Source organism: Lissotriton helveticus, chromosome 4_1, assembly GCF_964261635.1.
Source record: "Lissotriton helveticus chromosome 4_1, aLisHel1.1, whole genome shotgun sequence".
NCBI lineage: Eukaryota > Metazoa > Chordata > Amphibia > Caudata > Salamandridae > Lissotriton > Lissotriton helveticus.
Window position 1 is genome coordinate 2,092,921,983 of NC_136063.1, and position 72,089 is coordinate 2,092,994,071.

Below are 72,089 nucleotides of genomic sequence, written 5' to 3' on the forward strand. Positions count from 1 at the left end.
CAAAGATCGCACTGACTGAGATAGTGTTAGTCTCTTGCGTAAATAGTCCGGTCCCGTTCCATTGAGGGCCCAAAAAGCAAGAGTAAGCATTTTGAACTTAATACGACTTGCGATTGGAAGCCAGTGGAGTTCTTTACGGTAGGCTGCAACTGAGTGTCGTACAGGGATGTTGCAAATCACACATCACACTCAATCAAGTACAATCCCGATAAAGTTCTAACTCGTGACAATGCCACATATGCCATACCCTCCTTGAACACAGAACTGCCAATATTCACCAATGCACAGTCTACACTTAAACCTTGCGATTTATGGATTGTCACCGCATATGCCAAGCAAACAGGAAACTGCTTACGACGAACATATAAGTCTTTTACAAGCAAAAATCTAGCAGAACAACGACCAATTAGCTGTACTTCCTCAATGCCATCAAATTTAATTTTTAAAAATTCAATTCCATCTCTATTTCTGTATTTCACAAAATCAACAACATTACCCATTGATCCATTTACCAGACCTCTTTCAACATGTAAATTCCTTCTTAAAATTATACGGCAGTTCAAGCACACATTCAGAGTCTTTTCAAAACCTGCAGTTTTAGATATACTCTTCTCTAATGAATCCAATTTTGTTTTCAGATTCTCAGACAAAATAATTGTTGATCCCATATGCTCTACTCTGTCAATAGCTTCCAGTTTCACAATCTCTTGCTTTTCTAAATGCAACATTTTGTTGTTGAATTTGGCACATTCTGCAAGAGTTGGCATCAAACATATTCCAGATTTTTTCTCAGTAATTTTCTGAAAAATATTCTCAGGCACAACATCTTGGTCTGGATATAAATTTGTCAGTAATCGTGCATGTAAAGCTTCTTTCCCATGCTCGGTCACTTTTCCAATTCTAACATCTTGTAGAATAGTCTTGTAAACTTCATCCTTTGCCTGACGCATATTTTCATGCAGTTCAGCATAATTGAAGTTTAACCATATATTGACGTTGCCAATGCTCCCTAAGCACTTCCTGGTATCTTCATGCGTGAGCATTTTGAACACAGGTTGCCCTTTCACTGGTGTCAGCTGCAGAAGATCTCCGAAAACAATGATGTGTTTGCCACCAAATAACACATCATACTCTGTTTTGAGAACTTCTTGCATTCTCAAATGCACAAAGGCAAGCATGATATTGGAAACCATGCTTACTTCGTCAATGATAAGAAGTTTCATTTTCCTCAAGACTCTTGAAACTTCAAAACAAGCATCTCCAGATAGCTTGTGATATTCTAATTTGTTGTCATGCTCCACTGGCAGCATCAGTAAACGATGTAAAGTAATCCCTTTAATGTTATGTGCTGCCAGTCCAGTTGGAGCGGTGACAACACAAGACAGCGATGACTCTGTCCTTTCCTGCAAATAACATGAAATTGCTTTAATAAGGAAACTTTTTCCAGTTCCCGCTTCTCCACTCACGTACAGTCGGACAGGCTTCAATGACGTACATGAGCACTCTTTCTTGTCATGACTTAATCCATGATCAATTTGCATGGTAAGTTCGTCATATATTTTCCTCTGCTCAACGTTGAGTTGTCTTTCCAACTCTTCTAAGTTAACCGCATCCTCCTGAGCATGTGCCATGGCTCTTTCCACTTCATTCATAGCAGTGGCAGCTTCATTTTCGATAACAGGTCCTCCTAGTGGATCCTGACTCAATGAAGCAGAACTCTGACTGTCCTGAGAACTGTCTCTGGCAATCTCGGCTGCAATCGTTGCTTCCTGCTCAATTTCCACATTCAACATTTCTACATATTTGGGAAAAGCAGGACATTCTATGGTCTCCTTGGCAGCATTGAAAGAGTCTTCGTAACAAAGGAAATCTCCAAGCAGTTCCTCTTCTGCATGCCAAAGCTTAAAAAGTTGAAAAAGTGCTAAATAGAAAAACTCCTTTTTTTCAGGAGATTCGCCACTCAATTTTCGATGGTTTATCAAGTGGCATTTTCTTTGCTTGACCAGACATCCCTCACTTCCTATTACAGCATACACTCCTTTCTCAGTATCTTCTTTGATGTTCCTCTTGAATATGTAATTTTGCAGAACCTCATACAGACAAACATTCTCGAGGTGACTGCTTCGATTTGGATAATATGTATCCAACATGTTGGTCTTCAAAATGTCGGTACTGTTTGGCTCCTTTTCCGCCAAATACTCAATTTCCCGCACAGGTTTGAGAACTCGATTACGCGTTGCAGCAAGACCAACACTCGCCCAAACGATACTCCTGGACTTGGCATAGAGACTTGCTGAAGACTACCGGTCAGAACATTCGTAAGCTCCGATTTCTCGATGCGACAACATCTTCAGACTGAAACTGTACAACTTCTTGCTGAGGCTCTTTTCATGGGAAATGTCCTCCCACATATCCTTCAATTCTGTCTTCTCTTTTTTGGTGATGTAAGATGTCACATACCGAGCCACAGCCATACAGTTATCAGCCACAAACTGTATATCCATGTTAGCATTCCACATGGACAAAATCTCCGGGTTGTAGTCGTTGATGTACTTAGACTCTTCGTTCCTCTTCAAATTGTATGTGTTTTTAGGTGATTTCTTCATCACATTATGTCGCAGCGAAGACATCAAACTGTTCACTCTTCCTTTAGAAATCACCGGTCGTGGAAAGCCAAAACGACATTTGGTGTAGAACTTGTCTTTGTTCCGGAATTTACGACGACAGTACTTTCCACATCGATGGCTTTGGAAATGTAGAACTTTTTCTCTTAGGCTTTTTTTCTCCTTTGCGTTTGGAACAGCACACGTAGAATACTGTTCTATGAAACTCATCACTGAGTCTTCTGCATCCGTTCCAAATTTAGGTGCATCCTTGATCCACAGCAACATATGTATATGAGGAGCACCTCTTGCTTGGTACTCCTTCCTCCAGAAGAAATCCAACACCTCTCCAAGAGGTGGATTCTTCTTATTCATGATGAAAGACATCATACCTTCAAATCTATGATTGAAGTACCTACATACATTGACTGGATCCAAAGAGCACAGTTCTCCGGGTGTCTTGAATTCGATGTTTTCTACGTTAGCATTTGCCTCTCGTAGAAATTCAAGTAAGTCTTCCCAGCCATACTCAGCACAGCTCAGAGTGAGGAACCATGTGGGAGTTCCTAAGTTCCTCAGCATACATTTTAAATCACCATGACGACGGTACCAGTACTCATTAGTACCACGCTGACACGCCATGAGATTAATCAGGTGAGAATCCAAAATACTGTCTTGGACATTGACTTTATCCATAAAGTCACTTGCCGAGATGTTTTGCATGTGTATACCACTTTTCAAGATGTGGTTCACTGCATATGACAGTCCAGACAGATCGCTTTCAAACAGGAGATGAAACAAATAAGGAATGCATTGTCGAAACCTAGGATCTCCTGCATACAATCGCAAAGTCCGGTATTCAGAAGCAGGAATTTGATGAGGTCGCTCATCATATCTTCCTCCCTGACCTGTTGGAAAAAGCTGTGGGAAACACCGAGCTTCCAAACTTTCCTCCCAAACACTAATGGGACTCCCTTTCGCTTGTTTCATTTGAAACAACTCAATAGCATTCCCCATGACTTCCTTGGAATGCAAAGGATGAACACTATAATGTTCATATATTTCTTCACTAGTACAGGGTTCTACTTTCTCAATTTGACCAGCACACAAATCGCTATCCTCTTCCTCACTTACTTCCTCTTCTGCAACATATACATTTTTACAGTATTTATTATATTTTTTCAAATACAATGTTGCCCTTTTGACTTTCCTAACATCTACTAAATCTTGCCATATTTTCTTATTCTTTGTCGGAACCCCATTAACTAAGATAACAAGAGGTTCCTCTTCCACTTTTTCTACTCCAATTGTGTTAATGTTTTTCTTCAAATCTAGAGGCAAATAAACAACTCTTCCCTTTAATCCTCTCTGTAAATCTGATGGAGGCAATTTCCCTGTCTTTGGCTCCATTCTTACAATAGCCTGAAAGGGATGGATACTTTGAATCAAAATAGATTCATAAGTATTTAAATCCTTCAATTCAGAAGGAATCTCAACCAATTCCAGATTATTATGAACTGCTCTAGCAGGCATCTGGTTTTGATTTAATTTGTTACAACAATAAGTACACACACGTTGATCCAATCCCAAATCAAAACAATTTTCTACCATCAAGTATGTTGTAAAAACCTTCCATTCACTATTATTTTCCCTTTCACTTTTTCCATATAAATCCACTAACTTAGTCTGATTCTTATAATAGGTGCGCAGACAACACACACAAGTGAAATTTGGCCTCTCACTTGATTTCACCTCAAACGTCGCAATTTCCCTCTGGAAATTATCTGTACTGGAAACCTGTACACTATCTTCCACATTACTCTCTTCTTCTTGGTCAATTTCAACATTCTCCTCTTTACTTCCAAAGTAACAAAACTCAATTTCTTCACATATATTCTTCACATCTATTTCAGAACCATGCAAAAGAGCAGCGCATAATTGTTTAAGCATAATTGCTGGACTCTTAGCATAATACAACATTCTAACTAATTTCCTCACTTTATTATGATGCACTGGTAGCATCCTGAAATGATGAAAAACACTCTGGCATACTCTCCTGGAAAGACAAGCCAGTGAATGACCATGCAAACCTATCACTTCTCTCACTCTGCAAGGATCTAATTCTTGCAACAACTTCATTTTCTGCTTCAAACTTTTCTTATTAAATGACCGTATAAAATCACAAAGCAAATTGATGGAATCCTGTCGTACACTGCAAATACTACTACACTTCCAGGTGTACACAGGACCCTTAGGACGTCTCCCTAAAACCTCATTACCTAACACCTCTTCTATCTCTGTTGTCACAAGTTTTTCTTTTTCAACTGGACAACCATCTTTCACTTCATAAGCTCGACCACTGGTGTCAACTGCATGCACCAAATCATTATCCTGGAAATAACTCTCCTCATTAAAAAATGCCTCAGAGCTTGAACTGTGCATCCATTCTCCAGAAAAAACTTCACAAAAATTACTACGATTAACTATTCTCTTCCATCTACTATTTCTTTTGAAATCATAAATTGCCTTGTTTAGCTTCCTAATTCTATTGATTGTCAAAATAAATAACTTACGTTTAATTTCAAATGCCTGATCAATAACTTTCTCAACTATTTTTTTTCTCTTATAAAAAACCACTTTCTGTTGACCTTTCTTAATATTTTTTAACAAATTGCCAATTATCCTGTTGCGGAACATTCGTTTACGAATGTCCCTAAACTGTTGTTTCCTTCTACTTTCATGCATAGAGTTATCTCTTACTCTAGCAGTAACAGTTTTTTATTGGCCTTTCCTTACCGTTTGAATTGCTTCTCCTTTTCTGGACTGAAACATTTTCTGTAGTAATATTTTTTTACTACAGATATTTCTTATGAATGTTTTTGTACTCTTACCCGGTGCTTTCTTGGTGACTTGACAAATCTTTTTGTTAGAGGACTGCTGCTTTTTTTCATTCACCTGCTGTCTTTGACGTTTTGCAGCCTTTCTCACTCTTTCTTTGGTTGGCATGCTGAAATCTTGAAATGATCTGCAGTTGAATCTGTGGTAAAATATAATAAAAAATGTTATTAACCACTATTACCCAACAGTAAATTAATAACAGTCATCAAAAACTTAACACACTACTTAACATTTTTACATAGAAGAATTTTTTGTACATGGCAAATTTAGAATACAGAAATAGCAGAAAAGAAATGGAATTTATATTCATTTTACCTGTGCTGTTTTATATATGAATCTGATCTAATTTTATGAGCATATTTTAATATTTTATTGAAGACACTACACATAACCTGTTTTTGAAGGTGTCTTTATTTTTAAATTAAACGGTTTACATTTTTACTTTTTATTTGTTATACATTTTTTAAATAAATGTTTATAGTTCCATAGGCTCAAGCACGTCAGCTTCCCATCCTATGTCATACAATTCTGACAAATCTGCATCCTCATCACGTTGTTCTTCATCCTCAGGATTGAAATCATCCAAGGGATCAACATCCACTGATGTTTCAATTACGAGTTCAATGATGAGGTCGAAATCAACTGATTGCTGATTGTCGCTCATGTTGATGTTGTCTTTATCTTTAAAGAAAGATAACAACAATGAGATGTTGCAGAGTAAGAGACAAATCTCAGAGATTATAATAGTAAAATTGTTTAACAAGAGTAACATTTTGCAGCTAATATTTAACCATGTCCAACGATGCTGAGGAGGCAGCCGCGGGCCGTGGAGGGAGTTACGGTGGAGCAGGGAGGCGGGAAGGGGGAGGGGCAGGGTGGAGGGACCTAAACACTGGCATATGAATAATTGCAGGTAAGTACACAATTTAATTATTCAAACGAATTTCGTAGCGCGCACTGCATCGCAAAATGCGATGCTGTGCGCGCTACGAATTTCGTTTAAATAATTAAATTGTGTACTTACCTGCAATTATCCATATGCCAGTTTTTAGGTCCCTCCACCCTGCCCCTCCCCCTCCCCGCCTCCCTGCCCCACCGTAACTCCCTCCACGGCCCGCGGCTGTGAGGAGGTGAAGCCTATCTCCAACTTTTCACTGAACAGGACTCATCTCTTCTTAACCTTGGATAAACCTCACCGACTCTGTGTCCCCTGCACATAATTAAATGTAAAGGGGCAGATTTATATTAACTAGCACATCCCCAGGGATGCACCAGTTAACGTGCACCGCTGCTCTGCCACCCACGATGTGCCGCATTTACAATCAGATAGGACAAAGCTGCATCAAAACCCTGCGCCTGCTTGAAGCAGGCATAGATCTTGACGCAGGTAGGCTGAAAGCTAAAGCAACAACTAAGTGTCGTGTGCAGAAGTTGCAAAAAAGGAAAAATGGCGTTTAAACCAGTAATGAGCCCATGCTAACTTAACACAGTGTAAAGATATCCAGGATCTACATCAGTTTGGGGTTCACGAACCTGGCAGGTACAAGGCACTGAGGCTTTGCACCGTGCATGTCTCATCCCAAATCATATGTTGTTTGTGAATGAAACAATTTCCCAGACCAAATGCTTTGGATTGGCTACTTCTAAAAAATTAAACACCCCTACTATCCCGGAGTTAGAGGAATATGATGGTTGGAGTAATTTTACTCGGTTGTCCATTAGTGATTTACAGGCCCTACTCCGTAATTCTTCCTTTAACATTTCCAGTATAAATCCAAAAGGTTGGCTGCTTTGGCAACGTGCCTTATCCACAGTTTAATAACGCTGCCTTTTGCTTTATATAAGTTTTCAAATTGTATGAAATATATACCAATAGGTCGTTATGAACCTTTAGGTAGTGGTTTTCTTCATGAGGTCTGGTCGCTTCCATACACATACAGATGTTTCAAAGATGATCAAGAAGTTTATCTGAATGGAGAGGAATGCACTGAGACGCCAGATCATTCACTAATGTGTAGGCACATACAGTTACACGGTTCATGCAACAAAGACCGACCAAATATGGCTTGCGTGTTGCAAGGCACGCCAGTTCCTGCTATCATCCCCACGTTCAGTTGTTGGAAAATGGTAGTTATTTGATGCTCAATAATGAAGATTGTTCTGGGTTAATTAAAAGTATTACTTTTATCGTAACAGTAAGTAAACGGGTTATTTGCTGCAGAAATGTTCTATTTCCTCCCACACATGAACATAGGGAGTTTTCAATCTGGCCACAAATACCAACCTTGGGAGCAGATTTCAACGGCATGGCAAGAATAAGGGCTCTTTTGTCTCAGAGAGAGGTGGCCTTGAGTTCGGCCCGTGAAACTTTCGTGCTTCACATAGCGAACACCCGTACAGAGGTGCAGACCCTTTTAAATACTGATTCGCCTTTCCATTTCAGCAAGATGGTTCGGACTATCTTTAACGCGTCCTCCACAAAGGGCCTGGCGCACTTTTTTAAAGTTGTTACCAGTGGTCTCGTGACTTCATTTGAGAAAATCTTTGGAGTCATCCCTGCTTTCTTTCATTCTATTTTTTCCACTGTGCTTGGTGGATTCCCATTTTTACTTGCATTAGCAGCGGACGCTCTTGTGCTTTTTTACATTTTTAAATATGGATGTCCCTCCTGTGCAAGCTCCCGCCCTGCAGCTGCTGACGCTGTTCCGCAATCGCATGCTTGAATATTATGGCACAATGCCGTTGGCGATATTAAGCACGGCATATGGATTATCTTTTCGATTCTCCTACTTCACCTGTGTCCAGCCTGTATTTCACTGCCTGACCTGTGATTTCGATTGGGCCATTGATTTGTGTCTCTGCGGACCGGTTTCTCCTGACGTCGACTTTAATCAGCTGATGAGTCCTATCATTACTCACGAGTTGGTTTGTCCTGGCGAAAGGATTATGGCTGTGGCATTGATGCATGGACTAATTGGTGCCTGGAATTTACTGGCGGCAACACAGTCTTTCTTGGAACAGAGCTTTCTTGAAAACCCACCGAGCTGTCCTCTGATGGTGATAGAGGATCCGGTGCTGGGAGAGCACGTATGTTCTTTTCCGCTTTTAAATTGGATGGCTGAACTCTTTTCGGATGAAGACGGTGACTTCCTATTGGAGGCTGTTGCAGCTTATTTTGCATACACAGTTATGTCATAGACCTTTTTCATGTTTGATATGCTGAGTACTAGCATTTCATTGACAATTCATTGACTTATTTGTCAAGTTTTTATTATTTAGCTTGCCTATTGGCTTAAGCCTCGATAAAGTAGTTGGCTGTTTTATTTTTCTTTAGCATTAAATTTTCCTAGTTTTTAATGTTTTACCTTGCGGACCGTCCACATATAAAGTTGCAATCTGCTCTCATGAGATGGCACTTCTATTATCTTATTCAGTTCGTTTCCGGATCATGGGGGGGTGTCATGTAGATCCTGGAAATCTTTACACCATGTTAAGTTAGCATGGGCTCATTACCGGTTTAAACGCCATTTTTCCTTTTTTGCAACTTCTGCACACGACACTTAGTTGTTGCTTTAGCTTTCAACCTAGTAGTTCATTGTGGTTTACATGAGAATAATATGTTATTGCTCTACTATCTGCTTTGCTTGTTAAACTATATCTGTACAGCGAGTGCTGAAGTTTCAAGAACAACACGATACAGAATTGTTATGAGGTCTGATCTCCACGACTTCATACTCATAACATAAGTGCAGCTTCTGCCAATTCTGGGCATGAGGCGGGTTTTATATTGCTTTGCCGAACACACATACACAACACTTGATGCGGTCCACATGAAGAGAGAGCTGGTGTATGCTGATGTGATTCCTTCAAATCTAAGACACTAAAGTATGGGCACGCCCTAAACCAACACAAAGAGACCTTCTTAGCAAATAATATAATATGTGTATTAGGGAGGGTGAGATATAAGCAGCCGCGGGCCGTGGAGGGAGTTACGGTGGGGCAGGGAGGCGGGGAGGGGGAGGGGCAGGGTGGAGCCCTCTCCATCCTGCCCCTCCCCCTCCCCGCCTCCCTGCCCCACCGTAACTCCCTCCACGGCCCGCGGCTGCTTATAAGTGTTGCTAACTCTTATTCATTTACAGCATGTTAACATACTGTCACCATTCGCTTTTTATGTACTAGTAACTATGCTGGTAATTTTGCTACTGATAATATGTGTACTTGTATTATCTAAGATACTACGCCTGAGAAGACGACATTAGTAAATAAACATTTCAAATACACATGTGTTCTTCTTAACTCCATGTTCTAGTTTCTAATAAATATATAACGACCGAGTGTTCATGAGTTCCACGTATCCTGAGGTACTATAAGTTCATATTCTGGATTGTCTAAACATTGAGAGTTTGTTATATCCAATGTGACACTGTACCTAGCTTGCTAAGGGGTTTTTGAGTACTAAGGTGAGTTTTGGGGCACCCTAATTCGCCGAGGTTCCAATCCTCTGTGCACACTTCTGTGTGAGAACAGAAACCCTGCGACAGGGGCACCCCTGAGCCTTGCTGGAGCTTCATCACACTTGCGATACAACTCCAGCAATGCGCCACCTTTACGGCACAGATACGTCACGCATCTGTGCTGTTTTTGCCCCATGGTGCGCCGCATTGTAAATGCAGCACACCATGGGTGGCGGAACAGCGGCACAGGATGACTAACACATCCCTGGTGATGCGCCAGTCATCATAAATCTATCCCTATGCTTCTTATCTTGTTAGAGATGAACCGCCATATGTATCATCAAAGTTTTTTGCATTTCCTAAATAGCGAACTTTAAGGAATAAATAGCGATTCTTTACCATTCCTAGTTTGCGATGAGCTATTTGCTAATTACAAATTACCCATTCATTTCCATGGAGCAGGAGGCCCATAGGAATGAAGGTGCAATTTGCGATTAGCAATTACCTCATCGCAAATTACGAATTTTTCCGAGGGTGCAGGGGTGTCTCAAGAACACCCTGCTGCACCCCTGAAAAAGAAATTTGGGGGCATATGGCGCACATAAATTTTGAAAACATTCCTTTACCTCAAAAACGATTTTCAACTCATAATTTGAAAACACTGCCCACAGGGAAATGACTTAAAATGTCCTCAAGACACATGAAAGTGTTTTTTTAAAGCCTTTGCAACTTTTTTGGGTCACTTTTAACATGGCTATGTAACTCAAACAGTCAAAATCTAAATTTACCATGCACAGGTGGGAGCATATTTACAAGGAATTTGCTCCACGGGGAAAGGTCTTTTAATTTAATATTGGAAAAATAACATCAGAGACACTGAAATGCCTTATAAAGAAGCATACACCATTATGTCCTTGTCATAAATTTTAAAAGCCTTCATTTTCCCCAAAAACGATTTTCAAGTCATAATTTAAAAACACTCCACATGGGGAAATGACTTAAAATGTCCTTAAGACACATGAATGCGTTTTTTGATTGCCTTTGCAGCATGTTTCGGTCACCTTTAACATGCCTATGTAACGCAAACATTCAAAATCTAAATTTGCCATGCACAGGTGGGAGCATATTTACAAGCAATTTGCTCCACAGAGAAACTTCTTACATTGAAATGGGAAAAATAACATCAGAGACTCTCAATTACCTTATAAAGAAGCATACACCATTATGTCCTTGTCATAAATATTAAAACCATTGCTTTTCCTCAAAAACGATTTACAAGTCATAATTTGAAAATACTCCACAGCTCCTATGCACATAAAAACCCTGTCAGTACTAATACTTCACATTTTCTCCAATTACAATTTCTCAAAGAAACAAAATCTATTTGTAAAACACTTGAGACAAACCAACATTTGAAAAACACAACTTTCTTCATAATTTTCTCCTTAAAGCACACTATTTTCTATCTAAATTAAAGAAATCTTTTCTCACCTTAGCAAATACTTTGAGTTTCAAAACAGTCTCAGAAACACACCAATTTGTCTTCAGCAGAGCAAAAGGTATGCACTCCAGAGTCTGCAGCTATCAAAAGCACAGAAATGCTGTAATTCTTCACACATATCTCTCATGTCACCCAATCAAAACTCTTCCCTCACTTTTTTTCAAATCAAAACCCTTCCCCCCCTCTGCCCCCTCTCTGCTTTTTCTGCATAGCAACCACCTCTTCCAAGACCTCTGGTATTTCCAAGTTCACACAACAATGTTGCAATTGAACTCTGAACTCTCAGTGCACCTGCATATCCAGTGCATACTTTCATTTAATGATTTTTTCTTCGCCACTCAAAATACATCTTTCAACAAACTCATCCATGCACCCTAACTTTCTGTTTTCAGCAATCAAAATCCACCAATCACTCTTACTGCTTCATTAACACAGAAACTCCTCAGTTTTTTTCATTTTACACTCTCATTTTTTCAACTGCCATTTCATTGCCACACTTCATCTGACTGCAGGAGAACCTTCTCTCGCCATGTTTTCTGTCTGGATTGTTGGACATAGTTACATCTATTGGGCTCAGAGGTACGCTGAAAACAGGAATTTACCTAACCTCAATTTACAAGATGTGGAAATTAAGTGGTTTGGCCACAGAGGATTAAAATGTCACCAATTGATACCATTGGTGAAAACCTTTATGCATTTGCGAAAACCTGACCTGTTAATTGTGCACTGTGGAGGTAATGATTTGGGCACTTTGACTGGGGTAGGTCTGGAAATGCTTTTAAAGGACACCTTTGAGCAATTGATGGCACTTTTTCCTCAGACTGCCTTGGTATATTCAAATATATGCCAAAGACAGAAATGGAGGTGGTCGAACCAATTTTGTCCACAAATTGAGAAATCGAGGAAGCATGTAAACAAATCTGTTTCAGCTTACATGAGAGACCATGGAATGGGCTCCCTGTACAACAATAACTTGCGTTACTACATGCAAGATATCTACAGAGGAGATGGAGTTCACTTCTCAGATGAGGGCAACAGAATTTTCACTCTGAATTTAAGACTGTGCATTGGTACCTACTTATAAGTACCTAAATGTACCATAAACCCAAAAGCTCTTCTCAGAGCTACCCTACATCTGATCACTCACAATTATTATTTTACTCTAACTTTTTTCACTAATTTTCAAGAAAGTACGCTCCCCAGAACGCTTCCCGGTTCGCGAACCGGACGCTCCCCACGGAAAAAAACAAAAAAAAATATTTTTTTTTTTTGCCCTGCGGGGCCCTTTTAAAGCTTCCACATCAAACCTAGGGGGTCAGGGAGCATCTACTATGCCCCCTTATGGTCATTTGCCCCTTCGCTTTCGCCTCCTCTTGTCTCTCGATCCTACCGAGAGACAAGATGGCGGCCGCTACGGACTGTTTGGAATGTTAACAGACGCCGAAGAACCAATCAGCTTCGCAAAGCTCCGTAACGCGAAAAGTGCGCGAAGCGGAGCGCTGTTACAGATATATATCTTTTTTTGAACATTAATTTCTCAAAATCCACTGGAGCACATATATTGAGACCTAGCAAAGGCACATCGGGCTACCAGTCCATACAATTTTGCCAAGTTTCGTGCAAATCCATTCAGCCGTTCGATTATTATTATTATTTTTTTTTTTTGCCCCGCGGGGCCCTTTTAAAACCTGTTTGGAATGTTTACAGATGCCGGAGAACCAATCAGCTTCGCTTCACAAAGCTCCGTAACGCATAAAGTCCGCGAACCGGAGCGCTGCCTGGTCCGCTGTTACAGATATATATCTTTTTTTGAACGTTAATTTCTCAAAATCCACTGGAACACATATATTGAGACCTAGCAAAGGCACATCGGGCTACCAGTCCCTACAATTTTGCCAAGTTTCGTGCAAATCCATTCAGCCGTTCGGGCTAAAAGTGAGGCCAACCGCCCTATGGAAAACTCAATGTTAAAAACACGTTTTGGGACCCCCCTTTTTTCTCGGCCCCCCCTTGACGAACCCCCCCCAAATTTTTAGGGGCTGCTCAGAAACAAAATGTTCCATTTTCCTGAAAATTTCAGCCAATTCCGTCCACAAACGCCAAAGTTATTAGACATAGAATTTTCGAAAATCCCATAGAGAAAAAATCCTAACTATATATACCTACTGGCGGTAGGTCTCAATATATGTGCTTCAGTGGATTTTGAGAAATTAACGTTCAAAAAAAGATATATATCTGTAACAGCGGACTGGGCAGCGCTCCGGTTCGCGGACTTTACGCGTTACGGAGCTTTGTGAAGCGAAGCTGATTGGTTCTCCGGCGTCTGTAAACATTCCAAACAGTCCGTAGCGGCCGCCATCTTGCCTCTCGGTAGGATCGAGAGACAAGCGGAGGCCAAAGCGAAGGGGCAAATGACCATAAGGGGGCATAGTAGATCCTCCCTGACCCTCTAGGTTTGATGTGGAGGTTTTAAAAGGGCCCCGCGGGCAAAAAAAAAAAAAATAATAATAATCGAACGGCTGAATGGATTTGCACGAAACTTGGCAAAATTGTAGGCACTGGTAGCCCGATGTGCCTTTGCTAGGTCTCAATATATGTGCTCCAGTGGATTTTGAGAAATTAACGTTCAAAAAAAGATATATATCTGTAACAGCGCTCCGCTTCGCGTACTTTTCGCGTTACGGAGCTTTGCGAAGCTGATTGGTTCTCCGGCGTCTGTAAACATTCCAAACAGTCCGTAGCGGCCGCCATCTTGTCTCTCGGTAGGATCGAGAGACAAGAGGAGGCCAAAGCGAAGGGGCAAATGACCATAAAGGGGCATAGTAGATCCTCCCTGACCTCTTAGGTTTGATGTACCATTTTGCCAAGTTTGGTGTAATTCCGTTCAGCCATTCAGGCTGTAGACGTATCTAAATGTCCTATGGAAAATTGCATGGGGAAAACACATTTGAAAGTGTTGAAATTTAGAACCAATTAAAATGTTACTTTGGTTTTGTATTTGTGTGTGATGAAAGTTAATTGGTTATGTATATATCTAAAATGAGAGGAAACCACGGCCATTTTGTGATACTACTGTCTGAGGTACATTTGTGAGGAATTTTTGGTGGTCAATTGCTGGTGTTTGATTTACACAGTACTAACACTTCTCCTACTTTTAAAAAGGTGAGTTGTTAATTTGTAAGGGGAACTATGTTGTACACTTGAAGATAATTTGAAAAATGTTTTCTGTTATTTATTTACAGTCCTTCTGTTATACTAAATACTTGATAAAGTTAGTTTTATATTATGTATTACTAAAAACGATAAATGAAAGTGATTATTTTTTTCTGCAATTTACAGTAAGCAATTTCAAAATAAAATGGCTCACAATGAAGAGACCGTGGCAATTTCTTTTGAATTATCCACTACATGTATTGAAATTGAGAGCACCAATAATGAAATATTGTCACAAGGAGGAGATGACTTGAATGATTTTTTGGATCAATCTGTTGATGGCGAATTTATCGAATGTTTGGAGACCAAGAATCATCATTGCAGACTTTTCATGAGGAGATTCCAGATGAGATGATTGAAGAGGAAATTCCTGATGAGGACATGTTACTAGTTCTTTCAAATTTTGAAAATTCAGAAGAATAAATTTATATTTAGAAATCAAAAATTGTTTGAGACATTATTCATTTTTATTTTTAATTTATGAGGTTGTAGCGAAGTGATTGTAGTATAAAATGAGACTTATAGTATAGAGTGCAACATTTTTATGTTACATGGTAAGTTTACTCATATTTACTTTCCTTCTCCCACTATATTATCTCCAATGTGTATTTGACATCTCTTCTTCATCTCCGGCCTCCTTTCTCTCACTGTCTGTCTCTGATGCATCTTATCGCTGCCATTTTGTGTAATTACAGAAGAGAGTAAAAAAAAATTAGTTCAGAACGTGAAAAGGGGGCAAAGTAGAGTACCCCTCACCTCCTAGGCCTTCTCAGGCGGTCCCAAAAGGATCAGTTTCTGCTTTCCTGAGAGATTATGGTATGAGTTCCATATACCACAATAACTTGCATTACAACATGCAAGATATCTATCTCCTATTACCAACTTTTGGAGATATTCGCGCTAAGCGCGAATATCTCCAAAAACTAACACCTGCCCTGAGCAGTTCTTAGCCATGTTATCCAATGGGAGGTGGATAACATGGCTAAGAGCATTAGCTCGGTAATGCATGAATATCGCTGACTTTTTAGCGATATTCATGCATTGCGGCCGTTTTTTATCGCATTTGCGATAAACATTGATAATAGCAAGGTTTATCTTCGATAATTTCTGACGATGCTTAGCGGTAAAAAATTCGTTGCTAAGCATCGTTAGCGATAAATATCGCTTAACTTTGGTAATATGCACCAACGTCTGTTAACGTTCGATTCGAAGGAAATGAGGAAGTGTTGAAAAACATTGTCTGCGCCATCTTGCCTTTTTTGAAATGCCACACTTTTGTCGTGCACGGCAGCCATTTTAGATGCCTTGACCAGACCCACTCTCTGCATGCTGTCGATCCTTAGCATGGCTCCCCACCTTCGCAAGCATCTTCCCCAGGCACTGGTCACCCCCGCTCTCTGTGTTATGCATGGGCAATAAACCTCCCCCCATCTGCGCTGCTCTTCCTTGAGAATCACACTCTGTGCCCGCCCGACACCTCCCTTTCGCCCTATTCACTACCGCACCCTCTGACACTCCTCTTCCTCTGTGTCCGATTGTCCAGGCTATCAGCTAGCCCTGCAGATGTAGTTTATGGCCCCAGCTGTAAAGAATCACCCCTCTTCAAAGGAGTTATAGTAGATCAAGGCCCACACCCGATGAGATCCGTCACACCACACGTGTTCCTACTATCTGAAAACCATCCTGTATTGTGATTGGGGAGGGGACCGAGCCTGAAGCGGAAGATTCCAGGGATGACTCTTTGTACATCAAAGTTTTTACAATTATGTGTCATATTAAAAATATATAGCACTCCAACAAAGTAGTAGGATTATAAAACTTTAATAACTTATAAATATATACAACAAAACAAAAACAGTAAAAACATTTAAACAACGAAGAGACCGTGGCAATTTCTTTTGAATTATCCAATACATTTATTGAAATTGACAGCACCAATAATGAAATATTCTCACAAGGAGGAGATGACTTGAATGATTTTTTTGATGAATCTCTTGATGGCGAATTTATCGAATGTTTGGAGACCATAGAGTTACAAGAATCCTCATTGCAGACTTTTCATGAGGAAATTCCTGATGAGGACATGTTACTAGTTCTTTCAAATTATGAAAATTCAGAAGATGTTGCCTGGGTGCCGCACTGATTTGGGTATCCGGCGTGGGGCGTCCTGGGGGGTGGATTGTCAGTAGCGGTCTGTTGTGCGAATAGTTCCAAGGCAGCAGAAAGCGCTGAAATCTGGATGTCACGAAGGTGATGTCTAGTAAGTTGCCGCCCAGCAAATAACGGCGTGGGGCGCCGCGGGGGTGAGTGAGTCCAGTAGGCACCACAGCTATACTTATCGGCATTGCAGAATTACTGCTGGGGACAATGCCTGTGCTGTAGCAGGGTCACAGCAGAAACAAAAAGGATTCTGTTGAAGATGTTGTTGGTTTTCAATTTGAAAACAGTTCTGGTGTCAACTGCTATGCTAATGTAGTGGTTAATGTTTTGTTTTCTCTAGAAAATGTAAAAGAGGGGGAGGCAGTCCATAGTTCCGGTAAAAGGGCAAAGGAAAGGATCGGTGGTTTGAACTATCAGTCAAAAAGGGGAGGGGGTGCAACAATTTTTCCTACCGGGTCACACTGTGCTTTCACCGGAACTGAGGTCTGCAGGATTCTAGTCATTCAAACTGAGGCTGGTGGCAGCATGGGAGCGCCGACGTCCCGCGGCTACAGTTTCGTCACTCCACGGGCGATCATGGCAGTCATTCCCCATCGGGGGTGTCTGCGGGGGTCGGAGACTCCCGCGGCTCCTCTAGAATCTTCAAGGTCGTGGAGGACTACGGTGGTGGAGTCAACCAGTGACCGGGCCATTTCTTTATGCTGGGCCCGCTCTTGCCAGGTCGACCGCCATTTTGAGAGTTCGGTAGCTACTGGCGATCGCGGGGTCAAATGAGCGGACGGGCTCCACCCTGCCGGGCGAGACGTTGCAGCATCGCCACAGTGGAAGAACCCTTTTCCGGGCGCCTGGAGCGCTGAGGGTGCAGCTGGGAAGCCTTCACCTGGGGAGGCGGGAGAGGCCTGTTCGCATCGTCTTTCCCTCCCAGTGCACCCCACGGCGTCTCGCTTGACATTTGTTATGGCCGGACCAGGCGATGAGGATGAGGGGGGGGGGTCGGAGGCATGTGCAAGACATCCCCCCCCAGTGTTGTCGCAGCCATTATAAAAGAAAGAAGAAATGTCCCGTCCGTCTTTGGGCCGCACCTCCGGTGGATGGCGGCCGGACGCCCTTTGCTCTGGCCCCATGAACGGGTTTCTTGGCTCATCGGCTGCAGCCGGATCCCGTCGGCCCCAGCCCCCGGCCGTTGGTGGCCGGACCGGGAGAGAGTGTGGAGGGACAACCTGCAACTCTCAAGGGCCACCGCGGCCGGACTGGGAGAGAGAGGGGAGGGTCGAGGACAGGGACATTCCCCCCCCTGAAACTCTCCAGTGTTGTCAATCCCTCTGGCCGGGTCCCGCTGGCCTCGGCCTCTCCTCCGGCTACACCCTACGTGATGATCTCCTGGCCGAGGCGTGGCAGCAGGACCCGCCTTATATGTGTTGCTTCCGGCTGGGCGTAGCCGAAAACCTGTTGCCCTTTGGAAGTTTCTAGAATGGGGCGGATGTCTGCTGACTTCTATCTTTCCCAGTTTGCCGTTATTTGGCCGTGGCAGGCGGTGGGACAGACATGTTTTTGGGCAGTGAGGGGCGATGTTTTCAGGTTTCTTATTACGGGCTTACTTCTAACGTTTCTTGTTTCTAGGACAATAATAGGTTTTATCATTACGTATTGTTATCGTTTCCTTGTTTGTTATTTAATAAAAAGTTCATCAGTGGCCTACTGATTTTCGTTTTCCTATTCTTTTCTTTCCAGGTTGTTTCATGCTAAAGTTTCTGTTAACAGGATACAGTGATCACTTCGTTATTATTGCATATGTCCTTTTCACTAGGGGTGCTCTCTGGTCGGGCCAGATGACCTATCTCTAGTAAATGGTCTGGGTGAAACAGGTGCATCAATCAGTGGGGAGTAGATAGGCATGACAGATTACAACGGGGGAGAAAGGTCCGCATTACGTACCCTTTCACTACTTGCAAAGATTTTCCTACGTTTATTTGCAAACAGGCAATACCTCCAAAAAGAACTAATTCCCAAACAGTCAATGTTCGGACAATCAATCAATCAATGAGGAATGAAATAGGTACGACGTGTTAAAGGCTTGCGTTACCTACCCTTCACTATCTGCAAAGGGAGAGAGAATATTCCTATTCTTCCTCGTTTGCAGGCAGAGAAGATCCTTAAGAGAACCAACTTCGAACAATTCAATGCTCGATTCAAACAATCAACAAGGGGTACAGAAATGAACGCCGCTTATGTACATACACATTGCTATTTTCAACAGGTTGTTCCTAATGTTTCTATTTTAGCGAGGTCAAAAAGAGATCCCATTAGTGGCCTACTGATTTTGCTCGATTCCTTTTGTTTTTTTACACGATTTTTCGCTATCTGCAAAGACTAAACAGAGTATTGCGACTCTGTGCTTGTTTGTAAATAGAGAATGAACCAAAGAGAACAATCAATCAAATGGAGAGAGAAGCAGGCACGACGGATTACAACGGGGGCAAAGGCCTGCGTTAACTACCCTTCACTAACTGCAAAGAGAGAGTACTCCTAATAGAAATGAGGGGTGGGGGGCAGCATTCAAAGCAGATCAGTGTGCATAAACACGAAAATGTTTTTACTTACCACGTACTTGACATTCGACAGTGTATGATATTTGCTATTAAAAAACCATTGAAATTCACTGAAAAAACCATAGGTTATAGACCATATATAGTTAGGAATTAGCATTTACAAAACCTTGAAAATTCACTGAAAAAACCATAGTTTATAGACCATATATAGTTAGGAATTAGCATTTACAAAACCTTGAAAATTCACTGAAAAAACCATGGGTTATAGACCATATATAGTTAGGAATTAGCATTTACAAAACCTTGAAAAGTCACTGAAAAAACCATAGGTTATAGACCATATATAGTTAGGAATTAGCATTTAAAAAACCTTATTTTACTCACACAAAACCATTGAAATTCCATATATAGTTAGTTGCACTAACTATATATCGCGCACCCGCAATCCACTGCTGATCATGTCACATATTACATCATTCATGACATGGTCAGTGACATCACTGATGACATCACTGATGACATCTCAAATGACATCACTGATGACATCAATGATGACATCTCATTTGACATCAAGCTTGTGCTAATACGATAAACCTCTTCATACTCTAATATAACCTTAGATACACTCAGTGTATACAGACACTCACACACTGTCACTCATCCATGGAGTTACTCACACACCTAGTCAGTCATGCAAATAAACAATCTCACCTCCATTTCTTCAACTATACAGTTATACACACCTTACTTATTCAAACATATACTAACACATATTTACTCTCTTATACAATCCCTGATACAAGTTCACAATGATCCATACAACCACTCACACATTCAGTGGCTCTCATGCACAGTTATTTATATATGCCAACTCTCACATGTACTGTGTTTTACATATGTACTTACTATGACATGTAGCATTGAGATATCCATTCACTCATCAATACACTCATGCACACAGTCAACTGCCCATGTAGCTGTTTCCACATGCACTCTTGAACTCATACACCTAGTGAATCAACTGCTCACACATCTATGCACAGAGTCACACACCTCCCAGCCACCCCTACACAAACTCAATCTCCCATACAAATATTTGGGCAACCAATCAATAACACATATAGCCTCTCGTATAGCTAATGATCAACACATGCAGCAGTTTACATCACAACAGACATTATGATGCACAAATTAAGACAGTTTAGTCACTAACCCATGCATTCAGTGAGACACATTTAATCACTCACTCATACAGTCAGTCACGCACCTACTAAATCCTTCATCCAGACACTTATACATCCACTCATTCTTCAATATGTAAGACATATTTTAACTTTACAGAAACATACAGTCACTGGATGTTGTCATCAGTGATGTCATCAGTGATGTCATTTGAGATGTCATCAGTGATGTCATCAGTGATGTCACTGACCATGTCATGAATGATGTAATATGTGACATGATCAGCAGTGGATTGCGGGTGCGCGATATATAGTTAGTGCAACTAACTATATATGGAATTTCAATGGTTTTGTGTGAGTAAAATAAGGTTTTTTAAATGCTAATTCCTAACTATATATGGTCTATAACCTATGGTTTTTTCAGTGAATTTTCAAGGTTTTGTAAATGCTAATTCCTAACTATATATGGTCTATAACCCATGGTTTTTTCAGTGAATATATATATATATATATATATATAGGTATATATAGTTAGGACCTAGTTACCACAGGAAATTCCGAACATTCTATTGGGAATAACTTTGTTGCCGATTGAGGGATCTGCTTGTAATTGTCCTTAAATTTGCCTCGCTGCGCTCCCCTCCTTCCCTGGAAGTTTCGGGGGGATTCGTCAAGCGGGGGCCGAGAAAAAAGGTGGGTCCCAAAACGTGTTTTCCCCAAGTTAATTTCCATAGGGACATTCTGACAAGGCTACAGCTCGAACGGCTGAACAGAATTACACCAGATTTGGCAAAATGGTAGGGCCTGGTATGCAGCAGGGCCTTTTGTATGTTTGGTGTAAATCCCTCCAGTAGTTTTTGAGAAAATTGAATGTGAAATTTAGTCCAATGCAATTTTCCATAGGACCTTTAAACACAGCTACAGCCCGAACGGCTGAATGGAATTACTGCAAACTTGGCAAAATGGTAGAGCCTTGTATGCAGAAGTACCTTTTGTATATTTGGTGAAAATCCCTTCAGTAATTGTTGAGAAAATCGACTTTTTTCAAATTATATATCTATAGGCGGGACACGGTGCGCTTACGCGCTTGCACCGTCCTTGCACTGTCCATGCACGTGCGCGGACCTTAACGTGCACGCGCGGAATTCTGATTGGCTGTTGGACGTCTGTCAACATTCCAGTCAGTCGAATGGAGGAGTGTGGCTCAATGCTTAGAGCAGCAGACCCTGATGCAGAGTTCTGGCCAGGGACCAGGGTTCGATTCCCGCCTCGGCGGGGTCTCGGGGTAAATTTCCCCGGACCTGTTTATTCTCGCCTCGGTGCCTATTCTAATCACGGGCCCCACGCTGCAACTCTGGGCAATAGATTGCTTAGCCTCCACACCGGCCCCAACAGTGCTAAGGATGCCTGGCTTCACCCTGGCGGTGCCGAGGAGTGGACACTTCACAGGGAAAGCCAGGAGGGGTTCCACAGCGGTATGAGTATCAGCGACAGGAAGCCGAATAGGCGACACCGTAAGGTGACTGTCTGGTGACAGTGCGCTCCATAAGTACCATGACATTTACATTTACAGGAAGTGTTGTCCGCCATCTTGTTTTTGTGGCAGATGATAGTGGTTGTAAACAGAAGTGTAATAGTTGACAAGGAGGCAGGGTAGAGATTCCTGAGCCCCCTAGGTTTAGTCATGGGGTCTGTAAAGGACCCCGAAGGTTGAAAAAAATAAAAAATAAAAAAATGAAAAAAATCGCGGGGTCCGCGCACCGTGCGCGGACTTTGGCTCAAAAAGACAAAAAAGAAATACATTAAAATAACAAGTTTCAGTGTTTAGATGTTGGTTGAGTGCAACATTGAGTGATGACTCTTCCAACTTTGGGTTTAGGTAGGTGTTTTGTGGAGAGTTAGTATGGTAATTGGTAGAGAGCATTGGGGAAAGGTTGAATATTATGTGAGTTTGAAAGTGTTGATAATTTGAACCAATTAAAATGTTACTTTGGTTTTGATTTTGTGTGTGATAATATTTGATTGGCTGGGTATCTGAATATGTATGTGAAATGAGAGGGAAACACAGCCATTTAGAGATTTTAGTGTTTGAGGTATACTTCTGAGGTGTGAGATTGAGACACAATTTACTGTTCAACAGTTTTCTAGAAGGTGAGTTGTTAATTTGTAAGAACTCTGCTGTTCACTTTAAGTTAATAGGAAAAATGTTTTCTGTTAGGTATTTAATGTTTTTCTGTTATAATTATGGATTGAGTAGGGCAACATCAGATGCAGTGCTTTATATTTCTAATTCTAATTCTTGCTTGACACTATACACTGTCCAGGGAAACACGGCCATTTTGTGAATATAGTGTCTGAGGTAGTTTTGTGAGGAATTTTTGGTGTTCAATTTCTGGTGTGAGATTTACACAGTAGTGACTCTTCAAATAGAATTTAATAGTTTTTCTCTGCCCTATCTCACTCTTCCTCTGCACCATCTCACTGTCTTTCTCTTTCTTTTAATAGTACACTAACATCAATAATGGCTGAAAATGAAGAGTCATTTGACATCGTTATAGAAATTTTTGTGACTGTTATTGAGGATGTTCCTGAAGGAGAGTTTTATGATGGAGGAGATGGCTTGGATGATTTCTATGATGAATCCTTGGATTTAATGGAAGCTTTGGAGTTCATTGAGTTTGATGATTCTTTTTGGGAGATTTTTAATGTTGACATTGCTGATGATGCAATCTTAGACGATCATTTAAATTTCGAAAATTTCCAACAATAAATTTAAATTTAGTAAATAAATATTGTATGAGAATTTATACTTATTAAAATGTAATTTATGAGGTAGTAGCAAACTGATAATTTTTCGTGTTACATATTAAGTTTACTCATAAATATTTCCCTTCTCCCCCCAAATTTTCTTAAATGGGTATTTGACATCTCTTTTTCATGTACTGCATCCTTTCTCTCACTGTCTGTCTCTGATGCACAAGATTGCAACATAAGTAAGTTTAAAGAACAGCAAGTGTGTCTCACCAGAGCAGGAAATCATGAAGTAAGCGCTGTTTTTCTTTCTTTTAATAGTACACTAACATAAAATGATGAATGAAAATGAGGAGCCTACCAACATCTTCTTTGAAATAACAGCAATGTTTATTGAGGCAACTTCTGTGGTGTATATTGATCCTATAGATGAAACAAATCATGAAGAACATGAAGGAGATACCATGGCAGATTTTTTGATGAAACACTAGATATGGAATTAATGAAATGTGTAGACATTGTTGAGTTTGACGAATCATTTTCAAACACTTTGATGGATGAAATTCCTGATCAAGAAATGCTACAAGTTCTTTTAGATTTTGAAAATTCTGGTAAATAAATTTTAATTTAGTAAAGAAAAATTGTTTTGAAAATTATACTTATTTAAATGTAATTTATGAGGTAGTAGCAAAGTGATACAATTTTGTGTTCTTCATGTTCTGCATCCTTTCTCTCACTGACTGTCTCTGATGCACTAGTTTACAACATAAGTAAGTATATAGAACAGCAAGTGTGTTTCACCAGAGTAGGAACTCATGACTCCCTACGCCAATTCTGACCACACATTGAGAAAGGAAGGAATCATGTGAACAAATCTGTTTCTGCTTTCCTGAAAGACTACAGTATGGATTCAATATACCACAATAACTTGCATTACAACATACAAGGTATCTATAGAGGAGACGATGTCCATTTCCATTTAGTTTTTTTTTTTTTTAAATTACAATAGGTCCCTATCGCCGCCATTTTGTGGTTTCAGAAGAGAATAAAAAATATAACTTAAAACGTGGGAAGTGGGTAGGGTAGAGTGTCCCTGACCCCTTAGGCCTTCTCAGTGGGTCCTTCAAGGACTCCTAAGGTTAAAAATAATGTTTATTTAAAAAAAAATCAGAAAACACGATACGTCCACGCACGGGGAGTGCTCGGTGAGTGCTTGGTGTGCGGACCTCTGTAAAAATTAATAAAAAAAATTACGTTAAAAATCATATTTGAGTGTTTACATGTTAGTTGGCTCTAAAAAGAGCCGTTGTGTTCATTGTGTTTTTTTTTGGTACCTACAAGTAAGTACCAATGTAGAGTCTGATGTTACAGAGAAAGACTTTGTTCCCTTCATCAGTGAAATGTACACCATCTGTCCTATAGATGCCTTGCATGTTGTAACACAAGTTGTTGTGGTATATACAACCCATTCCATAGTCTCTCATGTATGCAGAAACAGATTTATTTACATGTTTCCTTGCTTTCTCAATCTGTGGTCAAAATTGATTGGACCAATTCCATTTTTGCCTTTGGCATATATTGGAATAGACAAAGGCAGTTTGAGGAAAAAGTGACATCAATTGTCCAAAGATGTCCTTCAATAGCATTTCCAGACCAACCCCAGTCAAAGTGCATAAGTCATTTCCACCACAGTGCACAATTATTAGGTCAGGGTGTGGGAGATGCATGAAGGATTTCACCAATGGTATCAATTGGTGACATCTCAATCCTCTCTGGCCAACCCATAAAAAATATCCACATTTGGTAAATCAAGGTTTAAAATTCCTCTGTTTGTTGCATACCTTTTAGACCAGAATACAAAACTGTGTCCTATAAACCATACTGAAGGCATCTTCAAGGCAGGTCTGGTTGTACTCAGATGAGGGCTGTAAATGAAATGGCAGTTGGAAAGCTTGCAGTTTAGAAAAAAAGAGGAGGACATTCACTGCACTTGAAGCTTAAGAAATGATTGGTGCTTTCTGAAAATGGAAAAGAGCATATTAGGGTGCATAGTTTTGTTTTTTAAAAGAAGCAATTGTAATGGTTCAGAAAAGGTCATTGAAAGGAACATTGCACATGATAAGCTGTTATATTGAAAGCTCTAACAACCTTGCTGGATTCATTTGCAACATAGTATGATGAACTTTTAAACTCTGTTCTTCCTTAGGTGGGAGTTACCATGGTAACAGGTTGAATGAGCACTAGGAGAATGGGTGAATATTATGTGAGTTTGAAAGTGTGGGAATGTAGAACCAATTGAAATGTTAGTTTAGTTTTGAAGTAGTGTGGGAAGAGATTTCATTGGTTAAGACCTGAAATATGTACGAAGAATGAGTGGGAAAGTGTGCCATTTCTGGTTCCAGTGTCTGAGCTGCATTTCAGACATTCTGCTTAAGAAAAATCTGCTGTGTGTTTGACACTGCTCTATATTTTCAAAAGCGATTTTAAAGGTGAGTAATATAGAGAGAGTGCTGTTTGCAGTATTGGGAAGCATAACAAGCATATTGGGCTTCATTACTGTTGTATTTTGAAAATAAGTCAGGTTTTTGCATTGTAGTGTAGTGCTCATTTAAATGGGCTGTGCTCTGTGTGTAAAATGATTTACCATGCTAAATGTGTTTTTGATAAAATGTGTGGCTTAAAGATTTTTGACAAGGATCACAGTGAGTGTCTGTGTGAATTAAGGAATTATATTTTCACCTTTTTCCATAATGTTAGCTGTGTGTGCTTACAGTTTGTATCTTTTAGCTTATATCGTAGACTTCTTTTTAAATTGTTTTTCATGCTTGAATTCAATGCTGGTATAGAGATAGTGTAATGGTTTCATTGGACTTGTAAATATGCTCCTTTTTTAGAAGCGCCTTGGCAACCTTTAACATGGGTGCAAGCAGTGAATGTATGGAGAGGTATAGGAATAGCAGATAGAAAACAATATGAAATGGTGTGGGAGATGCATAAAGGATTTCACTAATGGCATCAATTGAGATGGAATATAAGATAAAGAGGGGCATATTTACAAGCCCCTTGCGCAATATTTGACATGGGTGCAAGCAGAAAATGCATGCAGAGTAATAAAATTGGCACACAGACAAGAATATGAAATGCTGTGAGAGATGCGTAAAGGATTTTACTAATGGCATAAATTGAGATAGAATATACAAAAAAGAGAGGCATATTTACAAGCCCCTTGCGCAATGTTTGACATGGGTGTAAGCAGAAAATGCATGCAGAGTAATAAAAATGGCACACTGATAAGAATATGAAATGCTGTGAGAGATGCGTAAAGGATTTTACTAATGGCATAAATTGAGATAGAATATACAAAAAAGAGAGTCATATTTACAAGCCCCTTGCGCAATGTTTGATATGGGTGCAAGCAGAAAATGTATGCAGAGTAATAAAATTGGCACACAGACAAGAATATGAAATGCCGTGAGAGATGCGTAAAGGGTTTTACTAATGGCATAAATTGAGATAGAATATCCAAAAAGAAAGGCATATTTACAAGCCCCTTGTGCAATGTTTGACATGGGTGCAAGCAAAAAATGCATGCAGAGTAATAAAATTGGCACACAGACAAGAATATGAAATGCTGTGAGAGATGCGTAAAGGATTTTACTAATGGTATAAATTTAAATAGAATATACAAAAAAGAGAGGCATATTTATAAGCTCCTTGCGCAATGTTTGACATGGGTGCAAGCAGAAAATGCATGCAGAGTGATAAAATTGGCACACAGACAAGAATATGAAATGCTGTGAGAGATGCGTAAAGGATTTTACTAATGGCATAAATTGAGATAGAATATACAAAAAAGAGAGGCATATTTACAAGCCCCTTGCGCAATGTTTGACATGGGTGCAAGCAGAAAATGTATGCAGAGTAATAAAATTGGCACACAGACAAGAATATGAAATGCCGTGAGAGATGCGTAAAGGGTTTTACTAATGGCATAAATTGAGATAGAATATACAAAAAAGAAAGGCATATTTACAAGCCCCTTGTGCAATGTTTGACATGGGTGCAAGCAGAAAATGCATGCAGAGTAATAAAATTGGCACACAGACAAGAATATGAAATGCTGTGAGAGATGCGTAAAGGATTTTACTAATGGTATAAATTGAGATAGAATATACAAAAAAGAGAGGCATATTTACAAGCCCCTTGTGCAATGTTTGACATGGGTGCAAGCAGAAAATGCATGCAGAGTAATAAAATTGGCACACAGACAAGAATATGAAATGCTGTGAGAGACGCGTAAAGGATTTTACTAATGGTATAAATTGAGATAGAATATACAAAAAAGAGAGGCATATTTACAAGCCCCTTGCATAATGTTTGACATGGGTGCAAGCAGAAAATGCATGCAGAGTAATAAAATTAGCGCACAGACAAGAATATGAAATGCTGTGAGAGATGCAAAAAGGATTTTACTAATGGCATAAATTGAGATAGAATATACAAAAAAGAGAGGCATATTTACAAGACTAGTCATTCAAAAAATGAATGGTGCATATTAGAAATTACATTTTGAAATGAGTTAGGTTTCAGCAATGTAATGTAGTGCATATTGAAATGGGCTGTGTTCTGTGTCTAAATTGATTTACCATGCTAAATGATTTTTGCTGAAATGTGTGGCTATAATATTTTTCACAAGGGTCACACTGTCTGTGTATGTGAATTAAGGAATTATATTTTCATCTTTTTCCATAATGTTAGCTGTGTGTGCTCACAGTTTGTATCTTTTAGCTTATAGGGTAGACTTCTTTTTAAATTGTTTTTCATGCTTGGATTCAATGCTGGTATAGAGATAGTGTATTGGTTTCATTGGACTTGTAAATATGCTCCTTTTTTAGAAGCGCCTTGCGCATCCTTTAACATCGGTGCAAGCAGTGAATGTATGGAGAGGGATAGGAATAGCAGATAGAAAAAAATATGAAATGGTGTGGTAGATGCATAAAGGATTTCACTAATGGCATCAATTGAGATGGAATATAAGATAAAGAGGGGCATATTTACAAGCCCCTTGAGCAATGTATGACATGGGTGCAAGCAGAAAATGCATGCAGAGTGATAAAATTGGCACACAGACAAGAATATGAAATGCTGTGAGAGATGCGTAAAGGATTTTACTAATGGCATAAATTGAGATAGAATATACAAAAAAGAGAGGCATATTTACAAGCCCCTTGCGCAATGTTTGACATGGGTGCAAGCAGAAAATGCATGTAGAGTAATAAAATTGGCACACAGACAAGAATATGAAATGCTGTGAGAGATGTGTAAAGGATTTTACTAATGGCATACGTTGAGATAGAATATACAAAAAAGAGAGGCATATTTACAAGCCCCTTGCGCAATGTTTAACATGGGTGCAAGCAGAAAACGCATGCAAAGTAATAAAATTGGCACACAGACAAGAATATGAAATGCTAAGAGAGATGCGTGAAGGATTTTACTAATGGCATAAATTGAGATAGAATATACAAAAAAGAGAGGCATATTTACAAGCCCCTTGCGCAATGTTTGACATGGGTGCAAGCAGAAAATGCATGCAGAGTGATAAAATTGGCACACAGACAAGAATATGAAATGCTGTGAGAGATGCGTAAAGGATTTTACTAATGGCATAAATTGAGATAGAATATACAAAAAAGAGAGGCATATTTACAAGCCCCTTGCGCAATGTTTGACATGGGTGCAAGCAGAAAATGTATGCAGAGTAATAAAATTGGCACACAGACAAGAATATGAAATGCCGTGAGAGATGCGTAAAGGGTTTTACTAATGGCATAAATTGAGATAGAATATACAAAAAAGAAAGGCATATTTACAAGCCCCTTGTGCAATGTTTGACATGGGTGCAAGCAGAAAATGCATGCAGAGTAATAAAATTGGCACACAGACAAGAATATGAAATGCTGTGAGAGATGCGTAAAGGATTTTACTAATGGTATAAATTGAGATAGAATATACAAAAAAGAGAGGCATATTTACAAGCCCCTTGCATAATGTTTGACATGGGTGCAAGCAGAAAATGCATGCAGAGTAATAAAATTAGCGCACAGACAAGAATATGAAATGCTGTGAGAGATGCAAAAAGGATTTTACTAATGGCATAAATTGAGATAGAATATACAAAAAAGAGAGGCATATTTACAAGCCTAGTCATTCAAAAAATGAATGGTGCATATTAGAAATTACATTTTGAAATGAGTTAGGTTTCAGCAATGTAATGTAGTGCATATTGAAATGGGCTGTGTTCTGTGTCTAAATTGATTTACCATGCTAAATGATTTTTGCTGAAATGTGTGGCTATAATATTTTTCACAAGGGTCACACTGTCTGTGTATGTGAATTAAGGAATTATATTTTCATCTTTTTCCATAATGTTAGCTGTGTGTGCTCACAGTTTGTATCTTTTAGCTTATAGGGTAGACTTCTTTTTAAATTGTTTTTCATGCTTGGATTCAATGCTGGTATAGAGATAGTGTATTGGTTTCATTGGACTTGTAAATATGCTCCTTTTTTAGAAGCGCCTTGCGCAACTTTTAACATCGGTGCAAGCAGTGAATGTATGGAGAGGGATAGGAATAGCAGATAGAAAAAAATATGAAATGGTGTGGTAGATGCATAAAGGATTTCACTAATGGCATCAATTGAGATGGAATATAAGATAAAGAGGGGCATATTTACAAGCCCCTTGAGCAATGTATGACATGGGTGCAAGCAGAAAATGCATGCAGAGTGATAAAATTGGCACACAGACAAGAATATGAAATGCTGTGAGAGATGCGTAAAGGATTTTACTAATGGCATAAATTGAGATAGAATATACAAAAAAGAGAGGCATATTTACAAGCCCCTTGCGCAATGTTTGACATGGGTGCAAGCAGAAAATGCATGTAGAGTAATAAAATTGGCACACAGACAAGAATATGAAATGCTGTGAGAGATGTGTAAAGGATTTTACTAATGGCATACATTGAGATAGAATATACAAAAAAGAGAGGCATATTTACAAGCCCCTTGCGCAATCTTTGACATGGGTGCAAGCAGAAAATGCATGCAAAGTAATAAAATTGGGACACAGACAAGAATATGAAATGCTAAGAGAGATGCGTGAAGGATTTTACTAATGGCATAAATTGAGATAGAATATACAAAAAAGAAAGGCATATTTACAAGCCCCTTGCCCAATGTTTGACATTGGTGCAAGCAGAAAATGCATGCAGAGTAATACAATTGGCACACAGACAAGATTATGAAATGCTGTGAGAGATGTGTAAAGGATTTTACTAATGGCATAAATTGAGATAAAATATACAAAAAAGAGAGGCATATCTACAAGCCCCTTGCGCAATGTTTAACATTAATGCTGGTATAGAGATAGTGTAAAGGTTTCATTGGCATATTTACAAGCCCCTTGTGCAATGTTTAACATTAATGCTGGTATAGAGATAGTGTAATGGTTTCATTGGCATATTTACAAACCCCTTGCATAATGGATATTCTTGTCTGTGTGCCAATTTTATTACTCTGCATACATTTTCTGCTTGCATCCATGTTAAACATTGAGCAAGGGGCTTCTAAATATGCCCCTCTTTTTTGTATATTGTATCTCAATTGATGCCATTAGTAAAATCCTTTACGCATCTCTCACAGCATTTCATATTGTTTTCTATCTGCTATTCCCATCCCTCTCCATATATTCACTGCTTGCATCCATGTTAAAGGTCGCGCAAAGCGCTTGTAAAAAAGGAGCATATTTACAAGCCCAATGAAACCATTAGCACTATCTCTATACCAGCATTGAATTCAAGCATGAGAAACACTTTAAAAAGAAGTCTACTCTATAAGGTAAAAGATACAAACTGTGAGCACACACAGCTAACATTAAGGAAAAAGATGAAAATATAATTCCTTAATTTACATACACACTCAATGTGATGCTTGTCAAAAATTATAAAGCCAGTCATTTCAGCAAAAAACATTTAGCATGGGAAATCGTTTTAGGCACAGAGAGTGAGATGACACATACACACAAACAGACAGATGGTGTAGGCAGAGATTGAGATGATACACAAATACAGACAGAGAGATAGTGGAAGGAGAGAGTGACATGAGGCATGCAAAGAGGGAGATGGTGCAGGCAGAGAGTGATATGAGACACACAAAGAGAGATGTGAACTAGTGTTTATAATGTTTAGTTAATGTAATTGCTATGTGCTATGTTAGTAGTGGTCTATAATATGTCACATTTTTCTTTTAACAGATTGTAAATATCTACAGAGTCATAATATATTATGCCTACGAAAGACCGCCAAAAAAAACTTTATAAGAAAGCTTTATCGACCAAGAGGACTCAATTAGAAGATTCATGCAAAGGACAATCTTCAAAGAAAAGAATAAATGCTCCTGGTAAGCAAACCAAGGATTTTTTTTAGGAAATTGTTAAAATGCAGAAAAAGTCAAGAAAGTGTTTCTACGAAAAAACAAACAAAGTGTAAATAGAAAGAAAAAGCAGAGGTCACCAAAAAATTGTATAATGGTACAAGGAGATCATAGTGTGTCTGGTAATCGTAGGACAAATCAGTTTATTGACATTCGTAGACGAATGTTTCGTAACAGAGTAGTTTTGAATTTATTAAAAAATCCTAAGAAATATAATAGGAATACAGCTTTTTACTGGAAAAAGAAAAGAATAGAAAAGTTTCTTGATCAGGCTTTTGAAGTGAAGAGAAAGCTGTATATTTTAGTAATTAATAGAGTTCGTACACTAGATAAGGCAATCAATGATTTGAAATCAAAATGTAAGTGGAAAAGAGTAATTAATCGGACCAATTTTTGTGATGTTTTTTCGGGAGAATGGAAGCATAGTTCAAGTTGTGAGCCATTTTTTAATGAAGAGAGTTACTTTCAAGGTAATGTTTTGGTGCATGCAGTTGACACCAGTGGTCGAGCATATGAGGTGAAGGACGGTTGTCCAGTTGAAAAAGAAAAAATTGTGCCTAGAAATGCAGATGAGGTGTTAGCTGATGAAGTTTTAGGGAGACGTCCTAAGGCTCCGGTGTATACTTGGAATTGTAGTAGTATTTGTAGTGTGAGACAGGATTCTATTAATTTGTTTTGAAATTTCTTACGTACATATAGTAAGAAAAGTCTAAAACAAAAGTTTAAGATGTTGCAAGACTTAGATCCTTGCAGAGTGAGGGAAACAACAGGTCATTCACTGGCTTGTCTTTCTAGAAAAGTATGTCAGAGTACTTTTCACCATTTAAGGATGTTAGCAGTGCATCAAACTAAAGTGAGGAAAATAGTGAGAAGGTTGTATTATGCAGAAAGTCCAGCACTTAAGCTAAAACAGTTAAACAGTGCTCTTTTGCATGGATCTGAATTAGATGTGAAGAAGATTTGTGAAGAAATAGAGTTTTGTTACTTTGGTTAAAAAAGAGGATACTGCCGAAAATGATACAGTAATAGAAAGTAATGTGGAAGAGAATGTACAGATTGTAAGTACTCAAAATTTTGATCATGAAATTACAAAGTTTAAAGTCATTTCAAGTGAAAGGCCAAATTTTTCTTGTGTGTGTTGTCGACGAACTCATTATAAGAATCGGACTCGGTTAGTTGATTAATATGTTAAAAGTGAAATGGAAAATAATAATGAATGGAAGGATTTTGCAACTTATTTGTTGGTTGAGAATTGTTTTGATTTGGGTTCTGATCTACGTATTTGTAAATATTGTTATAATAAATTAAATGAAAACCGAATGCCTGCTAGAGCTGTACATAATAATCTTGAGTTGGTAAAGATTCCGTCTGAATTGATGGGTTTAAATACCTATGAGTGTATTCTGATTCAATGTGTGCATACTTTTCAGGCTATTGTTCGCATGGAGCCTAAGACAGGGAAATTGCCTCCTTCAGATTTACAGAGAGGATTAAAGGGAAGAGTTGTTTATTTGCCTTTAGATTTAAAGAAAAATATTGACACCATTGGCGTAGAAAAAGTGGAAGAGGAACCTCTAGTTATTCTAGTTAATGGCGTTCCTACAAAGAGTAAGAAAATCTGGCAAGAATTAGTGGATGTTAGGAAAGTCAAAAAGGCAACTTTGTATTTAGTCAAAAACAATCAGTACTACAAAAATATATATGTAGGACAAGAGGAAACAACTGTAGAAGAGGACAGTGATTCATCAGCTGGACAGATTGAAAAAGTAGATGTGTCTAGAAGTGAACAGATTTATGAGCATTATAGTGTTCATCCTCTGCATTCCAAAGAAGTAATGGGGAATGCTATTGAGTTGTTCCAAATTAAAGAAGCCAAAGGAAGTCCCATATGTGTATGGGAAGAAAGCTTTGAAGCTCGTTGTTTTCCTCAATTGTTTCCAACAGGTCAAGGTGGAAGATATGATGACCGACCTGTTGAAATTCCTGCGCCGGAATACCGGACTTTAAGATTATATGCCGAAGATCCAAGATTTCGTCAATGCATTCCATATTTGTTTCATCTTCTGTTTGAGAGTGACTTCTCTGGACTATCTTATGCTGTGAACCATATACTGAAATCTGGAGTACATCTTCAAAATGTTTCGGCAAGGGACTTTATGGATAAAGTCCAAGTTGAAGACAGTATTGTGGAATCTCACCTTATAAATCTCATGGCATGTCAGCGTGGTACGAATGAGTATTGGTACCGTCGTCATGGGGAATTGAAATGTATACTAAGAAACTTCGGAACTCCTACATGGTTTCTCACTCTTAGCTGTGCTGAGTATGCCTGGGAAGACTTACTTGAATTTCTTCGAGAGGCAAATGGAAACATAGAAAATATAGAATTCAAGACACCTGGAGAACTGTGCTCTTTGGATCCAGTTAATGTTTGTAGGTATTTTAATCATCGTTTTGAAGCTATGATGTCTTTCATCACAAACAAAAAAAATCCTCCACTTGGAGAGGTTTTCGATTTCTTTTGGAGAAAGGAGTATCAAGCAAGAGGTGCTCCTCACATACATATGCTGGTATGGATCAAAGATGCTCCCACATTTGGAACAGATTCGGATGACACAGTGATGAGTTTCATTGAACAATATTCCACATGTGTTGTTCCGAAAAGTACAGAAGAAGGCAATTTACGACATCAAGTCTTACGCTTTCAAAGCTATCGCTGTGGAAAGTACTGTCGTCGAAAGTTCAAATCAAAGGAGAAGTTCTACACAAAATGTCGTTTTGGATTTCGACGACCAGTAATATCTAAAGGAAGAGTGAACAATTTTATGTCTTCACTGCGACATACTGTGACAAGAAAATCACCAAAAAATACGTACAACTTGAAAAGAAATGAAGAGTCCAAATACATAAATGACTACAACCCAGTCATTTTGTCCATGTGGAATGCTAACATGGATATTCAATATGTTGCTGACAACTCTATTGCTGTGGCTCGATATGTAACGTCTTACATCATAAAATCAGAAAAGTCGGAACTGAAGGAAATGTGGGAGGATATTTCACATGAAAAGAGCCTAAGTAAGAAATTATACAGTTACAGTCTGAAGATGTTGTCGCATCGAGAAATTGGAGCATATGAATGTTCAGATCGGTTATCATCAGCAAGTTTGTATGCCAAATCGAGATCCATCATTTGGGTGAGTCTAGGTCTTGCTGCAACACTAAACCGAGTTTTGAAGTCTGCACAAGAAATTGAGTATTTGGCAGAGTTTCAACCAAACAGTACAGATATTTTGAAGACAGACATGTTGGATACATATTATCCAAATAGAAGTAGTCATCTTGAGAACGTTTGTCTCTATGAAGTACTGCAAAGCTATACTTTTAAGAGGAATATGACAGAAGATATCAAGAAAGGAGGATATGCTGTAATTGGATGTGAAGGATGTCTGGTGAAACAAAGAAAAGGACATTTGATTAATCATCGTAAATTGAGTTGCGAATCTCCTTATAAAAGGGAATTTTACTATTTAGCTCTTTTGCAACTCTTTAAGCCATGGCGTTCAGAAGAGGAACTACTTGGAGATTTTCTCAGTTTTGAAGATTCTTTCAATGCAACCAAGGATACCATAGAATGTCCTGTTTTTTCAAATTATCTGCAAATGTTGAACGATGAAATACAGCAAGAAGCTATCATTGCAGCAGAGATTGCTAGAGACAGTTCTCAAGACAGTCAGAGTTCTGCTTCGTTGAGTCAGGATCCACTAGGAGGACCAATTATACAAAATGAAGCTGCCACTGTCATGGAAGAGGTGGAAAGAGCCATGGAACAAGCTCAGGAGGATGTAGTTAATTTAGAAGATTTGGAAAATCAACTAAACGTGGAGCAGAAAAAAATATATGATGAAGTCACAGAACAGATTGAGCATGGTTTACGTCATGATAAAAAAGAGTGCTCATGTACGTCATTTGAACCTGTCCGACTGTATGTGAGTGGAGAAGCCGGAACTGGGAAAAGTTTTCTGATTTAATCAATTGCAACTTATCTGCAGAAAAGAACAGAGTCATCACTGTCTTTTGTTGTTACTGCTCCAACTGGGTTGGCAGCACATAACATTAAAGGGATTACTTTACATCCTTTATTGATGCTGCCAGTAGAGCATGATAATAAATTACAATACCACAAGCTATCTGGAGAAGCTTGTTGTGAAGTTGGTAGAGTACTGAAGAAAATTAAACTTCTTATCATTGATGAGGTAAGCATGGTTTCAAATGTGATGCTTGCTTTTGTGCATTTAAGAATGCAACAAATTCTTAAAACAGAGTATGATGTTTTATTTGGAGGCAAACACATCATTGTCTTTGGAGATCTACTGCAGCTAACTCCAGTGAAAGGACAACCAGTGTTTAAGATGCTTACGCATGAAGATACAAGAAAGTGCCTAGGAAGCATTGGAAATGTGAATATCTGGTTATATTTTAAATATGCAGAACTGCTTCAAAACATGCGACAGGCAAAGGATGAAGATTATAAAAATATTCTACAAGATGTAAGAATTGGAAAAGTAACTGAACATGGCAAAGAAGCTTTACAGTCACAATTAATTTCAAATTTGTTTCCAAAGGAAAATATTCTCCCAGAGATTATTTATCAGAAAATTGCTGAAAACAAAACTGTAATATGCTTGATGCCAACTCTTCGAGAATGTTCAGTTTTCAACAACAAAATGTTAGAGTTAGAACATCAAGAGATTGTGAAACTGGAAGCTATTGATAAAATAGAGCACGAAGGAGTTAGTATTGTTTTGTCAGAAAAGGTGAAATCAAAGTTGGATTCTTTAGAGAAGACAATTTCTAAAACTGCTGGTTTTGAAAAGACTCTATATGTATGTTTAAATTGTCGTATAATTTTACGACGGAATTTAAATGTGGAAAGAGGTTTAGTAAATGGAGCAATGGGTCGTGTTGTTGATTTTGTGAATTACCGAAATAAAGATGGAATTGAATTTTTGAAAATTAAATTTGATGGAATTGAAGAAGTACAACAGTTTAGTCGTTGTTCTGTTCGATTTTTGCTTGTGAAAGATTTATATGTCCGCCGAAAACAGTTTCCTGTTTCTTTGTCATATGCAGTAACTATTCATAAATCTCAAGGTTTAAGTGTAGATAGTGCTTTGATGAATATTGGAAGTTCTGTCTTCAAGGAGGGTTGGCATATGTTGCTTTATCTCGAGTCAGAACTTTATCTGGATTGTACTTGTTTGATTTTGATGAGACAAAGATTAGTGCAGATCTAAATTGTGTAAATGAATATAATAGGTTAAGAAGAGAGTATGCTCCAAATTTACCTCAATATCCTCTATTTGAAAAGTGTGTGGTAGGCCAAAAAGAAGAAATGAGAAAAATTGTAGCAAGGCTGTAGCAAAAAAAAGAAAAGTAGATGAACCCGTAATTGTAAGCAGAAACAAAGAGGATTCTGTTGAAGATATTGTTGGATTTCAGTTTGAGAACAGTTCTGGTGTCAACTGCTATGCTAATGTAGTGGTTCATGTTGTTTTTTTTCTCCAAAGTTTGCAAGAACAGATTGTTGAAAATCGGGATCAAAGTTTTTGTTGTTTGTTGAATACTGTGTTTGAGAAATGTAGCAGTGATAGAACAAATATAGAAAGTGTTTCTGATATTCGAAATGATTTAGACATATGTTGTGGTATAACTCAATTTTCTCAGGATATTCAGCAAGATTGTCAGGAATTTCTAACGTACATGCGTGTTGTATTGCAAGAGGAAGGTATAGATGTTGAAAATCGTTTTGGCCTTTCTTATAAATGGCAACATTTCTGCGATAGTTGTTCCTTTTCAAGTCTCAGTGTCTTTTAATAATCTAGTTAGAGCCGCTGATCAAAACATGGTTTGTACCCAATGTAACTCTGCTATGCTATCAACATTATTTATACAAAGTTATGGACAGTACGTAATTTTAATGTTCCAACAATGTAGACCTGATGGAACTAAATTAACAACTTTAATTAAACATTTTGTGGAATCTCAATAATCAATTCCAGGAAGAACCTTTGTAACAGTAGCAATCATTTTTCATGATGGTCCTTCAACAAGATCTGGACATTATACAGCTTATTTAAAATGTCAAAAAGGCTGGACTTATTGTAATGATACTGTTTTGACTTTCAAAAAACGTTTGCCTTTTGACTTAAAAAATACTTATCTAGTGTTTTTACAACCTAAATTCTAGGAAAGGTAATTGGCCTAGAAAGATTGGCAAAAGTTAGTCATCAGGATACTATATGATGCTCAGATTCTGATAGTTTACTGGTTGTTTAAGGTTTTATGGACATGATACAAATCCTTGGGTGGAGATATAAATATTGTTAGGTGTTACGAAAGATGTTGGAGCTTTTCATGCAGAAGGTCGAGAAATGGAAGGTCAAGAGTATTATTAAGTATTTTCCAAACCAAGGAATTTTTACGTACTATTTGGCCATGTGGGAAAGTACATCAATGAAAAATTTGTTTCTCCGGTAAATGTTGATAATATATGTTTTTACATAAGTTTGTAATGATATTCAATTGATTTTCAAACAACGTTTGCCTTTTGACTTACCTAGTGTTTTTAGAACCGAAATTTTTGTGAAAGTAATTGGACAATGAAGATTGGAGCAGTTAATAAAAGTAAGTGTGTTGTTCAAAATTAGTTTGTGAGTGAAAGTAATCAAGATAATTAGTAAACTGGTAGTTGTCATAGACGTAGTGTAAGTGTATCACATAGTGAGTGATATCAGTATTATAGGAAATGTTTATCAAGAGTAAGTCAGAGGTGCGAATATAATTATTGTTAGATGATGAAATAGATGTTGTACTTTTCATTCAGAAAGTCGGGTAAATGGAAGTTTAAAACTACTATTAAGTCATTTCCAAAAAGAGGACTTTCTGTATACTATTTGGTCATGTGGAAAGGTATGTAAATGAAGAATACGTATTTCGGGTAAATGTGGTTAATATATGTTTCTATATCACTTTAGTTTGAGAGTATAATAATGAGATACTGTATCTTAGAAATTGCTGTTTGGAAGAAAACATTTAAGATATTTTTTTTCTAAGTTTTAGGGGTTTTTTAAACACAATCATTTTGATTGTGTTTTATTTTGCCCGCTGTGATATGATGAATAGTATTGAACTCACTGTTTTTAGTGAAAATCAATATATTCTGATAACAGCAAAAATAAACCATATAACATGTTGTACAAGTTAATTTGCATTTTGTATTGTGAAATATATATTATAACTGATTTGTTTACTGTCTTCCACAGATATTACATTTATAAGGTAAGTACGACTAATAAAAAATACGTTTTCATTACTTTTTTTATTTCTGTTTCTCTCTATCCTTCCCTTACAGCCTCTCTCTTAACCCCTTCCATGCTGATGACGAACTCCAGCCGTCATGCACTACGGTGCTCGTGTGCTGATGACGGCTGGGGTTAGTCACGGCCTCGCCCTGTTCGTGTGTGTTCAGCACACCGGGGGAATCGCGGCCGCATGGAAGGGGTTAACCTCACTGCTTTCATCCCTTCAGTTTCTCACTCCCTTTCTCTTATGTTCACTCCCTTTAACTCATCCACATTTTGTCACTGACTTTTGTTTGCTCCTTCACTCAGTGCCCTTCTCTCACTCTTTCCTTCACTCCCTCTATTTCCTCACTCTTTTACTCTTCATGTCTCATGCTCACTCGCCTATATTCATCCTCTATCACCTCTGTTTCGTCAAACTTATTGTCTTTCTTTTACCCTACGTCACCCCTGTCCCTTTATTGTGCTTCCCTCACTTATCCTCATTCCCTATACTTCACTCCCCTTCTTCTTAGTCTTCTCACCCACTCATGTTAAGTCAGTCCCTCTGTTTCACTCCCCTTCACCTCTCCTTCCTTCCTTTGCTCACTCACTAATTCCCCTTCTGTCACTCACCTAACTGCACTTCAAACACACCTTCACAAAACTCCCTCTGTCCTCTTACTTTCTCTGTACTCTTCCATCACTCCCTCTCCCTTAGACTCACTGTTGTTAACACACCTGCACTAATTCCCCCTTCCCTCTCCCTCATTTCCCTTCCCTAACTCCTCTTTCCTTTTTCTCCTGCTTTGTCTCTTGTATTGTGAATAATGTATTATAACTGATTTGTTTTTTCGTTTCCATAGATATTTCATTTATAAGGTAAGTACGACTGAACCAAAAAACGTTTTTATTTCTCTTTTTGTCTATCCTTACATCGCTCCCTGTCTCTTAGCGTGACTCTCTCCATCACCTCATTCTGTCACTCCTTTTCCCTCACCTACACTACCTCATTTTCTGTTCTTTGATCCCTCACTGAGTCTCCTTCTATCACTCCTTCCTTCACTCCCTGTTTGTAGTCAATCACTCACTCCCATTGTCTCACGCTCACTCGACTTTATCCACCCTCTATCATTTGTCTTTCTTCAACTTCACTATCCTTCTCTCACTCACCTCACCCTTGTTTAGTTAGGCTGCTTCCCTCAGTACCCTTTATTCCTATCCTTCAGTCCCCTTCTCCTTTCTTGTTTCCCTCACTTACCTTTTCTCAGTTCATCTGATTTACTCCCCTTCACCTCTCTTTCCTCCTTTTGCTCCCTTACTCATTAACCTTCCCTCACTCACCTTACTCCACTTCATTTACTCCTTCTGTCACTCCCTTTGAACTCTGACATCCTCACTTCTCTTTCTTCACTGTCTCTCTGTTAGCCTTACTTCCTCTGTCCCTTCACTGTCTCATTGCCCTTCCCTTACACTCACTCTCTTTAACTCACCCACACTCCATCACTTGTCTTTCTTTGCTCCCTCACTTAGTCCCCTTCTCTCACTCTTTCTTTCATTCCCTTTGTGTCCTCACTCCCCTTGTCTCACGCTCATTCGCCATCTCTCTTTTGACTGTGCTATGTCTTCCTTTGCTTGTTCCATGTTTCTCTGTGTGTTTGTGCCATCTTATCCTCTGTCTGCAAAATATATGCATGTGCGTGTGTCATCTTACCCTCTGCTTGCACCATCTCACCCTCTACTTGTTCTATCTCACTCTCTGCCTGCACCATCTTACTCTCTACCTGTGGCATGTGTCCCTCTGCATGTGCCATCTATCTTTCTTGTATTGTGAAATATACATTGTATGCATTATAATTTATTTGTTTCTTGTGTTTTACAGATATTATATTTTTTTCAAATAATTTCTTTAAGTTTTTTTATATCTTAGAAGGTAAGTATAAGAAATAAAAAACTTTTTTCGCATCAGTGTCTAAGTTTTCATTATTTATAAGGTAAGTATGAGAATCAAAAATAAGTTTGTTATCACTCTCTTATTGTGACAGAATAACTTCCTCACTCTTTCTCAGTCCCTTGCTCCCTCTCTCTCTACATGTCTCTCCCTTACAGTTAACCTTCTCTCTTTCTACCACTCCTCCTCTTTATCTCAGTCAGTTTCCCTCTTTATTTATTTTGTTAGGTTTGATCTTATTCTCCTTCCTTCACTCTGTTATCCATTTCTTACCTCTTAGTAAACCTTCATTTATTGGCACTCCACTTCCTCCAGTGCACTTCCTTCTCTCTGTTTTTCACACCTCTTCCCTTTTGTGTTCACTTTTGTTTACACTTCTTTGTTTTGAAAACAGTGCCAGAGGCCCTTAAATATTCGTTAGTTACCACCGAATAGTATACGGCCTCAAGGCCCATAGGAATCAATGGCAATTACCGAATCGGTAAACACCAATTCGGTAAAATGACTGAATTACACAGATTCAGTCATTTCAAAAGAGAAATTACATACATCCCATTTACCTACTATTAAATATTGAAGTGGTATGATTTGGGACGCGATGTAGGTAGGCATTTACCGGTTGGTAACGGCTGAATTTGGCCGTTACCGACCGGTAAATGCCTTTTCCTATGTAGGAGGCACTTATTTACAAATTTGGTATTTTTACCAATTCTGTATTTACCGAATCGGAAAAATTACCGAATCGGTAAATACAGACTCGGTAAAAATACCAAATCTGTAAATTCTAATGTAGGTAGCACTGTTGATAGTGCTAGAGGCGTCTAAGAATTCGTTATTTACCACTCAATACAATTGGGTGGTAAATAAGGAATTCCTGTGTACATGCACATCTGTGCATGTACACCTGTGCCATGTGGCACACATACATTCCCTAAGGGCATGTCTGTGTGTCACATTGCACACAAGCCCAAAACAGGGGTGATACAGGGTGTCCAAGTGACACCCTGTTCCCCCTGGCAGGATTCGGTATTTACCGATTCGGTAATTACAGAATCCGTATTTGCCATTGATTCCTATGGGCTTCAAGGCCCATAGGAATCAATGGCAAATATAGATTCGGTAATTATCGAATCGGTAATTACCGAATTTTACCAAATCGGTAATTAATACCTACATCCCCATTGCCAGTTCTTAAATACCGAATCGGTATGATTCGGTATTTAAGAAGTGGTAATCTGGGATTACCTACATCGGGCCCTCGGTATTTATGAGTAGGTAAATCGGGATTACATACACCTGGCCCATTGAGTTGGAACATATTTATATACATATGTTACATTTCAGTGCTTTGGAAGTAGTATAGTATACTATAGGTAAACACCTTATAGGTTTATGCTGTAACACATCCTTATAGTTTTGCACTTTGACATTCACTATGACAAACTTTTATATACAAACATAGAAATGTAGTTCTTTCTTTAACCAGTTGAGGTAGTTCTAAAAAGAACTGTTTTTTTTGTTGTTTTTATTTTGCTAGAGAAACGATGTAAAAAAACTAAACAACTGTTCTACTGGAACAAACTATGAGAAAAATAAAATAAAAAAAAACTTATGGGGTGCACCTGTGGTTCCTGTTCTTCTGTAGGATTACTTGAATTGACTCTTTGCCAAAGGCTATGAGTTTACTGCAATGTATACACTGCATCATTAGATTTTTCAGCTCTGGCTGAATGTTTGGCACCATTGAGGCTGGCATTGGTGGTACTCCAGATGCTGAAGCAGAAGTACTAGGAAGAGAGCGCTCCTCCTGTGATCCCTCCTTCTGTAATCTTTGCGCCTTAGCCTTTAACCAATTATTTGGGTGTAGGTTTTTAACATGCCGCTCCATGCTGCAGGTTCCAAATGAATATTTTTTAGTTGTATCTCCCCTTGACAGCACTGACTGACAGATCTTGCAGGTGACGAATTGCGCATTTTCTTTTTTCTTATCCTCCGGAAAGCTGAAAATTTTCCAAACTATGGATTCTTTTTTTTTAGTTGTATGAGGTTCCTCTTCAACAAATTCTTCAGATGAAGAATGGTCTGAGTCAGGTTGTTCAGCCATTTAAAAAAAAAAGTTCAATAAGTAGATGTCTGGTGACTGGAAAACAGGTGTTACTTCTCTGAAAGCCAAAGAAGAATGATCAACATGGGAGGGGTCTTTCAACATTTGGAGTAGGAAGTAATATAAACCATAAAATCTTTTGTTATAAGGTCACATGGTTGGACGTAAGCTTACGGAGCGTTTACGGAGCGTTTACGTAAGCTTACGGTGCGTTTACGTATTATTTACGGAGCGATTACGTCATCTTACGATGCGCTTACGTAGTACACACCCTCGCGAGATTATAATTGCTTTAATAAAGTCATATATGATCTTTAAAAGTTAACATGTTCTTTATTATCCCAGATAATGTGTACCTTTACATTGTGCAATGAATATGTAGATATAATGATTTAAAGTTTATAAAACTTTCGGGGGTAAGAGCTCGAAGCTTTTACGCTGCGCGGACGGACCTCTTACGTTGCGTGCACGTGCGACGTACACTCGCGAGATTTGTTACTACTTCAAAAAGTAATATACAGTTGTTAAAAGTTTTAGAAAACCATTTTCTACATTAAAGCAGATATTGTCTACCTTTAAAATCCACGTTAAAAACGTAGATATTATGTTTTAGAAATTAAAAAAAAATTGTCGGGGTTGGAGCTCAGAGCGTTTATGGTGTGCTTACGGAGCGCTCACGGTGGGCGGACCCTGTAATCATAAAAAAAAAACTTGAAAATAAAAATTATATATATATTATATTAAATATATATATTCACTGAAAAAACCATAGGTTTCAAGCCTTACATAGTTAGGTATTAGCAATTAAAAAACCTTGCAAATTCACTGAAAAAACCATAGGTTTCAGGTCATATATAGTTAGGTATTAGCATTTAAAAAACCTTGCAAATTCACTTAAAAAACCTTGCAAATTCACTGAAAAAACATAGGTTTCAGGCCATATATAGTTAGGTATTAGCATTTAAAAAAACGTGCAAATTCACTGAAAAAACCATAGGTTTCAGGCCATATATAGTTAGGTATTAGCATTTTAAAAAACGTGCCTAATTCACTGAAAAAACCATAGGTTTCAGGTCATATGTAGTTAGGAATTAGCATTTAAAAAAACATTGAAATTGCTCCTATTTAGTTAGTTGTACTAACTATATTTCACGCACCCACAATCCACTCCTGATGATGTTACATATTACATCATTCATGACATGGTCAGTGACATCACTGATGACATCACTGATGACATCTCAAATGACATCACTGATGACAACTAACTATATAGGAGCAATTTCAATGGTTTTTTAAATGCTAATTCCTAACTATATATGACCTGAAACCAATGGTTTTTTCAGTGAATATATATATATATATATATTCACTGAAAAAACCATAGGTTATAGACCATATATAGTTAGGAATTAGCATTTACAAAACCTTGAAAATTCACTGAAAAAACCATAGGTTATAGACCATATATAGTTAGGAATTAGCATTTAAAAAACCTTATTTTACTCACACAAAACCATTGAAATTCCATATATAGTTAGTTGCACTAACTATATATCGCGCACCCGCAATCCACTGCTGATCATGTCACATATTACATCATTCATGACATGGTCAGTGACATCACTGATGACATCACTGATGACATCTCAAATGACATCACTGATGACATCACTGATGACAACATCCAGTGACTGTATGTTTCTGTAAAGTTAAAATATGTCTTACATATTGAAGAATGAGTGGATGTATAAGTGTCTGGATGAAGGATTTAGTAGATGCGTGACTGACTGTATGAGTGAGTGATTAAATGTGTCTCACTGAATGCATGGGTTAGTGACTAAACTGTCTTAATTTGTGCATCATTATGTCTGTTGTGATGTAAATTGCTGCATGTGTTGATCATTAGCTATACGAGAGGCTATATGTGTTATTAATTGGTTGCCCAAGTATTTCTATGGGAGATTGAGTTTGTGTGGGGGTGGCTGGAAGGTGTGTGACTCTGTGCATAGATGTGTGAGCAGTTTATTCACTAGGTGTATGAGTTCAAGAGTGCATGTGGAAACAGCTACATGGGCAGTTGACTGTGTGCATGAGTGTATTGATGAGTGAATGGATATCTCAATGCTACATGTCATAGTAAGTACATATGTAAAACACAGTACATGTGAGAGTTGGCATACATAAATAACTGTGCATGAGAGCCACTGAATGAGTGAGTGGTTGTATTGATCATTGTGAACTTGTATCAGGGATTGTATAAGAGAGTAAATATGTGTTAGTATATGTTTCAATAAGTAAGGTGTGTATAACTGTATAGTTGAAGAAATGGAGGTAAGATTGTTTCTTTGCATGACTGACTGGGTGTGTGAGTAACTCCATGGATGAGTGGCAGTGTGTGAGTGTCTGTATACACTGAGTGTATCTAAGGTTATATTAGAGTCTGAAGAGGTTTATCGTATTAGCACAAGAATTATGTCAAATGAGACGTCATCAGTGATGTCATCAGTGATGTCATTTGAGATGTCATCAGTGATGTCATCAGTGATGTCACTGACCATGTCATGAATGATGTAATATGTGACATGATCAGCAGTGGATTGCGGGTGCGCGATATATAGTTAGTGCAACTAACTATATATGGAATTTCAATGGTTTTGTGTGAGTAAAATAAGGTTTTTTAAATGCTAATTCCTAACTATATATGGTCTATAACCTATGGTTTTTTCAGTGAATTTTCAAGGTTTTGTAAATGCTAATTCCTAACTATATATGGTCTATAACCTATGGTTTTTTCAGTGAATTTCAATGGTTTTTTAATAGCAAATATCATAAGCTGTCGAATGTCAAGTACGTGGTAAGTAAAAACATTTTCGTGTTTATGCACACTGATCTGCTTTGAATGCTGCCCCCCACCCCTCATTTCTATTAGGAGTACTCTCTCTTTGCAGATAGTGAAGGGTAGTTAACGCAGGCCTTTGCCCCCGTTGTAATCCGTCGTGCCTGCTTCTCTCTCCATTTGATTGATTGTTCTCTTTGGTTCATTCTCTATTTACAAACAAGCACAGAGTCGCAATACTCTGTTTAGTCTTTGCAGATAGCGAAAAATCGTGTAAAAAAAACAAAAGGAAGCAAGCAAAATCAGTAGGCCACTAATGGGATCTCTTTTTGACCTCCCTAAAATAGAAACATTAGGAACAACCTGTTGATAATACCAATGTGTATGTACATAAGCGGCGTTCATTTGTGTTCACAGTACCCCTTGTTGATTGTTTGAATCGACCATTGAATTGTTCGAAGTTGGTTCTCTTAAGAATCTTCTCTGCCTGCAAACGAGGAAGAATAGGAATATTCTCTCTCCCTTTGCAGATAGTGAAGGGTAGGTAACGCAAACCTTTAACACGTCGTGCCTATTTCGTTCCTCATTGATTGATTGTTTCCCCAAACATTGACTGTTTGGGAATTGGTTCTTTTTGGAGGTATTCCCTGTTTGCAAATATACGTAGGAAAATCTTTGCAAATAGTGAAAGGGTACGTAATGCGGACCTTTCTCCCCCGTTGTAATCTGTCATGCCTATCTACTCCCCACTGATTGATGCACCTGTTTCACCCGGACCATTTACTAGAGATACGTCATCTGGCCCGACCAGAGAGCACCCCTAGTGAAAAGGACATATGCAATAATAACGAAGTGATCACTGTATCCTGTTAACAGAAACTTTAGCATGAAACAACCTGGAAAGAAAAGAATAGGAAAACGAAAATCAGTAGGCCACTGATGAACATGAACTTTTATTAAACAACGAACAAAAAAACGATAACATAACGTAATGATAAAACCTATTAATGTCCTAGAAACAAGAAAACGTTAGAAATATGCCAGTGGTGAGAGACCAGAAAAACAGTAAGAGAAACCAAATCACCCCTCGCTGTCCCACCGCCTGCCACGCCAAAAAAATCGATAGACTAGGGAAAATGCAAGTCAGTAGAACATCCGCCCCCACTCTGGAAACTTCCAAGGTGGTTCAGGGTTGCGGCTACGCCCAGCCGGGAGCAGCCCATATAAGGCGGGTCCTGCTGCCACGCCTCGGCCAGGAGATCCTAACGTAGGGTGTAGCCGGAGGAGAGGCCGAGGCCAGCGGGACCCGGCCAGGGGATTGCCTTTACAACGCTGAAGAGTTGCAGGGGGGGGAATGTCTCCTCGACCCTCCCCTCTCTCTCCCAGTCCGGCCGCGGTGGCCCTTGAGAGTTTCAGGTAGTCCCGCCACATGCTCTTCCGGTCCGGCCACCAACGGTCGGGGGGCCGAGGCCGACGGGATCCGGCTGCAGCCGATAAACCAAGGAACCCGTTGATTGGGCCAGAGCCAGGGGCGTCCGGCCGACATCCACCGGAAGCCCGGCCCAAAGACGGACGGGACATTTTTTCTTTTCTCCTTCGTAATAGCAGCGGCAACACGCCAGGCACCACTTCTTTCTTCAAAAATGGCTTTGACAACACTGGGGGGGATGTCTTGCACATGCCTCCGACCCCCCCACCCCCGTCCTCATCGCCACCGGCCATAACAAATGTCAAGCGGGGCGCCGTGGGGTGCACTGGGAGGGAGAGACGGTGCGAACAGGCCTCTCCCGCCTCCTCAGGTGAAGGCTTCCCAGCTGCACCCTCAGCGCTCCAGGCGCCCCGAGAAGGGTTCGTCCACTGTGGTGATGCTGCAACGTCTCGCCCGGCAGGGTGGAGCCCATCCGCTCATGTGACCCCGCGATCGCCGGTAGCTGCCGAACTCTCAAAATGGCGATCGACCTGGCAAGAGCGGGCCCAGCATGAAGAAATGGCCCGGTCACTGGTTGACTCCACCACCGTAGTCCTCCACGACCTTGAAGATTCTACAGGAGCCGCGGGAGTCTCCGACCCCCGATGGGGAATGACTGCCATGATCGCCCGTGGAGTGACGAAACTGTATCCGCGGGACGTCGGCGCTCCCATGCTGGCGCCAGCCTCACTTTGAATTACTAGAATCCTGCAGACCTCAGTTCCGGTGAAAGCACAGTGTGACCCGGTAGGAAAAATTGTTGCACCCCCTCCCCTTTTGAAGTGATAGTTCAAACCACCGATCCTTTCCTTTGCCCTTTTAACGGAACTTTGGACTGCCTCCCCCTCTTTTACATTTTCTAGAGAAAACAAAACATTAACCACTACATTACCATAGCAGTTGACACCAGAACTGTTTTCAAATTGAAAACCAACAACATCTTCAACAGAATCCTTTTTGTTTCTGCTGTGACCCTGCTACAGCACAGGCATTGTCCCCAGCAGTAATTCTGCAATGCCGGTAAGAATAGCTGTGGTGCCTACTGGACTCACTCACCCCCGCGGCGCCCCACGCCGTTATTTGCTGGGCGGCAACTTACTAGACATCACTTTCGTGCCATCTAGATTTCAGCGCGTTCTGCTGCCTTGGAACTATTCGCACAACAGACTGCTACTGACGACCCACCCCCAGGCAACATCTTCTGAATTTTCATAATTTGAAAGAACTAGTGACATGTCCTCATCAGGAATTCAAAAGAAATTGCCACGGTCTCTTCGTTGTTTAAATGTTTTTACTGTTTTTGTTTTGTTGTATATATTTATATGTTATTAAAGTTTTATATTCCTACTACTTTGTTGGAGTGCTATATATTTTTAATGTGACACATAATTGTAAAAACTTTGATGTACAAAGAGTCATTCCTAGAATCTTCCGCTTCAGGCTCGGTCCCCTCCCCAATCACAATACAGGATGGTTTTCAGATAGTAGGAACACGTGTGGTGTGACGGATCTCATCGGGTGTGGGCCTTGATCTACTATAACTCCTTTGAAGAGGGGTGATTCTTTACAGCTGGAGCCATAAACTACATCTGCAGGGCTAGCTGATAGCCTGGACAATCGGACACAGAGGAAGAGGAGTGTCAGAGGGTGCGGTAGTGAATAGGGCGAAAGAGAGGTGTCGGGCAGGCACAGAGTGTGATTCTCAGGGAAGAGCAGCGCAGATGGGGGGAGGTGTATTGCCCATGCATAAGACAGAGAGCGGGGGTGACCAGTGCCTGGGGAAGATGCTTGCGAGGGTGGGGAGCCATGCTACGAATCGACAGCGTGCAGAGAGTGGGTCTGGTCAAGGCATCTAAAATGGCTGCCGTGCACGACAAAAGTGTGGCATTTGAAAAAAGACAAGATGGCGCACACAATGTTTTTCAACAATTCCTGATTTCCTTCGAATCGAACGTTAACAGACGTGTGGGCATATTACCAAAGTTAAGCGATATTTATCCCTAACGATGCATTGCAAAGATTTTTTTACCGTCAGAAATTATCGCAGATAAACCTTGCTATTATCAAGGTTTATCGCAAATACGATAAAAAACGAGCGCAATGCATTAATATCGCTGAAAACTCCGCGATATTCATGCATTACCGAGCTAATGCTCTTAGCCATGTTATCCACCTCCCATTGGATAACATGGCTAAGAACTGCTCAGGGCAGCTGTTACTTTTTGGAGATATTCGCGCTTATCTCGAATATTTCCAAAAGTTGATAATAGGAGATAGCGATGTTAGCGACTGTTTCCAGTCGCTAACATCTTGGCATGCCCACTTTGCATGTCATTAGTGATAAATATCACTCACATGCAAATGGTGCTGCTCTCATGCTAACCCCAGCTTCAGTCTGAAACATCCAGAAACACTGTAGACTACCAATTCGATCAGTTCCGGTAGCGCCCCAATGTAACCCGGTAGAGAAGAACTAGCTCTCCCCTCTTTGACTGATGGTTCTTGTTGCCTGTCCCTTCTGTTGTCATTTAACAGAACTATTTAGCCTGCTGAAAGGGGTTGTGTTCCGACCGCTGGTTGGTGGAGACATTTTGACTATATTCTGTACCTGCGTTGTCGCGTAATGCGTCATATGACGCGCCGCGTTAGCGCATCCGGAAGTCATCCGGGGCGCGCAGCGCGTAACGTAAGCATCACAAGTCATGTGACTTGTTAATAAAACTTTTCATTGGTTCATTTTACTTTTCTTATTGTAATGATGAAAGGCTTGGTCATATGACCTAAAAATTACGCTTTTCATTACTTCCGAACATTATTTTTTCTTAAATATATGTTATAATGTTCCAGGCTAATGTACTTTCCCGGAAATTTTACAACTGTCCTGCAAGTAAAATATATTCTTTTTTCGAGAAAAAGAGCGTTTCTTCGTCCCATGACGGAGCCGTTGAGCAAAAGAGGGTCGACCTGCTGTCTTAGTCGCCGATACGCCTGAATATGAGATTCTTATCGATCACTTTATGTTGCAGGAATAGAAAACACAACAGCCCTTGACCATTTATCTTTACTGCGTTCCTTCGTATTATACCTTTTACCCTTCATGTAATTGGTCTGCTTTATTTCACTTGCCTTTTAATGATTCTAAAACAGTCACTATTATTAAAAACTTTACCAATGTATATACTACTACCATGTTTTCTTTTAAAAACCTTTATTGTGAAAATTTCATTATACAAATACGAGCCTATAACCACGTGGGCCTGCCACAGAGCAAACTGTAATCGTATATGATGAATAGACATTTACACTGTAGAGGAACGTAACGGGCGGGCCATTAGGTTGCAAGAACTAAGGTGTCTAACAGTTACGGAATCGGTGGACGTACATTTTATAAGTAAAATACGACAGGGCCAGTTACAATAAAATTATCTAGATATACATTTGCGGGCAAGTACCATGGGTGACGTTAATTCGAACTTTCAACAGTACAGTAATCAATAACACATCAGAACTTAATATCAATAGGGATGTCGAAATATTCAATCAATGATTTCAAGGTTCTGCAACCAGTACACAACAAGGAGTTACGAGTCCCATTTATTCCGGCGCCATTTTGGGCGAGGACGGGCAGGTCCAGGATATAGTCAAAATGTCTCTACCAACCATCGACTATGATGATGTTCATATGCTGTATTTATTAGAGTAACACTCATCTGTCCACATGAAATTAATTTGCCACAATCTAAACATGTCATTTTAATCTTTCCAAAGTTCTTCTAAATATTTGGGACCGTTTCCCTGCCTCTGAAGCTCTCAGTGCCACTTCTTTGATGAATGTACTAGCAGGTCAGGGGTTCTCCTCCAAATCTCTCTTTTATGCAGCACTATAATTAATTGGTGCCACCTCTCCATATGACGATGCATGGTATAGTTACCACAACTATATTTTTTTTCGGTTCCTCTGGAGAGTTCATCGTGGCAGATGAAGCGTGTAACGTACCGGGCATTTACCTTTTTTTGCATGTACAGGAAAGGAAAAAAAAATCGAGCGTCCGAGTTCTAAGGTGTCCCAGGGCCATTTTGGTGGACCAGGCCCAAATCCAAAGAACAGCCATCTCACAGGCTAATGGGGCGACCCACGCCGAGTTTCAGCATTGTAGGATGACCACACAAGTACAGCAACTTGCTAGACATCACCTCGGTGCCATCCGGATCTCGGCGCCCCACTGCAGATGAAGTGCCTCTCAACTATGAAACCACCACGGTGACATCCGGATCTTGGCGCGTTGTGCTGCCTTCGGCCTATTCGCACATCAGTCCGCTACTGACGCCATCTCACAGGCTAATGGGGCGACCCACGCCGAGTTTCAGCATTGTAGGATGACCACACCAGTACAGCAACTTGCTAGACATCACCTCGGTGCCATCCGGATCTTGGCGCCCCACTGCAGATGAAGTGCCTCTCAACTATGAAACCACCACGGTGACATCCGGATCTTGGCGCGTTGTGCTGCCTTCGGCCTATTCGCACATCGGTCCGCTACTGACGCCATCTCACAGGCTAATGGGGCGACCCACGCCGAGTTTCAGCATTGTAGGATGACCACACCAACTTGCTAGACATCACCTCAGTGCCATCCGAATCTTGGCATCTCAACGCCTAGTGGTATCTTCCATACAAAAAATATTGTTACGCTGCCTTTGGCCCCATTCGCACATCAGTCCGCAACTTAGACATCACCTCGGTGCCATCCGGATCTTGGCATCTCAGCGCCTTGTGGTGTCAGTCAGAAAATATTGTTGCGCTGCCTTTGGCCCCATTCGCACATCGGTCCGCTACTGACGCCATCTCACAGGCCAACGGGGCGCCCCACGCCGACTTTCAACATTGTAGGATGGCCACAGAAGTGCGACAACTTACTAGACACCACCTCGGTGCCATCCGGATCTTGGAGCGTTGTGCTGCCTTCGGCCTATTCGCACATCGGTCCGCTACTGACGCAAACTCACAGGCCAACGGGGCGCCCCACGCCGACTTTCAGCATTGTAGGATGGCCACACCAGTGCTGCAACTTGCTGGACACCACCTCGGTGCCATCCGGATCTTGGCGCGTTGTATTGCCTTCGGCCTATTCGCACATCGGTCCGCTACTGACGCCGCCTCACGTGCCAACGTATTTTCTCCGCATTTTATACCCTATGCCGCATAACAGGTCATGTGACTTGTTTATAAAACTTTTCATTGGTTCATTTTACTTTTGGTTTCCGAATGATGGAAGGCTTGATCATATGACCTAAAAACAACACTTTTCATTGGATGAAAACTTTTTTTTTCCCCCCAAACGATGAAAGCCCCACCTTGTTTCTGGATCCTACCGAGAGACAAGATGGCGGCCGCTACGGACTGTTTGGAATGTTGACAGACGCCGGAGAACCAATCAGCTTCGCTTCACAAAGCTCCGTTGCGCGAAAAGTCCGCGAACCAGAGCGCTGCCCGGTCCGCTGTTACAGATATATATCTTTTTTTAAACGTTAATTTCTCAAAATCCACTGGAGCACATATATTGAGACCTACAAAAGGCACATCGGGCTACCAGTCCCTACAATTTTGCCAAGTTTCGTGCAAATCCATTCAGCCGTTCGGGCTAAAAGTGAGGCCAACCGCCCTATGGAAAACTCAATGTTAAAAACACGTTTTGGGACCCCCCTTTTTTCTCGGCCCCCACTGGACGAACCCCCCCCCAAATTTTCAAGGGCTGCTCAGAAACAAACTGTGCCATTTTCCTGAAAATTTCAGCCAATTCCGTCCACAAACGCCAAAGTTATTAGACATAGAATTTTCAAATCTCCACAAAAGTGCCTTGATCACACGTTTGGTGTGATCAAGGCACTTTTGTGCTGAAACGCGTAGCGTTACTTGGGAAATAAACGCTCACTAGCTGTACTTCTCCGAGTGCGTGTGGTGCTTATCGTGGCAGAACTTTGGAAATCATATATATATATATATATTACATACCAGTAGGTAGTTATAGTTATCTAACATGAGCTTCGACTGGAATTCCATAGAGCATATTATCAAACTCATTTTCGCCAGTTTAGCGGCACTTTGCTGCCGATAAAGTGGCGATAATTTTGTTGCCAAGGCTTGATAATATGGCCCTCTCTCTGCTTTCACAAATAAAAGTACACTATAGTTTTGCGAGTGTAGTGTACCTGGTACATTTCACTTGTTATAGTGCCGCGTTCAAGCGGTGTCTATTTGGAAGTGACTACTGCGTTACTGACGCCCGTTATGCCGACTTATTTCTAATGCATTGCTATGAAGGCTTTGTAGATCTAGGCTGCTGTGCTTACCTTGTATGAACTGTGCGGCCACCGGAGTTCACCACTCGACTTAACCTCTGCTTCTATACGTCAAAGTATATTCAATACGTTGGAGACAATTCCATTGCTGTTGCTCGATAGGCCATAGTTGCTTCTGAAGGATGTTTGCTGAAGGAAACAAAAGGACATTTTGATTAGTCATCGTAAACTGAGTTGCGTAACTACTATCAAAAGTGAATTTTAATGTGGGTTCTTAATATTCAATAGTTAGACTGTTGCAGCTTCAGCAAACAAAGGAAGATCAATAACTTAATACAGGCCTGGGACAGCCTCGTGACGCAGAAAAAAAAATACTATCATGGACGCACAATTAATAATAATAGAGGCCTAAGCACGTGGTGTAGTACAGAAATACGACACAGAAATTTATGCATGCACAATTTTTAAAATTAGAGGTGTACAGGACCTTGTGACTTATAAAGAAATATTTCAATTATGTAAGCACAATTTAAAACCATTGAGGGGTAGGAAAAGCCATATGAAGGAGAAAAAAATAGCATTATGCATATACAATTTACAGTGGAGGCTGATGTTGTGACGTCTTGTCTTACCTTTGCTTCTGTCGTCTTTTGTCGTGTCTTCAAAGGCTGCGGTTTCGCTGAGTCTGGGGTGTTTTCGACAGTCTGTCTGTCACCGCAGCACAGGCAGGCAAAAGAAAGCGTGCTAACGTCAGTGCCTGCATTATATGGGAACCGCGGGGGCTGACCAAACCAAGCCCAGGGTCGTCATTGGTAGCGTTTTCACGGTCTGCAAGAATGACAGCCCTGGGGGACATCCCATCGGGTAATGTATTGGTTACCAGGCTTAGTGATAGCAAGCATGCTAGGTGGTAGCATGTGGGTAGTGTGGGCGGCCATGCACCGTGCATGTGCAAGTATGAGTGTGTGCACTAACAATTAACAACAGATAGAGATGGGGGCGGTGTTATAATGTATGCAGAGGCAGGCCCAGAATCGGATCTGCAATGAGTGAACACTTCTAATAATCCTCCTTAGCGCACCCTGAGCTCTGATTTGTCACTGACAGGGTGATCGCACCATAGTTTGTACTGCTTATCATACTCAGCGTGTACCCGCGCATACGGTACGAATATGCTTTGACGTTACGCGTCGCATTAAAGATTCCGTGTGACGTCATGTACGGTGTTCTGTACGCAAAAGGGGGAATGTTTCTACTTGGTTTAAAACATTAATTTATGTATTTACTGTACATAATAAGGGCAGACATTTGGGACAACTATGCTTTTTTTAATACTTGTAATAATCATATATTACTTTTAAAAACAATTACACAAATCGCGGTGGAACATCATGCGTTCTGGTATCGAAATAGCTGCGTAAGCGCTTCATAAGCGTACGCAAAGGCATGTGACTTTAAAAGTAGAGATTTGATTGGTTCATAACTTTTGCTATTGCGACTGTTGAAAATTCCATCCCATTATATTTAATCGAGTTTGAGTTTCTAGGAAGAAGCATTTCTTCTGAGAATCTTCCCAAATAGAAGGACGGTCACCATAATAAGAGTAATGGAGTCATCTTCCAGCAATTCTTCAGAGGGAGATTTCATTCCTGAAGAACGTCCAAAGAAAAGGAAAAAAGCTCTAATTTGGAAGTTTTTTACTTTTCCAGAAGGACAAAAAAAGGTTAATGCTCCAAAAGTAACCTGTAAAATTTGCCAAACAACTCTTTCAAGGGGTGATCCATCTAAAAAATACTCCTTTGGCACAGCAAATATAGTGCGACACGTGAAGAACTTGCACCCCAAGAACTTTGCTCGAGCTGCAAGACGGAGGTTGCACGAGAATCCACCTGCTACTGCACCAAGCACATCAACTGCGGCAGCAGCATTTGCAGCAAGCAGTCCACACCCACAAATTGATTCTGACTTTGCTAAAGTTAAAATTCTATGCATTTATTGCGATAAATTTAGGGTTATGGGGAACAGTCTATAGACCTGATGAAACGCAGGATGCAGGATCATTGCTGTCCTCGACATTAGTTGTTGTTTTTTACATTCTTTTGTTCCACTTGGAATTTGTTGAGAAAACACACAAAAAACAACAAAACAAAAAAAACAGTTATTTTTAGAACTACCTTCACTGGTCAAAGAAAGAACTATATTTCTATGTTAGTGTGTAAAAGTCTGTCAGAATGAATGTGTAGTTCATAAATGAATGAATGAAAATCTTACTAGTGTATGGAGAATGTGAAAGTGCAGAACTATAAGGAACTGCTACAACATAAATCTATAAGGTATTTATCTATAGTATACTGTAGTATGTCCGAAGCACTTGAATGTAACATATGTACATAAATATGTTACAAGTCTATGCTTTAATTTGTGCTGCTGGTGGAACTGCCTGGGTGAATTTGTATGTGTTGGGGCGGATTTACAATACCCTTGTGCCTCTTTTACACAGCCGTTGCGTCACTTTTGTGACACAGCGGTGGTGCAAAAGATGTGCCATGGTGTGTGCTACTAACAATGTGACGCATCTGGAGGGTGTATTACATTGTAAAGTGCTGCGCCAGAAGAGGCTTTCTTGTGCAGAACGGGGTGCAGCAACGCCTCCTAAAACTGACTGAGTGAAATGTATAACATTTCATTCAGTCAATTTTGAGCTTATGCTGCGTAAAAACCTTCCACATGCTTGTAGGAGGTGTAAGGATTGATACAGTATTGTGAGCATAGGGCCCCAAGAGCATTGGTGGAGCTGTGTTATACTCGCAATCGACGTCAAGCAACTATTAATCCAAAAATTCCTTTGCAATTTAGTTTTGTTATTATTTTATAATAAGAATATGAAATATAATCTAAAAAATAAAATAAATATAAATATTTATATTAAAAATATAAGAAATTAGTATAAAAAGAAAGACATAATAATTAATACATTTATAAATGATCATTTACAAAACCTTTGAAATTCACTGAAAAAACCATAGGTTTCACACACGTTATAGTTAGGAATTAGTATTTAAAAAACCTTGCAAATTCATTGAAAAAAACATAGGTTTCACACACGTTATAGTTAGAAATTAGCATTTACAAAAAGCTTAGAAATTCATTGAAAAAACCATAGGTTTCACACGTTATAGTTAGCTAAACATTTCTTTCATACAAAACCTTTGAAAAAATTCCTCCGTTATAGTTAGCTCAGCTAACTATAACTTTCGTGCCCACAATGCACTGCTGATGACGTCACATATTACATCACTCATGGTCAGTGACATCACTCATGACATCACACATGACATCTCAAATTACATCCCTGATGACATCACTGATGACATCATCCTTGTGGCAGACCTCCTCTCACGGTAATATAACCTTTGATACACACGATGAAAAATAGAAACTAAAATTTTCATTAAAATGGAGATACCAATTCCAGTTAGAATAACATATTCAGTAATTTCAAAATCTACATACACATCCACTCATTCACCAACAATTCTATATAGTCACTCATACATGTACTCACTTATCATATGTACTCATACACCTATACATCCTGTTATACACCTACACTCATCTATAGAGTTACTCACACACATACCCTCACATGCAAATAAACTATCAAATATCAATTTCCTTGCATATACAGCTATACACCCACCACTACACTAACTTCTACAGATTCGTACACATACTTACTCTCTTAAACAATCACTTATAGAAACTCATACTTATTTATACAGGAAATCTTGGAAACTCTCGCTCTGACATATAATCACTTATATACATGAATACTCACATATACTAGTTTAAAACATATGTAGTTACTCATAAAGATACTATTGAGACAGTCATTCACTCACTAACACACCCATACACACACTCATCCACCCATCTAGTCCTACCCACATGCTGTCTTCAAAACACAATAAAAGAGTGAGTCAGTCATTCATGCATCTGTGCGCTAAGTAATACTCCCCACCGAACCATACAGACACTCATTCTGATACTCAAAAAAACAACTAATAACCCATATACACACTCATGTAGCTATTCACCAACCCATGCAGCCACTTATATACAAAGTGAGACACTGATACAGATATTTAAATATTTAAAGATTACTCGCTAATACACTTATTCACTAAGATATACTTAATAAGTTAGTTATACAATCAATTTTACAAAAAAAACATCCATTTAGACACTTATTTACCCATTTATTCTTCCATCAACCTTTAAATATACATATATAAAAAATATTTATTTTTCAGAAAGACACACATTCACTGGATGATATCATCAGTGATGTCATTTGAGATGTCATCAGTGATGTCATGAGTGATGTCACTGACCATGTCATGAGTGATGTAATATGTGATGTCATCAGCAGTGCATTGCGGGCGCGCAAGTTATAGTTAGCTGAGCTAACTACAACGGAGAAATTTCAAAGGTTTTACATGAGAGAAATGTTTAGCTAACTATAGCGTGTGAAACCTATGGTTTTTTCAATGAATTTCTAAGCTGTTTTAAATGCTAATTCCTAACTATAACGTGTGTGAAACCTATGGTTTTTTCAATGAATATATATATATATATATATATATATATATATATATATATATATATATATATATATATATTCATCCGGTGAATGTGTGTCTTTCTGAAAAATAAATATTTTTTATATATGTATATCTAAAGGTCGATGGAAGAATGAATGGGTAAATAAGTGTCTAAATGGATGTTTTTTTTGTAAAATTGACTGTATAACTGACTTATTAAGTGTATCTTAGTGAATACATGTATTAGCGAGTAATTTTTTTTTTATTATTATTTTTTTATTAGTTTATTTGGCATCAGCAGAAAAAAGGGAAAAAGCAATTATATACATCAAATCAACAACAGAAATAATTGTATGATTCACATCCATAGTTTCTCAATTTTCAATCCAGTTAGTAACTGGAGACCATAATTTACATCCAAATGTCTTCTTTCTTATAGCTTTCAATTTATACAGTGCGGTTTCAAGATGGTACAGAGAAAGGAGCTTATTTCGCCACAAAATAATATTTGGTGGTTCTTCATCAAGCCAGCCGGACGTAACACAGAAACGGAAAACAGACATACTTATAAACACAAATCCAGCAACTGGATCTAAGATTGAATTAGATGCATTTTCTTCATAGCCGAACAGAACTAAAGATGTGGTTAATTTAACTGAAATACACAATTCGGTTGTAAGAAAATGCTCCACGTCAGCAATAAATCTTATCAATTTCGGACATTCAAAAAACATATGAATTGCGTCAGCTCCATAGAGATTACAGCGACTACAACTCATCCCACGCCCTACACTCCATTTGGCTATCTTCCCCGGTGTATAGTACAATCCAAATATAGACATATAATGCTGGTTGATTAGTGACCCATTCATTAAGACCTTTCTAGCAATTGCTAAACTTCTCTCTATGTTTAGACAAGGAATATTTAATTTATTCTGCCATTTACTCGCTACCGCATCTAAATCATCCTCCCTTTTTTCCAGAATTAATTGATACAAAGATCCAATTCTTTGTTGATGTTCGATCGCTTCTAACATTTCAATTTTCTCCCAAACAATTAAGGACTGTAAAAGCTTTTGTAGGCAGAAACTTCGTACCTGAAGGTATTTAAAAAAATCAGATCAATGTATGTGGTAAGTGTTTATCAAATAATCAAATGAAACAAAATCTGTCTCTATAAATAAATCTCCCAATTTTTTAATGCCTAAATCGTTCCACCTATGCATTACCCCGTCCTGAAATATCGCAGGCAAGAAAGAACAGTTCTGCAAAGATGTATATTTCGTTAAATTTATATTAAGTCGACATTTCCTCTTGACAGATCGCCAAATAGAGTAGGCTGTGTCAAATATCTTAAATTTGTTTTTTTTCTAATAACTGGGCTCTATAATCCTGTTTAGACATTGTTTCGCCTCTGTCCCCAGAAGCATTTCATAGATCGAAGGGGTCAGAAAATCCTCCAAATGATCCTCCGGTAGTAAGGGTACACCCATATATTGCATTATAGCCATCCAATGATATATTTGAAAATTTGGCATAGCCCACCCCCCTCTGTCTCGAGGTAGTTCACAACTTTTTACTGCTCTCCTTGCTCGACGAAACCCCCATAAAAAACTAGAACTCATTCTCTATAACCGTGCAAAATAGCCAGATGGAATTAGCAATGGTATGGCTCGAAAAATATAAAAAAAAATTGGAAAAATAAGCATTTTTATCAAATTGCTACGGCCTAAAAGAGATAGTCTCAAATTGTTAACCCTTTCTAAAATCTTATTTGATGATGCTATTACTGGATCTAAATTATTTGGGATAATTTCCTCAATATTAGCAGAGATTTTAATTCCAAGGTATGTCGCCTCCTTATCTATCTTTATATTCTCTGGATATCCCGTCACGGAATGTATGAGCTGGGTTTTATCGATGTTCAGTTTATAGCCAGAGACCAGGCCGAATTCCTCCGCTGACTTTATAATATTGGGTAATGCCATGTTAAGATCTGCCGTAGCCACGGCTATATTGTCAGCGTAAGCGCAGACTTTTATTTCCCAGCCATTCAATAATACTGGTTTAACAGCGGAATTATTTTCCAGCTTTCGAATAAAGGGATTGATATATAGGGCAAATAGCAAGGGGGAACAGGGACATCCCTGTCTCGTCCCCCTTGCTATCCGTACCGGCCCCGACAGGGAACCCGAAATCCGAATTACCGCAGTCAGATGAAAGTAAAGTGATCTTATTGCTTTGATGAATTCTCTTGGGATTCCAATCTTCTCCATCACTGACCACAAAAAAGTCCAGGTGACCCTGTTGAACGCTTTCTCAGCGTCCAACAGGGTCACCCGGACCGGGGACCCAGTCCCCTGAGCCCAGTCAAGTAAAGATATTATTCGCCTGATATGGTCAGTGGTCCCTCTACCCTGTATAAAGCCATGTTGTGTTATGGAGACGATCCCTGTCATAAGATCATTTAGGCGGTTTGCGATAAGCTTCGAGTAAATTTTACTGTCTGTATTCAGTAGAGAGATTGGTCTATAAGACCCCATCTCTTCAGGATTTTCCCTTTTTTTTGAAGATAACAATGATTGCTTCCGCCCAAGATTGTGGGGCTTTACCCTCAAAAGCTCGCTGACAGATTTCAACCAATTCAGTTTTAAGTTGTACTCTAAATGTTCTATAAAACTCTAGCGGTATATTGTCTGGCCCCATGGCTTTACCAGAGGCCAGCCCTAAGATTGCTGTTTCTATCTCTTCCCAATCAGGGGGTGCTAGAAGATTAAGACGTTGAGCCTCCGATAAGGGCACAGAGTTTATTTCCTTTAAGTATTCACCTGGTTCAATAGAGTCCCTTTCCTCACTATAGAGACATTGATAAAACTCTTGAAAAGCAGTCAATATTCCTCCTTTAGTTTCCTGCGTGTCCCCTTTTAGGTCCTTAATTTTTAAGATATCATTGTATACCTGCTTCTCCCTTACTCTTTTCGCTAGCAGTCTGCCGCTTTTTTCCCCAAACTCATATGCAGTTTCCTTATATTGAATATAATTAATGGCAATTGAGTCGGCTATTTTAGAATACACATTGGCTTTTTTATTCGATAGATCCTTTTGAGCTAGTCTGCTCAAATCTGATTCCCCTCCCTGCTTTAAGGTCTCTGCCAGCTTCTCCTTCGCTTTTATAATTTCATCAAAATCTTTTCGTTGTTCATTTAGGAGTCGCTTACGCTTAAACCCGGAATAACTCAGAGTCTCCCCTCTGACTACAGCCTTAAATGTATCCCAGACCATTCGTAAGGGGCAGTACCTTTATTAAAGGCAAAAAATGTGGCTATTACTTTAGACATGTATTGACAATATTCTGACTCTAACAATAATTTGCGCTCGAAAGACCATCGTGGTAGTTCAATATTACCCTCTGTTTTCACATTTAGTTCCAGCACTACCGGGTTGTGATCCGATATTAATTTAGGGTGGATCTGAATTTTAGCTTGTATTAAAAAAGAATGTAAGATAAAAAAGTAATCTAGCCTGACAAATTTTTGATGGGGAGCAGAGAAAAACGTGAACCCGGACTGGTTCGAGTTTTTTTCATGCCAAACATCGAAGAGGCCATGTTCCAGAAGTAACACACGCAGGGCAGTGTATACAAGTTTTTTCCTACCACAGTATGCTGAGTTGGATCTTATATCAGCCTTTGCCTCCACATTAATATTATAATCACCAGATAATAACACTGGAGTAGCCCACTGTGCCAATTCTAAATTAATAAAATTAAATACTTCTGGATCATCGAAATTTGGGCCATAAATATTACAAAGTGTAAACCCCTGCCGACCTCCCTTAAATTCTGCTAACACCCATCTTCCCCATTTGTCAGCAGCCGTTTTTATACAGTCCACCCAACCCCTCTTTTTTAATATCGCTACCCCCCTTTTGACTCCAGATTGTTTGGAGCAAACTACTAATTCCATCCCTAAATTCCTTAAATATTCTCTGTTGGCCCATGCAATGTGTGTTTCTTGTAAGCAAAGTATATCCATACCCAATATCTGTATAATTTTAGCCAGAACTTGTCTTTTCCGAGGGTCATTTAAGCCACATACATTTAATGTGCATATCTTAATCTTTCTGATCATTGCATTTAATTTCTCTTATCATTCTTATCATTCTTATATTTTTGGTTTTCTGGAAAAACCACTCTACATAGTCATTAAATATTGATAGTGCTGCATTTAGAACCTCTGCTGGTGCCATTTTCACCCCCCGTCACCTAAACCCCGTGCCCCTCCTTTCCCACCTCTTTCCCCCCACCCCTTTCGTCCCGCCCTACCCTCCCCCCACCCAGCACTCCCACCTCATGAGGCCCAGGGACCATAAGTCCCTGCAGTGATGGAATATCGTGTCCTCTCCTCCATATCTCCCTATACAGTCATGTGATCGGTGATTGCTGTCTAACATTAGTTACACAGACAAAGATACATATATTATACCATCATTATATTCTATCACCAAATTCTATAAAGTTTCTAAATACTCTTTCACCTGGATTTCCGACTGAAAGAACTTATTTTGTCCTTTAAACATCACTTTGAGTTTCGCAGGGTTTTGCAAGTATACCACTGCGCCTTTTTTTAAAAAATCTGGGATTAACTGTCTTAGATGCCATCTCCTAGATACTGTAGCTTGACAGAAGTCTGGTCTGACAAAGAAACTGCACCCTTTGGCTTTGGCCTTTTTATCTGGTCTAGCGAGGTCAAAAATGTCTTCTCGCGCTAAGAAGTTGTGGAAGCAGACCAGTATTGCTCTTGGAAGATTCTCTTGATCTTGACTAGGTTTCCGCACATTAAAGGGGAATCTATGTGCCCTCTGTATTTCTCGTGTCCATTCCCACGTTGTTAACTCCGGAAAGGCTTCCTTCAATAATTCTGCAATAAACTTACGCGGATTTGTTCCTTCTAAACCCTCCGGGATGCCAAGAAAACGTAGATTATTTCTACGGGTGTGGTTTTCAAGTTCGCTCAACTTATTAGCTAGATCATCACGTTGTGGCTTAATACTTTCCACTTCTTCTTTCTGCGCTACAGCAAAGTCTTCAAGTACAGATATACGTGTTTCTGTTTCTGTGACTCGATCTGCAGTTTCTGTTCCCAGTTTTATCGCCCGTCGTACTGCATTTTTCACTTTACTGCAGGTAGCCTGCACACGTGTGATTTCTGTCTTGCTCTCAGCTCTATGATTCATTATTGTCTCATAAATCGTGACAAGAGTGATTTCCTGAGGGGGCAGGGTCTCCGGAGAACTTGATTCAGTCCTTATTGTCTCACTCAGTCTTTGCCTCACCTCACGTATTTCCGCTGATACCAGGCCGGTTGCTTGAGGCTCGCCTGACTTATGTTGTTGTCTTTCTTTCTTCTTCTTGATTCTTTTCTTTACGGTTGATGCGCTGTGATCAGGCAAAATCTTACTGTCCCCAGAAAGCTCATCAGCACTACTAATTCCGCTGATATCATCCTCCCATTCCTCATCAGATGATTTTTCAGAGAGGGAGTAAATGTTTTCCCCTGACTCTGGTACTGACAAGGTTCCTTGTGAGCCGAGCTCTTTTTCCTTCTGGTTATATTGGGTTATAACCCTGACCGTGTCTAATGGGGTATTTGTCTCAGAGACATTAACATCTATAATATCCTGACCTTGTTCCAGAGTTGCTTGAGGTTGTCCGTTATTTTGAGTAATATCAGAGATAATTTTTGATTCACCAAGTGTTTTCTCAAGTTGTGTCGGAGAACTGGTTATTACTCCGGAGTTTACAGTATTCTCTGATGTTGATGCTGCAAATGCTGTCTCGGCAGCAGAATCATTATGACGAGCACTATGCCTTTCAAACATTACAGGGAGTGTAAGATTTTGAACCCCTTTTTTCAAAGAGCGAGGAATCACTGGGGTCGTTCCTCTCGCATCAATTTTTTTCACCTTAGCTCCCATAGTATTTGTCATGTTTGTTTCTAAAGCGTCTGAGGCACCATCAAGTTCTATTGTACTCTCATTATTCTCATATTCAGCATTACTGTCTTTAGTTGTATTGGTCCGCGTGGTTACCTTAGTAGATCTCCCAGCTATACCCCCTATATTTTTTTCCTTATTCACCTCTGTTCCTGGCTCCTTATTTTTGCCCCCACGCGTAGTCACTTTCATTGCTGTGGGCTCGCTTCCCTTCTCAGCTGTCTTCGCCTGCATTTTCTTATTTTTTAGGGCCCTGCATCCTCGCCCCCGAACCACTCGGCTCTGAAGCCCACCTAGTAAAAGCAGCAAAGGAGATCTCCAAAGTGGCGCCCTGCGCCAAAATGAAATTAAGTCACTCGGCATTCGAGTAAACCTTCTGGGACAGCTGTTATGATTGAAATTGAGACAAGAATTATAGAATTTTACTCACTTTTTTTTAAATAGCCACTCTGTTTCACTGTGTCCAATGTTATTGCCGTTCCGTTTTCCGTTTTCCTTCCGAACTATTCCAAACTTAGAGCCATGTATGAGCACTTTCAAACAGCGAAAAAATGCTCAAAAGCTGTTCAAGAACCTTCGCTGTCCACTTTGTCTATAGCCGACAATTCCCTCAGCTCCTTGAATTCTGTGTTCTGAGGCGAGACGTATCAACAGGCAGCCAGTAACCATGTTAGCTGCATCGAGACCGGAGCAGTCATCCAGCCGCTTTCACCCCCTCCGAAAACGCCCTGTTCTCTGAGGTCCTCGGCGGCCCCCGACGATCAACGAGCCACACCTGTCCCAGACTCTGCGGCCGCTAAACACAGCCACTGGAGTCGGTCGATTGCTCGGAACACCGCAGGCAACTCCTCCTCAGATGGCTCCGCTCCTCAAGCGTCGATCAGGGCTCGCAATCCTAGCAAAGCGTCTCCGGTAAGTCTCCACGGCTGCTGAAGATCAGGCAATTCAAGTCGTTTATCAAACCAACTGCTCTAAACGATATGGGCAGCTCCTCCAGCGGCTCCGCTCCCGCTGCTGCCGGTATTGTATAAACGTGTAGGGTGTTAGTCAAAGCTTAGAACACAGACGGTTCATCCCCGGTAACTCCAGTAAATCTCAGCAGCCCCTTCCGCCTTTCGTAAGCTGTTTTACACCACCGTTCTACACCGCCGCCGTAGTTTTACACGGACCAGAGCAGGAGGAGAGTAAGGAGCTGCTTACACAGCCCACGCCACGGGCGCCATCTTGCCTCGGCGAGTAATGTTTAAATATGTAAATATCTGTATCATTGTCTCACTTTGTGTATAAGTGGCTGCATGGGTTGGTGAGTAGCTACATGAGTGTCTATATGGGTTATTAGTTGGTTTTTGGAGTATCAGTATGAGTGTTTGTATGGTTTGGTGAGGGGTATTACTTAGCACACAGATGCATGAATGACTAACTCACTGTTTGTATGTGTTTTGAGGACAGCATGTGTGCAGGACTGAATGAGTGCATAACTGTCTCAATAGTATCTTTATGAGTGATTACATTTGTTTTAAACTAGTATATGTGTATATAATGATATATATACATGTGTATATATATGATGTATATAAGTGAATATATGTGAGAGTGAGAGATTGGAAGAGTTCCTGTATACATAAGTATGTGTTTCTATAAGTGATTGTTTAAGAGAGTAAGTATGTGTACGTTTCTGTAGAAGTAAGTGTAGTGGTAGGTGTAAAGCTGTATATGCAAATAAATGGATGTTTGATAGTTTATTTGCATGTGTGAGTATGTGTGTGAGTAACTCTATGGATGAGTATCGGTGTGTAACAGGATGTATAAGTGTATGAGTACATATGATGAGTGAGTACATGTATGAGTAACTATATAGAACTGTTGGTGAATGAGTGGATGTGTATGTAGATGTTGGAATTACTGAATAGGTTGTTGTAACTGGTATTGGTATCTCCACTTTTTTGAAAATGTTAGGTTCTATTTTTGAAGGTGTGTATCAAAGGTTATATTAGGGCGAGAGGAGGTCTGCCACTCTTTCACAAGGATGATGTCATCAGTGATGTCATTTGAGATGTCATGAGTGATGTCATGAGTGATGTCACTGACCATGTCATGAGTTATGTAATATGTGACGTCATCAGCAGTGCATTGCGGGCGCGTGAGTTATAGTTAGCTGAACTAAGTATAACAGGGGAATTTCAAAGTTTTTGTATGAGTGAAATGTCCAGCTAACTATAACGTGGCTGAAACCTATGGTTTTTCAGTGAATTTCAAAGGTTTTGTAAATGATCATTTTTAATTGTATTAATTATTATATTTCTTTCTTTTTATACTAAATTCCTACATTTCTATTTTAATTATGTATAGTTATTTTATTATTTAATTTATATTCCTTATTCTTAAAGTAAAATAATAACAAAACAAATTTCAAAAAGAATTTTTTTATTAATTTTGTTTTCCAGTATATTAAAATGTAATTCTATATATTTTCTTTTTCCAATTTTTTGGGGGGATAATCTTACGGTACGAGTACGGTGATCGCACGGTCTTTTGTACGTCTAATTGTACTCTGCGCGTACCCGTGCACACGTCACGAATACGTTTTGACATTACGCGGTGCATCGGCGCTTCCACGTGACGTCATGTACGCTTGTATGGTGCACGAACGTTTTATAATGTTTAAAACTATATATCTATGTATTTAATGTAAATTTTAAGGGTAGACATTATCTGGGATAATCATGAAAATAGTTTTTTTAACTTTAACTTTTACGTGTTGGGGGCAGATTTACAACCTCCTTCTGCCTCTTTTACACTGCTATTGCATCACTTTTCTGACGCAGCGGTGGTGCAAAAGATGTGTCATGGTGTGTGTTATTTACAATATGATGCATCTGGGAGGTGCGTTACATTGTTAATTCCTGTACCAGAAGGAGACATTCCTACACGGAGGGATGGGGGGGGGGGGCGTTCCGACGCAGGAACACCACCTAAAAGTGGCTGAGTGAAATGTACAAGATTACACTTTGTCACTTTTGAACTCATGTTGCGTCAAAACCCTGCACTTGCTCGAAGAAGGTGAAAGGATTGACTCAGCATTGTGAGCATAGAGCCCCGGAGCATTGCTGGAGATGCGTTGCACTTGCAACGCAAGTTAGGCAATGCGCCGCCTTCACGGCACAGATACATCACATATCTGTACCGTTTTTGCCCCATAGTGCACCACATTCTAAATAAGGCTCATCCATAGTGATTATGTCACAGTGCACAATAACTGGCATATCCCTGCGGATATGCCAGTTATTGTACATCTACCCATTAGTGTTTTAATATAATGAATGGATTACGACACACTGATCAATGAGTCACAACAAAACTATAACAGGAGTTACAGAGTGTTTGCTGGAAGTGTAAGGATAGAGACTGGGGAAATGAACATATAATAGGCAAGTTTGCAGGTACATAGAAGACTGCGAACAATGGGGCACATGCATCATTGTAGGATTTTCCACTTCCTAAATTGCGAAAATTAACGTATCGCAATTTAGGAATTGCAAAATCCTATGCATCAAGAAATCCTAACAGTTTTTAGGATTTCTTAATTTTCGGAAATTGCGATTCCTTAATTGCGAATCGCAATTAAGGAATGGCATTACATTGATTCCTATGGGCCTACAGGCCCATAGGAATCAATGCCGTTTTGCATTTCTTTTTTTTGGAATTCGCAATTTGTTGATGCATTGCAAGGGTGCAGAGGGGGGTCCAAAGGACCCCCCCCTGCACCCCTGAAATGTATTTTAAAGTGCATGTTTAACACACACATGTCTTAAGGACATGTGTGTGTGTAACATGACACTTTCCAAAATGCATTTTTGTGCTTTTTTAAAGAATTTCGCAAATTAACTCGAGGGTCAACCTCGTGTTAATTTGCACTTCCTATTTCAAAATTCGTATTTTTAAAAAAATTGATGCATTGCATTTAAGGAATCGCACAAATGCGATTCCTTAAATGCATTCGCATTTTTAGGAAATGCAAAAAAAACTAATTTTGAAAAATTGTTTCATGCATCCCAAAAACGTATTTAGGAAGCGCAAACGGCCGAATTTACCGATTCGCACCGTTTGCACTTCCTAAATAGGTTGATTCATGGGCCCCATAGTCTATAAGAGTTTAAAACCGTCCATGACCTAAGGCTTTCTTTGCTCCATGACTACTTGGGTACTGACTGGATGATTACAGTTCTGCAATGAGAGTGCCTGACTGAATTTATAAGAGCTTCAGTTTTAGCACAGTGCATAGACAAGGACATTCTGCTGAATGGCTCAGTACAATACTAAATCAGTAGTGGAGGGAGTGTAAGGATAGAGACTGGGTAATGAAAGGTTTAAAAGCCAAGTTTACAGATGCATAGAAAAGTGCATTTATTATCTATAGGTGTTTGAAGCAGTCCATGCCCTTAGGCCTACTATGCTGCATGACTACTTGGGTAGTGACTGAGGGCCAGATGTAGGAGCCGTAATACCGGTCGGTAACGGCCGAATTCGGCCGTTACCGACCGTTATTAGGGTTTTCTGATGTAGGGGGCCTATATTTTACCGATTCTGTAAATTTCCCGATTCATATGTGGGAGACACTCCTAAGAGTGCCACAGGCCCTCAAGAGTCGGTATTTTACCACTCAATCCTATTGGGTGGTAAAATACCGAATTCAGGTGTGCATGCACATCTGTGCATGCACACCTGTGCAATGTGACACACAGACATGCCCTTAGGGCATGTATGTGTGCCACATGTCACACAAGCCTTAACTTGGGGTGCTAGAGGGTGTCAAAGTGACACTCCCTGCACCCTTGCAGGATTCGGTATTTACCAATTCGGTAAATACCGAATGTTACCGAATCGGAAATTTAAAATAAAAAATTACCTACATCTCCCTCCGTCTAATTTACCGATTCATAAATACCGAATCGGTAAAATTCGGTATTTATGAGTCGGTAAATTAGAATTACCTACATCTAGCCCTGAATGATTACAGTTGTCCAAGGAGAGTGTCGAGCTGAATGTATAACTGCTTCACTTTTTGATCAGTGTATAGATAAGCACATATTGCTTTATGGCTCACTACAATATTGAAACAGTAATGGCAGAGTGTTTGGAGGGAGTGTAAGGATAGAGACTGGGTAATTAAAGGTTTAAAAGACAAGTCTTCAGGTGCATAGAAGAGTACATGCATAGTAAAGAGGAGTTTGAAGCAGTCCATATTCTAAGGCCTACTTTCCAGAATGAAAACTTGGGTACTGACTGAATGATAACAGTTCTGCAGGCAGAGTGTCAAGCTGAATGTATAACTACTTCACTTTTAGAACAGGGCATAGATAAGCACATACTGTTGTATGAATCACTACAATACTGAAACAGTAGTGTGATAGTGTTTAGTGAAAGTGTAACGATACAGACTGGGGAATTGAAGGTATAAAAGACAAGTTTTCCGGTGCATGGAACAGTGCATGCATAGTCTATAGGGGTTTGAAGCAGTCCATACCCTAAGGCCCACTTAGCTCCATGAGTACTTGAGTACTGGCTGAATGATTACAATTCTCCAAAAAGAGTGTCTGGCTGAAAGTATAGCAGCTTCACTTTTAGAACAGTGTATAGATAAACACATAGTGCTGTATGGCTCACTACAATACTGAAACAGAAGTGTGAAAGTGTTTATTGGAACTGTAAGGATACAGACTAGGCAATTGAAGGTTTAAAAGGCAAGTTTGCAGGTGCATACAAGAGTGCATGCATAGTCTATACAGATTTGAAGCAGTTCATGCCCTAAGGCCTACTTTCGTGCATGACTACTTGGGAACTGATTGAATGCTTACAGTTCTGCAAGGAGAGTGTCTGGCTGAATATACAGATTGGGCAATTGAAAGTTTAAAAGTCAAGTTTAAAGATGCATAGAAAAGTTCATTTATTATCTATAGATGTTTGAAGCAGTCCATGCCCTTAGGCCTACTTTGCTGCATGACTACTTGGGTAGTGGCTTAATGATTACAGTTGTCGAAGGAGAGTGTCGAGCTGAATGTATAACTGATTCACTTTTAAAACAGTGTATAGATAAACACACACTGCTGTATGGCTCACTACAATACTAAAATACCAGTAGAAGAATGTTTGGAAGAAGTGTAAAGATACAGACTGGGCAATTGAAAGTTTAAAAGCCAAGTTTACAGGTGCATAGAAAAGGGCATTTATTATTTATTAATCTTCCCAATGCCCCAAGCGCCAGCACACCTTTCCGAGGATAGGTTTACGATTTACAAATGCTAGCATTTTTTAAATTAAGAAGCATAATAATAACAAATATTAATCCTTTCTTTTTTCATCTAATGATAACGATATTTTGTTTTATGTCTTCTATTCAGATGTTTTTAATCATGAAAAGGCAAAGAACACAGTTTACCGAGTAACACTTTTTAAACTCTCCAACGTATGTAGATAATAATACCTTATACGTGTTACGATCGAAATCAAAACCTTTACAGCTTCACAGTTTGTAACTTTTCCGAACACGTGCAGAAGAAAAACAGTTAAAACGTGAGCACGTGTAAACTGCAAAACGTGCCATCTAAATAGGCGGAACCACAGATTCCTTCCGTAGACTATTAACAACCAAAAATTATATAAACCACACCTACTGTGCAATTAGTTTCATTTTTGCTAGTTATTTCTGAGTCGCCAATCTATGTTGCAGGGTACGTTTTCTAGCATCGGATTCTCTTTTTGCGTCAACAAACATATTCCGGAGTTGTAAGTTGTTTCAATATGGCATAGTCATAGTATTTAGTTATAGTTTATGGCTATTTCTCAATATTTAAACATTTATATCTAGAAAAACATGTTATTGCATGTTTTTCTCTTTTTCTCTGTAACGTTAGCAGCTTGTTTCCAGAAACGGATAGATTATAATAAACATTGCTCCTTTACTGGCACCTTTCACCTTATATATAGTGACTTTTTACATTATAATATTGACACTGTACTTCGCTTGAGAGGTGTTGGTGACCCGTTGACGCAAACCCTAAACATTTACAATCAACGTCACCATCTTCCACTTGTTATTGTGTTTTCCCCTTGAGATCACATACTGTTAATATGTACATTATAACATTAACAGTCTTGGTGATCTTAGTGGAGTTCACGATCCGTCGTAACAAAGAGTAACGATAAGTAAGCAACGTTACCGACTTGCGGTTTTCAGTCTATTTTCCCCTTGTGATCATGTGCTGTGAAAATATATACATATTATTATTCTCACCGTCATGATCTCAGAGGAGTTTATGACCCGTCACCACGAAGATCAAACTTTTTCTCCTCCCGGAGAAAAGAAGTTCAGTAAATAATTACCGCTCGAAAGTATTTCATTATGGATGTTCTGTTAAATACATAACTTTATTGTCCTTTTCTTTTTACTGTAACAATGGTATCAATTGGTCTATTATAATAGATTGTCCTATTGCTACAGAAGAGGAATGGGAGATTTTTCAGCACCATCTATAATATATCTGTCAAATATTAATCAGATTTGTTTTCAAGAAACATATTTTACGAAACAGCAGAACAAAAAAATATAGCTATCATGCATACTTTGTTACTTTAAATATTTAATAAACCCTACATTTCGGAACGTTATTTTCTATTTTCTATTCT